The 66,352-nt window shown below is 41.0% G+C and overlaps 1 protein-coding gene across 1 annotated transcript; it reads right to left on the bottom strand.

Annotated features, from left to right (window-relative positions):
* Positions 1-20,685: 20,685 nt before the first annotated feature.
* Positions 20,686-43,298, bottom strand: wnt9a (wingless-type MMTV integration site family, member 9A). The gene is made up of 4 exons (XM_053629994.1): positions 43,077-43,298; positions 25,011-25,270; positions 24,422-24,684; positions 20,686-21,153 (listed from the first exon to the last, which is right to left on the bottom strand). The coding sequence occupies exons 1-4, from the start codon at positions 43,169-43,171 to the stop codon at positions 20,686-20,688; spliced, it is 1,086 nt and encodes a 361-aa protein (XP_053485969.1). The 5' UTR covers positions 43,172-43,298.
* Positions 43,299-66,352: the final 23,054 nt, after the last annotated feature.

The following is a 66,352-nucleotide window of genomic DNA, read 5'->3' as shown; positions in this document are numbered from 1 at the left end:
TTTTTTTATCACAAATGTACATCAAATATTCATGATAGTCCATATAAAGTATACTTAAATGGACTTATGTACTCGTACACAGACATGTGAATGTAGCTTTAACCTTTCTAGAAACTGAAGGATCATTCATACTGTCTAGAGGACCCACAAGATGCAGAAAAAAATGGAAAAGACCTCTGGCAGCGAATAGATCACCTCCAAAAAGACCTGAAAAGCACAACAGCAAGGGAAAAACGAGCAAAGTCCTGCATCAGCAAACTTAAAGAGAGTAACCTGCTGACCGCTGAGCTGGAAGCAAAACTGGAAGCTTTTAAGGGTATGTCTTATTGTTATTTTAATGGCCATCTCATTAATTTTATTAAAATGACATTTAATTTTCATTATTATAGGTGTTTTATGAACCTATTAAATTATAGAATGGTACACTATTCTGATAAGCTTGAGATCAAAATCCTAAGGCTATTGTAAACTGTCTGTGAAATTTGCCAAATTCCTTATGAAGAAAGAGAATATATTCTCTTTATTATATTTTCCACATTTTGTCATTATGGCGTTTATGTTTAGAGTCAACTAATAATTTTCTATAAGTATTGTGACTGATGGCACGTGCGGCATTATTCCACTTGCATAGCCACTGTGCGCCCCCCTTCATGTTTTAAATAATTTAAAATTATGTAAATGATAATGTTAATGAATACAAAAGCCTATTTTCAGACGTATCTACTGTAATCTACCTCATCATACAATGATTTATCAGGAAAAAGGGTCTAGCGACGCCCCTGATTTGAACAATGAGGATGTAATATGAAGTGTGTGTGTGTGTGTGTGTTCTGGGAAGAAGGCACCTGTTCCCTCATACACACTTGTTTCCATCCCCTAATTACAGAAGAAAGAGCAGGACTGAACTGAGAGTTATTGCCCAGCGATACACACACTTTCATGGCTTAGTGGGTACAGTTCCCACCTGTCCTGGGGTTGATCCTGAGCTATCTGTGTGGAGTTTCACATGTTGTCCGTGTAGGTTTCATCTGGATTCCTTGGTTAAAAAAAAAAAAAAGGCATGTTTTACTTTAATAAATAAAACAGAGTGTGAATGTGTGTGAGCATGGTTCCCTGTGATGGACTGGTGTCCCATCGAGCGTGTATTCCTGCTTCATGCCCACTGGAGTGTTACCAAGGTACAGTCCAGATCCATCTCAACTCTGACCAGGATACAACGCTCACTGTAGATGAATGAGATGCATGTCATACTTTGTATTTGTTTTCTATGATCTACTATTATTAAAATTATTCACCTAAGCACAATTTTAGTCTTAAGTAAATTATGCCTGACCTGGCTTCCCTTTCGTGTGTATTCCTTCCTTGCACCCACTGTTGCAGGGTTACTGAAGATAAATTAATGAATAAATGAATGAAGTTCTCAGAGACTGAATAAGTAAAGTGAATTTGGCGATAAATAAGCTGCCAACTAGAGGACTTTTGCTTAACTTCTGGAAAAATGATGAGCAAAAAGCCAGTGGGCCAACAGCAGCCCCGAACCCTCATACTATTGGACTTGTACATGACGAAGTATAATAAAACTGTTTGGGGAAAATGTATTAACACACAAATCAAATTTAAATATTGAATTAGTCACAACGTACAATTCTGCCTTCAAACTTTAGAAATCTTACAGCAACATCCTTGCTGTATTTTTTATATATATTTAATTTAATTAAATACTTTCTCTTTAAACAAATAACGTTACATTTATAGAATTTCAAACATTTAAAAATAAATTTCACTACATTAAAAAAAAAAAACAACATTTTCCTCAAACACCTTTACATCATTCTTTATTTCAGGTCGTTGTAAAAAATAAACCGATTTTGACCTTTACTTCAACCAACAGCTCTTCAGATCTGTGAGTCGACTCCCAACTTTATCATCACAAAGGCAATACAAAAAGATTCGATTCAAAGATCCGATTCAGGGAGATCCATCTTGTTGAGTGAACCGACTCGTGATTTTTTTTTAAACCTTCTAGAAACGGCAGAGATGATTGAGGTAAAAACTTTAAACCGGTTAATACTGTTTTTTAATACTCCGTTAGCGTTTTCTGAAGTAAATGTACTGTTAGTTATTTATATTTGGTTTGATAAAAATATTATCTAGATTAAAAAATATATTACCTCAGCAGCCAAGCTAACTAGTTAACTTAGAAAAGGTATTTAGCAAAGGTGCTCGTGATGAGTTTCACATCATCATTAGCAGTGCTGTCCTAAGGGTCAGAGAGTAAATTATTATTGTTTATTTTACTTATTTTGTTTCATGACTTAAAATTCTGAGGTAAAAAAAAAAAATCCTGTCAGGTTAGCTCGCGTTAGCTAAAATGCTAAGGTTTTTTTATTATTATTATTATTATTTTTTTATTATTATTATTATTATTTTTATATAAAGCTGTTTAGTGTGGTGTAACTGTTTTGTCATGCATGTAGACCTGGGGAGCGGGGGACACTTTAGAGGTAACACAGGAAGTCAGGAAAAAAGGTACATGGTTGTGGCATGTGGCGCACAAGGTTATCATTAAAGCACACGGTTTAAACGGTACGCTATCTCTTTATTATTCCACATTACCAGAAATGGTAATGTGACATTTAGTGCGTTTTATACTGAAGGGTGTCATCATGGTTACGGCCGTCTTGCGCTGCATGACGCCACGTGTTCCAGGTCTGAATGAATGTAGATCCTGATACAGACCAGAAGAAGTAAATAAATAAATAAATAAATAAAATAGTGTGGGTTTTTTTTTTTTTTTTTGCTTTTATAATCATATTAAAACTGTGTTGTGTTTCTTTTTATTTTTTATTATATATGATAAATAGGTTTAATGTTACAATTGAGTGATTAGTGAACTGTTAGAGATTAGTTAATGGCTATGAATAAGACGAGGCATGACAGTGGCCTTCAGTAGTAGAGTGAGACAGGCTAGATGTCTGGGTCAGCATTACCACAGACAGCCAGAGAGAGAGAGAGAGAGACAGACAGCTCCAGCTGTAAATATCAGTTATATTAGCTGCTTTAATCTGTGTTTCTCAGCGCAGTGAACATTTAAGGAGGAATCAGTGACGGTTCGTCCTCCAGCTCACTTTCACTTATCTGTAATTAAAACTCCTGATATTTGGTTTTCTCTGATACAGGATTTCCCTCCGGTCCCCTATCTCACCACCGTGTGTGTGTGTGTGTGTTGATATTGGTCAGATTGGCAGCATCATAAGGGCCCCTTTGTCTCGTCGCTAAATTGAACGGTTGGCATCAGTGCTGTCGCTTCTGATTGCTCACAGGTAAAAAACACACACACACACCTCTGGGAGCCGGGAGAAAACACACACCGCTGGGAGCCGGCGGAAAACACACACCGCTGGCGTTTGACCTTTCTCGGGACTCTTGTAGCAACACGGCTCGGCTTACAGCCCGTATCGACTTCCACTAAAGCTCCGGCGAAAGCTCAGTGCGGCCGAACTCGGCGTGTATTCCCATCTTTAACACTCGTTTATGTCTTCAACATTGTACACGGTGTAAGCGTGTGTCCATCTGACCAGCTGCCAAACAATTTCTTTGAGACTTTTAATGCCTTACCTGAGGCAATAATGATTGATTTTAATTTAATGCCCACCGTTGTGTACATGGAAACACACACACATTTCCGAAAAGCTAACCCCATCCAAATTGTTCTAAAAATCCCACAGATACTCTGGTTATAATTGTGTTACCTTACCTCCCTGTGTGAAACTAACCTAAAACTAAACCTAAACCTAAACTACTGTTTAGATGAAAGCCTTTATTTGTCACATATACATTACAGCACAGTGAAGTTCTTTTCCTCACATACCCCAGCTTGTTAGGAAGTTGGGTTCAGAGTGCAGGGTCAGCCATGATACAGCATCATGGAGCAGAGAGAGTTAAGGGCCTTGCTCAAGCGCCCAATGGCAGCACTTTGGCAGAGCTGGGGCTTGACCCCCGACCTTCTGATCAGTAACCCCGAGCCTTAACCGCTGAGCCTCCACTGCCCTGTTTATTTTAGAACAGAGAGCATTTGTAGGTGTTTCTGTGTGGACAGAACATTGCTAAGTAGGAACACAACAGCTGCAGTGACCAAACACTACAGGAATCTTGATACTATTAGTGCTCTTAGCGTTAGCAATCTCCGAGTGGCACACCCCGATGGTAACCAGCACGGGCGGGCCGAAGGTTTCCCTTAGCTCCAGTAGCAGATCTACGGCTCTGAGACTGGCACCATGATGTCAGTGCCAGTTATTCGCCTGTTTCATCTGATTAGCAGTAAATATCCAGGATTAGCCATGCTAAGCTGATTTGTGTACTTCACACCACTGTGCTAAAGCTGCGCTAATTCCTGCTGTGCCATTCAGCGCAGGCCTCACTTTCACTCAGGGGTTCAAATGTGTGATACCCAAAAAAATCCCCTCCTTACATCATCATCATCGTCATCTTCACCAATGCCAATACCCACCCTCAGTGCATAGGGTGTGTGGTTTGGGACACGCCCACTGTGGACTGTTGATGGTATTTATGTGGACTATATAGTGCATAGGGTGTGTGGTTTGGGACACGCCCACTGTGGACTGTTGATGGTGTTTATGTGGACTATATAGTGCATAGGGTGTGTGGTTTGGGACCCACCCACTGTGGACTGTTTGTGTTTATGTGGACTATAGAGTGCATAGGGTGTGTGGTTTGGGACACGCACACTGTGGACTGTTGATGGTGTTTATGTGGACTATAGACTGCATAGGGTGTGTGGTTTGGGACACGCCCACTGTGGACTGATGATGGTAAGATGTCTTGGAATCTCAGTTCAGGTGAGGCTCACACAGTGTCAGATACACACAAACGTGAATGTGTGTGTGGCTAATCCTTCAGCCAATCTCCAGTCTCAAACACACACACACACACACACAGGTAACACACTCTGACGAGCTGGTCACACCAGTATTATGTTTAATGTTTGGCCCATTAGTGTCTACAGTTTCAGAACTGAGGAGAGAGATGGAGAAAGAGTGCATTGATTCCCACAGGAGTTAGCACAGAGCACTATTAGCCACTTCTACAGGTCAGTGAGCCTCGGGCACGGAGCCTTACACACACACACACACACACACACACACACACACACACTGATGCTTCTCTGTTTTTAGAGTGTCCGTCCTGTGTGTGTGTGTGTTGTATTATAATCTGTGAAGCAAACACTGCATTTAGAACTCATTCAAACTGATTAAAAAAAGCTTCATAAATAGTTTTTGTGTGTAAATGAATGCCTGTGATTGGCTGGCTCAGATTAAAACCACATATCAGTGGGCGGAGTTAAATCTGAACCTAAGACCAAATTGTTCCCTCAAGAATTACACAAAGTCTCATTCTCTGTCTCTCACTTTGTCATTATTTCTCTTTTTTCTGCTTTCCTGTCCTTCCCAATCCCTTTCTTTCTTCTTATGATGTTTCCTTTTCTCCTCTCTCTCTTTCTATTATTTTCTTTCTCTTTCCACCCCCCTTTCGGTCATACGCTTTCTCTTTCTTCCTGATATTTTCCTTTATTCCTTCTCTTACTTGATCTATTTTCCATCTTCTTTCAGTCTCTCTTTTTCTATAAATCATTGTCTGTAATAAATTCCACTCCCAGCTGATCTCAGCTCAGTGCAGAGTGAAACCAAGGCTTCAATCTGGGCTCATCATCTGTTCAAACCACGAGCAAACAGTGATATGGTGTGAAATATGTGAAGATTGTGTGACTCAAAGTGGAATTGGTCTTCTTTTGACACTGTGATATTTAATTTGCGGTAATCCATGACTCCATGGATTTTGTTATTGCGCTCAATGTCGCCAACCTGGTGACTTTGTCACTAAATTTGGCCCCATTGGTGACTTTATTTTATGGCCTAGCGACAGATCTAGTGACGTTTTCAGCAGACGTTATCGACTGTATTGCACTGGATATGGCTCTTCACCTCAGGACACAGCTGCTGTTTATTCACTCCACTCAGCAAATCTCTGATCATCACTGTTCCCATAGACCAGTCACTGATCACCATTGTTCCCATAGACCAGTTACTGATCACCATTATTCCCATAGACCAATCACTGATCACAATTGTCCCCCATGATCAATCGCTGATCACCACTGTTCCCATGACAAATCACTGATCACCACTGTTCCCATAGACCAATCACTGATCACCACTGTTCCCATAGACCAATCACTGATCACCATTGTTCCCATAGACCAATCACTGATCACCACTGTTCCCATAGACCAATCACTGATCACCATTGTTCCCATAGACCAATCACTGATCACCATTGTTCCCATAGACCAATCACTGATCACCACTGTTCCCATAGACCAGTCACTGATCACCATTGTTCCCAAAGACAAATCACTGATCACCATTGTTCCCATAGACCAATCACTGATCACCACTGTTCCCATAGACCAGTCACCGATCACCGTCGTTCCCATAGACCAATCAATGATCACCATTGTACCCATAGACCAATCACTGATCACCATTGTTCCCATAGACCAGTCACTGATCACCATTGTTCCCAAAGACAAATCACTGATCACCATTGTTCCCATAGACCAGTCACTGATCACCATTGTTCCCATAGACCAGTCACTGATCACCATTGTTCCCATAGACCAGTCACTGATCACCATTATTCCCACAGACCAATCACTGATCACCATTGTCCCCCATGATCAATCGCTGATCACCACCCTACTCCCATGACAAATCACTGATCACCACTGTTCCTATAGACCAGCCATTACTAATCATTGTTCCCAAAGACCAGTCATTGATCACCATTGTCCCCCATGACCAATCACTGATTACCACTGTTCCCAACAACCAGTGACTGATCACCATTGTTCCCAAAGACCAGTCACTGGTCACCAGTGTTCCCAAAGATCAATCACGAATCGCCACTGTTCTCTATGACCAATCACTGCGCACCAATCACTTATCACCATTGTTCCCAACAACCATTCACTGATCACCCTTGTTTGTCGACCTGTTTGTTGATTTAGTAAATTTGTAAATAACTTGTTCGTTTGTGAGGGAAGTACGGCTGTTCTTTTATTCATGGAGACGCTAGCCATTCACGGTTGTCTGTTAGTTATTAACAAGAGCAGGAGTTAAAAAAAGATGTAGCTATCATGTGAAAGGAAAGAAAAAAATATAGGGAACAATTGCCAGCTGTTCTCAAATAAAACTTTTCAACCAATCAAATTATATATCAGGATCTAACTGTTGTAGAATTTAATCATAATGATATAAACCCTAACACTTATTTCTCATTAATAGTCACTTATTTATGTGTAGAGCACCAATGTCACATGACAGTGATGCCATAATAAATCAGTTTCGCAGCCTGTGCAATAGTGTCATGTGTATCTGCGTTTATCTGTGTATGTGTGTGTGTGGCTCCAGCACGGTGTGGTATGAGTGGCGGTGCCGTGAATCCTGAGCTTTTAATCACACTCTCTAATCCAAGAAACAGCTGCAGCATGTGTAACGTCCTGATCCAGACAGACATACGCCACTCTCATCACTCACACATCCAAAACAGAAAAAAACCTAATAAAAATAGTTCAGCCTGAACTACAAATGCTTTTGGCCGATAAAACGTGGCAGCATGGACATGTGTGTACACGTCCACAGTGGACTGATGTGAAAAGCTCTTCTCATATTATTGTACACCACCTTCTGACTTTCACACTGATTGTTATTGTGAGTGTCACTTCCAACCGATGTGGCATCTAAATCATCTAAATCTGTTTGTTTGGTCGAGTGTGTGTGTGTGTGTGTGTGTGTGTGTGAGTGAGCGAGTCAGTTCTGGGTGGTCCATCTTCATCTTGTTCTTTATCTGTGCAGGCACAAACACCTTTCAGATCCTGAGCTCTGGAGTATCTTATCCTCCCTGTTCCCCCGTGAGCGAAGGATTAGAGATTTATGGACGAGGCTTGAGATTATGTGCACTGTATTTTACTTAGTAGTCCCATTATTTATGTAAAAGACACAGCATAGCAGAAACGTACAGACCTGTGAACCTCCGTACATTTTGCGTAGGAGCTCTGCATTTTAACAGAAGCGTGCATTGCTACAAGTGATGACTCAAAAATATGCCAAAGGAGTCTTCTTTTTCCCTCCTCCACAAATAAGCCAGTCGACAGGTTGATTCAGGAATGATTGACAATTGCGTAGGCGTTTTAAACTCTCCGATATTAACTGACCCCCTGGAAGCCCAGCTCCCTTCTCCCCCATTTCACATTAGTAATGTTTTGGCCGGTGCTCTCGTCTCAATTTGATTTTCCTGCTCGAAAGATCCGCTCATGCGGCATCCTCGATTTCTGCCCTGGTTTTGACTTTATTAATGGGAAATAAAATCTATGTGTGTGTGTTCCACTTAGCTAACAAATATGTGGACACCTGACCATCACACCCATATGTGCTTGTTCAACATCCCATTCCAGATGTATTCCCCCTTTGCTGATATAATAACCTCCACTCTTCTGGGAAGGCTTTCCACTAGATGGTGGAGCATGGCGGTGGGGATTTGTCCATTGAGTCACCAGAGCATTAGTGAGGTGAGGCACTGATGTCAGGCAAGATTGTGTGATAACAGTTTGGGGAAGGCCTTCATATGGGTGTGATGGTCAGGTGTACATACTTTTGGCCATATAGTGTATATTTATCAGGGGTACACAGAAAAGTTTCAAGCTATGCCTAAATGCCAATTCCCCTTTTTTTTTTTTTTTTTTTTTTTTTTTTTTTTTTTTTTTTTTTTTTGCAGCTGCTTTAAAGCAGTTTAAAACAAGATCTAAATAAACATAATTAAACTCTCCAGTAGTGTTAATGAAATGACAATAACATTACTTCCCATTGGCTGAGGGCAGATAAGCCACATCACGCCTTGGCTTGTTAAAACTAGGGCAGTAGATGTGCATTGTAGCATAGGCTAGTACCTAAGCCTAAACAAAATCAGGTAGGAAAACTGAGCTATCTGCATGGACAGGAGCAGGAACCAGACAAGTGGTCAACAGACTTGAGGAACCATTGGGATCATAGGGGTAAATGATTCAGATGCCTTTGTGGCCAGAGCAGCTGAGATCGAGATGGCATCAGTAGCTGCAGCTGCTATTGTAGTTGGTTCGAGGCGGGACACTTTATTCAAGATGTTCTCCTTTATAGATTCTGCTTCATCTCTTGGTGGCCATGCTGTGCCAACCTCTTTCTCTGCCATGTCTGTAAGCTAAATAGTGCATACTTTATTTACTATAATATGGAATGGCAGAAAACAAAGTCCTCAGAGCTTGGATTTGAGCTGCTGGGGCCATGGTCTGGGAGTGGCTAGGGCAGTGAATTGAGGGTTTGGACTGGCCAGGATGATTGGCTGAGGGACTGGAGTGGTCAGGAACAAGTTCAGGGATTGGAGTGACTGGGGTGCTGTTTGATGGACTGAAATAGTGAGAACTGTAGATTGAGGAACTGGAGAGGCTAGTAACCCTGGTTAGAGAGAATTTGAGTTGAGGTACTGCAGAAACCAGGATAATGGGTTGTGGAATGTGGGCTGAGGTACTGCAGTGGCCGAGACCACAGGTTGAGGGATTGAAGTGGTTGGAAATGTGTGCTGAGGATCAGAGCGACTGTTGAGGCACTCAGGAAGTCACACAGGAAGGTTTTTATGTTATTCTTGAACCAAAATACCAGGAGAATCACCTCCTTTTATAATTCTGTCCATCTCTAGCAGATGGACACTGTATTCATGCCATATGTGTATGTTTAAATATTTACAGCTTCTCCTCTGAGACAGTGCTGCAATTGGGAAAAATTTATTTATGAAATAAAATGTTGCTAAGCCTGCACCTCTTAAATGCAAAACACACACAACGTGCCAAAAACTGGAGACCTCTGATGTGGCCATTGCCTCTGTGGGACCGCCGATATTCAGCAGTAATGAAGAAACCACATGCTGTTTGTTATTTATAGAGTAATGTGTTTATTTATTATTATTATGTTCTTCCTGAAGGAAAATTTCGACCTGGGTTGGGGAATATCACCTATAAATATTTTTTTGGAGTTTGTATATGCTTTATAGAGTGACAAATACATTAACAGATAAATAAAAACACAGGATAGGACAGACAGGGAGATATACATGTAGTTTTTACGCATACTGTAAGTAGTCTATCCAGAAGTCTATTTTTATATGAATCTGGGACTGGATGAGTCTTACCCCAAATAACTTCTTTTATCAACATTTGACTCAAATCAAACAAAATGGATTTCACATCGAAAATGGATCGTTCCCCTTTTACCCTCATTCTTCGTGGTGTGTCTGTGTTGGTGCTGATTTTGTCATAGTTTACGCAGCACTTCCCTCCACCTGCCTTGCTTGTTTTATTCCCTGTGTTTTGAACCCTCCTGAGCTCACTTGTTTTTCCAGGTTGTGAGGGACGAGTGGGAGCGAGCACAGGTACTTAACAGCAATTACAACCAGCTGTGGAGAAACAGCTCTCCGCTTGGTCTCATCACTCTTTCCAAATGAGTTTTTACCACCTGAAAGAGAACTGGGTGTGTAACCATGTGATGAATTCACAGTAGGATAATCACCCAACCCAGTAACGCAGGTTTTAGTCCATCCACCTATCCACCTATTTATCTGTCTATACATAATATTGCTTCAAGTCGCCTTGTTGAGGAGGATCACTTATGAGCACAAATAAAATTTGGCAGTTTATTTCAACATAAAGGGACGCAGGAACAAGTTAAATAATACACTTCTGGTAGCTTTGCTGAAAGCACATCTGTCTTGCAAATTTGTAACCCTTGGAAGCATGAGTCAATTAAGAAGAAGGTGGAACTATGGTATCTTCAAATACTTCAGATTATTATTACTTGTCACACTGTACGAGGCCCCAAAGGGACATGCAAAAAGCTCTGAAACGTCCATTTTGATTTCAGGGCACTGTTTTTTGTGTTTGTGATTCACAATGTGTGTGTGTGTGTGTGTGTGTGTGTGTGTGTGTGTGTGTGTGTGTTAATGATCTGAGAGGACGAGACAGATGAGGACATAATCTGTAGGCGATGGCGGCAGTGGCAAGGTCTGGGAACGGGGGCCTCTAGAGGATCACTTGACGATGGTAGTGGCTCAGTGTGTGCCAGAATGAAAAGGAGACGTCTCAGAGTTCAGGGGTACAGAGGACCGTATTCACATTGTCCGGACAGCACGACCACACCTGAACTAACATCTCACATTAAACACTTTACGTTTAAGCTGTTTAAAGTGGGACATTTAAACCTTAAATGCTACCACTTGTGTGTGTGTGTGTGTGTGTGTGTGTGTGTGTGTGTGTGTGTGTCTTATTAGTTGTGTATTAGTGCTGTGTTCAGCGTGTGGTGGTTTGGGTTTAACTCTGAGACAGATTATCTCACCTCCACAGGAAACATACTTTTATTTTATTAATACTGTTTTTTGTTTTTTTTAATCTTTCTGCAGCCGCTTCCTGTTCGCTAGCAGCTGTGAAAACGCTGCTGCGTTACACATTACACCACTCTGTGCTCACTCGAGACAGGGTCACGGTGAAACGGGGGACCCTGTTGTTCAAATCTTACGCAGTAACACTCAGGACACACAGAAAGATGTTAAACAGAGTGTTGAAAAAGTGTAGCTAGAAGTGATTAGTGTCGGTGTGTATTTTTCTGGACTGAAAAAGAAAAAAATTATGTTCCACGTCTTTCTCTTCTCTTCTGAGCAGCGTGGGCGTCACAAATCCTGAACCATAAAGTTTCTGGAAACCGGTGTTTTTTTTTCCGAATCGATTTTTTCTTGAGTTTATTCACCACCCAGGAGTCAAGTTTCAGATGAATATTGTAATCTACTGGGCTCCAACTTTCCAAATTTTGATAGTCCACGTACACTGTCTAGTACTCCATCTTTGTGTTCATTGTGTTTTGTACTTATTTCCATTATTACCATACTCAAGCGTTTCTTTCTGAACAGAGAAGTGTTTTCATCCGTGCATTATTTGAATAAATTAATCAAAGTGTCGATCCACTGTTTAACAAGCTAGCTAAAAATGTGGAATAGTTAGCTCGACTGGTGCACTGATCAGCTCTTGTTTGCCAGTTAAAATCAAGAACACGGTATTGAAACTTTATGGAAGCAGTCCACCATGATTTGGGAGGATATAGTCGAGTTGTCCAGGATTATAAATTGATAGTCCTGAGTAGGGGTGTCACGATACCAAAAATCTAGTAGTCGGTACCGATACCACCAAAAGTACACGATACTCGATACCAAAGTCGATACCACGGTGTGTCGTATAAAAATATGTAAAAAAAAAAAATTTTTTTTAAATAAAATAAACTCCTGGAGGACATCCTCCTCTGACTAATACTGGCAAAAAGAGAGAGAGTGAGAGAGAGAGAGAGAAAGAGAGAGAGAGAAAGAGAGAGTGAGAGAGAGAGAAAGAGACAGAGAGTGAGAGGGAGAGAGGGGGATATTTTAGTTATCAAACACTGTCTGACAATGACTAATAAAACAGTGCTAAGTGCTAATAACAAGTGCTACACACACACACACACACCTTATACTCTGACTCTAAGCATTAGTTTAAATTGACTGATATGGTGGCAGGACAGAAAGATTCATTAAATGCATGAACATGTGAATAATTATTAGTGACATTAGGCTACATTTAGCTGACAGGACCCGGGCTGAATGGAGATGCATGGTGGTCCATTAGGAGGTAGTTTATAACACTGCAATGCGTTAGTGTCGTTAACAAATAACTGTCTATCACTAACATTACATGGAGCATAACGTTAGCTGGTTTCACGGCTACAATGCAGCTGCCTCAAACAGACATAATATAGGACCGTCTTTCAGGTCCTTCGCCAAATTCCAGGTGTTTCCTCGCTTTGTCTGAAATGAACGATACCTTTCCTCTCAACGAGCTTTCCTCTCTTTGCCTCTCAACGAGTCAGGACGGAGCTAAACTTGTCGTCATTTCTGTAGTTTTTCCCGTGTACTTGTAGGCCTTCTTCTTCTTCTTCTTCTTCTTCTTCTTCACCACTTGTGGACCGACTAAAACGCTTACGCGTATTTGCTGCCCCCTTCAGTTCCGGAAGAATTGCAGCCTCTGTACTGTCATTACCAACAGTACCAATGCTACTGCAGAAAAAGTACCGTCACATTTTAAGAATGTTGGTACCGACTTGGTACCGAAGTATCGGTTCTTGTGACATCCCTAGTCCTGAGTGTCAGTTTGTCCAGCCCTGTACACCGTTCTTCTGGCTGTATGCCAGTTGCATCATGTGGGAGAATTGAAGAACACAGGAAACCTCCAGTATTCCAGCTCGAAGGATTTCATGCATTCCATTTACAAGGTAAAAATGTCAGTTATAGTGTTTTAAGTTATATAAGTTATAGGTTATAAGTAACATTAGCTAGCATTAGTGTAGCTGTGTTCACTGTTAACTTTCGTATCTGTGTACCTAATGTTTAACAGCAACGAGGCCACGAGGAAACCTTCAGAGGAGATTTCCCAATCAGCAGATGAAAGTTATGGTTATTCCCATATGACACAAATTCAGCATTAACCCACAGTGGGAAAAGATAGCAAAAAGCATGCTGGGAAGATTTTGGCCATGATGATAAAGTATCAAAACTGGACTAAGCAGAACTTTTGTTTTCAATGTAAGTAACATGTAAGTAACACGAGATTTATTTATTTATTTATTTATTTATTTATTTATTTATTGATTTATTGTTATTATTATTATTATTTTCAAGTTACCTCTTACAGCTATTATTATTATTATTATTATTATTATTATTACTTTTTCTAATGGTTAGCTATGCTAGGTGGACCTTTATATTTTATATTTCATATTTGAGTGTAATAATTGTGAAATGTGACCAGTCTGTTCCACACACATCTGTCAGAGGGCCTGAACCTCCGTCTCTGAGTGTGTACAGGGATTTGCCGTCATGTTTTGGCAAAATTACACGACCTCTGCGTCAACACACACATACACACAGACACACATTCTTGGACTACTGCATCAGCCTAATAATGAAAATAATAATAACGTCCAATAACAGGAAGGTTATTATATTTTAAAGCCAGTTTTTCCTCCATTTCAGCCCTGTGAACCGTGCGCTCTGTTCACTCCTCAGCACTGTGCAGTCCAACTGTCCCAAAATGTAATCGTCTCTTTACATCATGTATTACCCATAATGCTCTGGGAGAAGTGAGTGGGTTTGTTAAAGCACCATTCAGATGAGTGCATAAAGAAATAAAGTGTAAAGTAAAAGCTATGTTATCTAGAACATTGATCCACAGGTCAGATGTGTTTAGGGTCAGTGTGTCCTTATTTACTTTATACGCTAGCTGCTAAATTGCACAATTTATAGTGTTTTTTGTATCTTTATACGCCACCCCTATCCACACCTGCTTTGGTATTTGGGACGTAGCCTAAACCCTAATCTGAGGATCATCAATGTTAATTCTGGGGTAAAATTTCCGCCTTTCTGTTATATTTAGAATGTCTGCTCGGATGTAACACGTCTCTGGCCTAACACAGCTGTTTCCTAATCTTAACCAACCTGTAATGCAAAACAAGAAGAAAGAAATGACAGAAAACACTTCCTTTTTCTCTTTTCTTCCATTTTGGATTGTATTTTGCTTTGTAGTTGCGTGAGATTTTGAGGAAAGAAACATGAGCATTAGGCTTGCTGCGATAGTCGGTGTTCCCGGTGTTACCGGTGTTGGGGCCACACATCGATTACATCACTTGCCCACCGCGGCACCGCCCCCACCGGTGTTTTGCCTTTTTATAGTAATAAGTATCATTTAGTTCAATTACTGGTATTACCGGTGTTGTCGATTAACCAGTGGGAAAATTTCCTCACCGTCACATCCCTAATGAGCATGCAGGGAATGACAAACCCTTCTGATGCCACTGTGAAATACCATCCCATAATTCTTGCAGGTTAACCAAGGTGGTGGTGGATCTGAAGCCTCTCTCAGGAACACTGGGTGTAAGGTGGGAATACAGACCGGATGGGATTGCAGGCCAATGCAGGGCATGACACACGCATATTCATACACTAATTCACACCTAGCAGCAATTTATCTTAGCCAGTCCTCCTACCTGAATGTTTTTGGGAGGTTGTACCACCGTGCCACCCACCTGTGTATATAGATGACCTAATATGGGTATCCAGTCTCATTTCTCAGTCACATCTCCTAATCAAGTCCATGTGATCAAGAATCTCATCTCTGATTCTGTCCCAAATCCAATGCAGATCCCAGATCTGTCCCAGATCCTCATCCAGTTCGTGTGTTTGTCTCTATTTTTGCTACAGATCCTGTCTCTGAACTTGTCTCTGGTCTCAGTCCTGTGTCTATTCCAGTTTCAGTCCCAGTCCTCGCTCTGTCTAATGTAGTCTAATGCTGGTGTTTGTCCCCAACCCTGGTCCAATTTCTGTCTCCACCCCTGGTCTATTCTTTTATTTGTCCTCAACCCTGGTCCAATTTCTGTTCCTGCTCCGGTCTACTCTCTTTTTGTCCTCAATCCTAGTCCAATTTCTGTCTCCACCTCTGGTTTATTCTGTTTTTGTCCTTAATCTTGATCCAATTTCTGTCTCCACCCCTGGTTTATTCTGTTTTTGTCCCCAATCCTGCTCCCAGTTGCAACAAAGCCCTTAAGTTAAGAAAAGTTATAAGGTTAAGGATACCCTTCGTGAAACAAGGGTCCACTTAAGGAACCTCAAGGCTGTCATTAAGTATTTCCCCTTAATTGTTTAAGTGTTCCCTTAAGTTCCATTATGCTTCACTACAAAGTCCTTATTAACCATTTCACCCTAAAAAAAATTAAGGCACCAAAACAGGTACCTTTGAGATTATGGACACTTGGAGACTATGCAAGATACGCAGTTATTGAGAGAATATCTGTTTGATCATTAGTCACTTCTTTGTTTCACCACTATACTAGAGCCTGACACTAAGCACCAAACTTGGCCGACCCATGCACTCCTAAGAGTGCTTCAAGTTGCAATTGCTTTGAGGATATATGCTTGTGGTATTTTCAGTCTGTCATTGGTGATGTCTTAAAATACACAAATCCAATGTCTGCAGAGCCGTCCATTGAGTGACCTCAGCCCTGTGTCGCCGACTTGACAAATATGTGAAATTGTCTTCCAGAGACAAGGAGAATGTGAACTCACAACTACGTTTTCATATTTTTTCATCACTTCTTCTTCTTCTCAAATTATTTTCTGACTGACTGATTGGTTATAATGGCTTTGGAGGGTGATTAAGATGATTGTTGCAACCCTCTTAATGAAATGCCTTGCCTCAGGGATTATTTTTCCCTCAGGGATACCTTTAAGTCCGTCCGTTTAAGGGTTTTCATGCAATGTTGTTTTTTTTCCCTCAGAATCTAAAACTTTTCATCATACAAAGATTCATGAACAAACTCAACTGGGCGCTGGTCTAATCTCAGTCACTGTCCTTTTTAAAAGCTCAGTTCTCAGTCCTAATCTTTCTCGGTCCCTGATCCAATCTTTATCCATAAACTTGGTCCAATCTCCATTTCTAATGTTTGGTAGTGAAGATTAACATACTACTAGTATACACGGGCAGTGGTGGCTTAGCGGTTAAGGCTCTGGGTTACTGATCGGAAGGTCGGGGGTTCAAGCACTGCCAAGGTGCCACTGTTGGGCCCTTAACCCTCTCTGCTCAAGGGGTGCCGTATCATGGCTGACCCTGTGCTCTGACCCCAGCTTCCTGACAGGCTCGGGTATGCGAAGAAAACAATTTCACTGTGCCCTACTGTATATGTGACCAATAAAGACTCATTAGTTGTTGCTATGGCAACTGTAAAACAAAGAGGGAAATGATGTATTATCTGACCTTGTGGGTTTTATCATTTTTTTTGGTAGGCAGAGATTTTTAATCCTGCATCTGTTTGTTGGTTAAAAAAATGCTTTAGGCGGAATAAAGGCCACAACACCAGGGAACGTTCTTTAAAAATCCATTTAATATTTTCAGATTTTCTTGCCTTTGTTATACAAAGATGTTAAATAACTTAAATACATTCTTACCAGTCACGCATGATCAGTTTATACCTACAGGCTATACACATGAGGTAGAGGGAAATCATCTGAGCATCCCATAATAAGACACGACAGAGTGGATAGTGAAACACACCACTGCCCCAGAGAGAAAATGTACTGGGAAAACAAAGCTGTGGCATTGCACTAGTCACTGAATACAAACCGAAAGAACAGCACAGCGACCGGACCCCCTTGAGCTAGGGGGACATATCTAGGGTACTACCTAAATCTAACAAGTGCACTAACAAGTGCTGTTCTCATCCCATCAGTTATTAACCACTGTTTCTACTTAATCAGACATGTTCTGCTAATATCAGTCTAATTACACATGCTCTCATTGGCTGAGAGACAGACACTTTAGCAATGCTAGCAGCCAAAGAGAACGACAGACTATAATTCTTGTTAACTGATGGAATAAAAACACTTATTTGTAGTGGACTAGGATGGTTTAAAACTTACAATTAATCTTTAAGATTAATGCTACACATCTAAACCTGCTACCTGTTAGAAATGCACGATAAATAAAATTAATAAAATTGTATTTGTTATGAATTCTGTCCTATATCAATATGTCCCTATAGCGATGATACACACCTAAGGGGTCCAATCGCTGTTCACAGCACAGTTATCATCGTTTTAATGGCATTATGCTGATTTATCTAACAGTTACGTTGAATTTAAACACACACTGCTTCCCCAAAAATAATAATAATAAGGAAAATAACCCCACCAAAACCACCCATAGGTACAAAAGACGCGATACAAAATTTCATCTGTACAAAATGTACACATGCTCATAAAACATTTAAAAAATAATTTATAATTCGTCTTTAAATTTTCCCTACAAAATAGAGTTTCTTTACACTTAAAAAAATTGAAAGATATAAAACACGCTACAAGTTAGCATCACGCTAATCACGTGTTTTGTTGCTGAGAAAACGAAAGCGGCTGCTGCTTTATCCTGGACGGAAAGTGCCTAGCAGCTGTGCTAATTAACAACATTAGTAATTTTTTCAATGTTTGTGAATGTGTGTGCGTGCAGGAGGCCGAGGACCTTTAGCAAACGCTAGCGTGTGTTTTGTGCCGCTGTGGTTTTGAGGAATGCACACTAACGTCCCCCACTTTGTCATTATGGTTTGCATGTAGCGTGCGAGGTTGGCTTTAATTAGCATGCGTCCTCCTCGCAAAACTGTCTGGAATTCAGCTCAAAAATTATGTGACACACACACACACACACACACAAAAAGTCAAAACACGTCTAATGTTTTTTTCCCTCAGAATCTAAAACTTTTCATCATACAAAGATTCATGGACAAACTCAAAGCTATCATGGCTATGTTAGCGCTTTTACTTATTAGCCATCTTCAAGTTTGCTTATGAATCTCAAACAAATAAACAGACGCTAAGCTAATGCAACTATGCTAACATGAACTAGCATATCATATCATATAGCAAGAAAGCAAAAGAAAAAAGGATAGGGAGAAATAAAGTGTACGAATGGTAAGTCATCCTAGCAAAGCTACATTTATCTTTTTGGCTAAGAAATATATGTGTGGCTAACGCACATTAGCCACACTAGCATAGCCACGTTATTAGCGATTTCTCTCGATCGAATGTTCGTTTCGCAGGGGAATCTCCACGCATGTGCCTCACCCTCGGCTTTACACCACAGGAACATAACCGTAAACTATTTACAACTTTATTTATCCAGATATACGTTCATAAATACACATCCTTAAATACTGGGAAAGCTTCAGTGCGCTAACTGTGCTGTTTCGCTAATTGGGGTCTCATTCAGTAGTTTAATCATACTGAGACATAAAATAAAAATTAATTTAAAAAATATGTATATATATATATATATATATATATATATATACACACACACACACACACACACACATATATATATATATATATATATACATATACATATATATGTGTATGTATATATATATGTGTGTGTGTGTGTGTGTGTGTGTGTGTGTATATATATGTATATGTGAGCGCACTTTGTTTGTCGTAGGCAGTTTTATATAAAGCATTTATATTTACACTGTATATAATTCTGACTTGTCAAAATGTCAGTGTGCTGCCACTGCATTAGTGGGGTGTGTGTGGACCTGTGGTTTAGATCTTAGTCGGGTTAACTGAATTAAAAAAGTTACATTTATTTTATGTCATTCCTATGATTACATTTAGCTAGCAAACAACAAACCTGCTATCTACTGCTAGTTAGCTACCTCTATAATATAGCTAAATGAAGATTTTCTTGTAGAATAATTGTATTCTTTCAGTAGGACATTTTGTTAAAAGATAGATTTTTGCACGCTACCAATAAAGATTTCGTCCCAAACGCTAGTGTTCTTGCTAACAAGGTTTCATCCCAAATGCTATAGTCCTTGCTAGAATATCACAAATTCTGGAACACTCAAAAGTCATTAAATTCACATTCAGGTGAGGAATATATTCAAATATGTCGTGGTTATGGCATATCATCTTTTTTTATTATAACAAGTCTGAGGGAAATGAGGGTCCAGACAGTCTTTCTACAGCTACTTGCTAGCTAGCTAAATCATCCTCAGTCATTAGCTAGCTCTTGTTCATTGTTATTGTCGTTACGTTTGAATATAAATGAAATATACACCCATGGTTATTTAGTGCACGCTAGCGTTTGGAACGTAGCCTTGATGTCGGTGGAAGCGCCGTCTATTCAGGCTCTCATGAAAACCGTCGGATTGCTTCCAGAGCAACGAGTCTGCAGTGAATTCGTTACGATGGATCATGTGAATAGTGGTTTTACAGAAGATTCCCTGAATAGTTATCACCAAGTAAAAAATCTTTTAACGGACATGGACAAAAAGAATTTGATCATTTGTCCGCTGCAGCTGTTTCATGTTTCTGCTTTGATTCTAAAGGGCCTTGTCAAAGGAAATGGAAGTGAACAAGAGCACACTGTGTGCTTAGTGGTTATTATTATTTTTTCTTTACATATTTATGATAAGTGGTGTGAATATATATCTCTATATGTATATATGAAATAGATATAATACAATTTAACCTATGTACACGGTGCATATACACACTGTAGTGTGGGTGAAGAAGGTATGTGCTTCTCGAACAAATTTCACACCCCTGTCGTTATTTTTTTTCTTATTTTATAATGCTAGCATGCAAGTGCACACACACACACACACACACACACACGCAGACAGACAGACAGACAGAAACACACACACACACACACGGTCTCATGAAGTATGAGATTGTGGACCATCTTTTCTCTCCTGGTTAATTTTCTGAAGGTTTCCGAAGCGTCAAAGCGAAAAGTCCCTGCAAATTATTTTCTCCAAAAATGTTTTTAAAAAATCCCTCCATTCGAGACAGAAGAGAGAAATTAATGCTCTTTTTTTTTTTTGGTCCCAAAGTGTACGACCGTCCGTCACTTTTCCAGTCAGGCTCAGAAACCCTCGTTGTCCATGTGGTATTGTTTTTTTTTTAACCCTTGCACGTATACACTTCCTCTTTTTGCGTGCACTGCTTGCACTCGACGTAGCAGCACCAGCGCACCTGGCATTGGCAGGGCCGGGTCAACACGCGGCTCTGTGTGTTATGGCCACGCCCACAGCAGATGGCGTCGCAGTTCTTGTCCTTGTGGCACTTCCGTGCTGACGTCCCTGCCGAGTACATGCTGGCCTGGCAGAAGTTGGGCGAGTCCTCGATGTGCAGCAGGTCAGAGGTGCGTGAGAAAGGCTCGGCTCTGGCGCGAGGTGGCGTGTGGGGCAGCTCGCCCTCACCTTTCGCCTGGTTGGTGGCGCTGGCTACCTTGAGTGCGGTCTCGTAGCGCTGCTTCAGCACCATGCCGATTTTGTGAAATGGCGCCAGCTGACGCCAACACGTCTGCACCGTGCAGGAGCCTGACACACCGTGGCACTTACAGGTCGTATCCACGCCGGCCTTAATGACCTGTGCAGGAAAAGAGGAAAATATTTTAAAATCAGAATAGTTTATTGTTAACCTACGTTCACACCAGCAAGCAACAGTTCATAACCGCACATTTTCTAAGAACATGACTGACACGGAGCCACGACTTCAGCGATAAGCCACATTTGAATAGGGATTTTCTCAATTCTGTGCAGATTAGGTTTGACGCAGTAAAGCAACAAATGCAAATGATTGGCACAACTTTACTTCCTACCTACAATTAGTTCCCAAAGAAACCTAAAACCGTGGTTTCATCTTAGCCTGTCATACACATCCTCTCATTAAATGTGTACCGGGACATTACAAAGAAAAAATACTTTGCTAATCTCCAAAGTAATGAGATATTAAGAACCCGAGGACATAGCTGTAAATAAAATAGCCCAATTTTTGCACCGATTAGTGCATTATTTAATTTGTGCATTATTTAGCACTAATTAGCTTTAGAAGATAAACTGGAGTGTAGATATAGCAGCACAAAAAAATAATCCCTGACACAGAGAACATATTCTTTTAGGCTGTGATGGGAAAAAAAAGACAGGACTTTCGGTGTTAAAACGGGTCAAAATTAGAAACTATGCATAAAACGAACGAGCTAGTTTTAAGTCTTTGATGATCTTTTGTGAGCACTCGTCTGATTTAATGATAACAGTGATGATATAAAGCTAAGCATTGAAGCTGGAGCACAGAGAACATCACTGCATTCTTATTTAATAACACCAATTACTGCATTCTTCTGAGTTGCTTCAGTCGAATGTGTACATGTAGCTCAGAGTTTTACAGGAATGTTGTTTAATTCAAGCCCTTAGCAAATGCGAGGCCTTGGCCTGTTTATGCATACATATATACCTGAATATTGTGTTATTGTTGTGTGCGTGGAGGTTCTGAACACACTGGGACCTCATGCAGAGCTCATGGGGAAAATGTTTGAATACGTCTGAATTAGATGATTGACGTACAGGTTTGCTTTAACCCTTCAAGCCTTAGGTTAAAACTTTACCAATACTTATATTCAGGGGTGGCAGCACCGCCTGGAGCTGTTAATGATGCACACACCTTTTAATGAACGTCAGAGTAGTTTGTTTCGACTCCACACGCTTCATTTTGCATTCTGTTCTCAGGCAGCTAATAACACCAAGAATTAATTCACAGAGTCACGTTCCGCAGTAGGCTGTGTGTCACTGTAGTAACTGTTTCCTTAATCATTCCTCTAGCAAGCCTTATTTACTTTATTTGAATAATGTCATTTGAGGAATGTTCCTGTAATCGATACAGAATGTGCATATGTCATTTCAGATATTGAAATATTAGAGATACTGATTCAACACACGATTATTAAGTGCCAGTGAAGTGCGGTTAACCCTTTATTGCTCATAGGAGATCCATTTTAGGAGAAATGTCCCGCCCCCCAGCTGAACTGGAAGCTTTGATTGGTTTCTTTCTTTCAGACCTGTCTGTTTTTGCCTGAAGTGACCCTGTTTATATTTTACTCTCTTTATATTTCCTTTTTATTTTCATTGAATATTTCCATCCTCAGTGTTTTAAGCCAGCCTGGCCAGTAGGTCACGATAACATTTCAGTGCATTGGCCATGTCTAAAAGAATTCAAAGTAATAGATAGGACAGCACAATGCAGTGACAATAAGCAGTAAATTGAGATAAATGATTAAAGTTCGAGTAGCATTAAAATGTCACATGCGTGTTAGCTAGCTAGCCGGAGTGCAGTGTGTGTTCTGATTTCCCACAGCAAGAATGTGCGCTCGGGTCTGGGGGAAACGGGGCGACGGAAACCACAAGGTGTGTTTCAACATTTTCGTGAGAACATGAACTTTTAAGACAAACACTGGGGAGAAGGTGCTTCTTCTGTGTGTATGTGTGTGTGTGTGTGTGAGGTGGATTTGGAAAAGCTGCACATGCAGCACAATGGAAAGCGAAATGTGAACCGTCAGCGTGAAGACTCGAGGGGAAAGCGAGGCCAGCACATTCCACGCTTCTCGCTCCATATGGGATCTGACCCCAAACATGGCGGGAAAAAAGAAAAACAGAGCAGCGCTGTAAATCTTTTATCTCTGAGATGGATGGACGGATGGAGGAGGAACGGTGGAGAAACGAGTGTGGGGCGAGCTCCCTCAGCCAGACGGTGGTAATTTATGGTCATACTTAAACAAAAATGGCAACAATATGAGCAAGTCTACACACACTCACACACACACACACAGACACACAGTGCCAGATCTGCAGTTTGTTTTGGCTACACATCACGCACTCGCTCTTTGTTACACACCGGTGGTCCATTACGCACTTTAATAAATTGGCAAATTAAACACTCGATTAAATTAATTTGAAGCTTAGTCGTGTTCAATCCACTGACGGAATTTAACATGCTGATTGTTGACCTTGTGCAGCAACTAACACCAAACACAGAGACACTGTTATTGGAACACAGCTCAAGCGATACGACCTCAAATTAAAGCTTGTGTAATCATTTTAAACGTCATTAACCAGAGGAAAAACCTCCTGGTAGATTTATTTCAGTGCTTATCATTTTCTCATTCATATGTCGCCATGTTAATGTTCTTATTATTTTCCTTTTTAAATTGTCTTGTGCTTTTATGTTAGATTGTATTACATTTGACAACAAAATCACTATTACTTCACTATCTCCAGTCTGCATTTTCAGATTTTTTCAGGTTTAAAGGCGTTTGTGTTTAAAGGCAGTGGTGTAGATGATTTTGAAGAACCACATCTAGGATGCTTCCAGCAAGATCTGGCAACCTTGTAGGTATGAACTATACACACTGTGATTTTAATCATTTAATCAACCACTTAATCTGCTGCGTAACCGTAACCCTAACCGGACTCTGAATACCAGAAACTTTCCCCGCGTAAATTCTGTATACATAACTATCTAGTGCCTAGACATTTGTCATATGGAGAGTGAAAAGTGGGGAGTTTTATTTTAAAGTTCGTCTACCTGTTGTGCAAGGTGACTGCGATTCCTCGTGTCATTCAGCCACCTAAACAGAACATTTTTCACCGCAACAGCTGCCCATTTTACAACTCAAAATCTCCAACGTCAACATTACGAGCCTACGTTTCAGCTGTGGTATAGCAGCATTCTTTCTAAGTGCGTCAGAGATCATCTGAGCGCTCATGCTTTCAACACAGATGTGATCACGTATTGACTGGTAAATGCGGCAGTCGAGAGGCAGGGCTGAATTTCATAGATAAAGTGTGATGAAGTCCACCCCCACCTTCATGCCAACATGGCTGTTGTGCATGTCGACGCGGGCGCGCAGGTCCTTGTTGGACCTCTTGCCCAGGAAGTCCTTGACAAACTTGTTGCTGTATTTGAGGTTGTCCCCGCAGCCCCCCCACTGCCAGGCTTTTCGGTTCTCCAGGTCAGGAGCCTCGTCACAGGTGCAGCGTTCCATCCGTCCCGCACTGCACGCTTTAGCCATAGCATGGGTCAAACCTGCTGAGGAGATCGCGTAGAGGAACGCCGTCTCTTTAAAACCTGCACACACACACACCTGCCGTGTTTGTATTGGGATTGTTTATATTGATCAGCACTAAAATCAGGAAATAGACTAGAATTTTTAAAAAATAATTTTATAATTAACATGATCAAGATTAGATTAAGAATGAAATTCTGAGTTTTTTACTTTTCATGGACATGCTGGTGGACGTTATGGACATTTTCACTTTACTTAACGGTTTCCTACATTACCCACAATGACTACCTGCTGATAGTGGTGCAATGGGATTTTATTTTGGTTTTCAGCCAATCAGAACATGTTGTACAGCTCTCAGCCAATCACAAACCAGCATGACTGGACACACCTCTTTTTAAGATGTTTGCTCGGTAGCGCCCCTCTAAGGTGCAGTTCCACCTCTCGAAGCGGAACTGGTACTGACACTCGAGTGCACTGAGGCTGATGGCCTCCATGAGCGTCTCGGCCACGCCCGGGTCTCGTCTGCACATCCTGCGCTGCTTCTTCTCCAGTTTGAGGCGGTCGCAGAGTTTGAAGTGCGCCCTCGCTGGTCCGTCCTCGGGCTGGAAGCTCAGAGGTAGGATGGACAGGGGCTCATTCCCCGTCAGCCTGAAAACAAAAAAATTAAGTTATTCTGTTCCTGCAAAGCATTTAAATCATCCATCAGGTGTGGCTCTGTCTCCAAACCACGTTACAAGACGTACAGTGCGTTATGGTTAATCTGTAATTGTGGCATGGTTTAGACAATAAGCTATGTCATCCAGACAGGAACACATGTACACTTTTTATTGCGTGTATTTATCATTTGTAATTATCGTCTGTCCTGCTCGCAGCCAATCAGAGCACTGCGATAGAGTGTGAGAAGTGTAATTGTTACATTAGCGCACACACAGCACGATGGTGTGTTAATCCGAATAGCCGCGAGCACGCCCTGTTCAAACATGTTGTAGGAATCCATGTGTGTGAGAAAACACCAAGCATTAATACACCGCTTTGCACTTATTCACCTGCAGGAATGTAGCTTGTACAATTTACACACACACTCGAGAACCACTCAAGACACCCAAACACACAGAAATAGGAATAGTTTTAACCATTCCTGTGAGACGTTAGCAGTTATGTGATGCTCTGATGTCACTGGGGGATGTTGTTATTGTTAGCGCAGTTATAATGGAGTTTAACAGAAGAAAAAAATTCTCATATCTCAAACCGTATACTTTACATTCACACTGGTCAAGTGACAAGTCACACATGCCACTTGTAGTTTGTCCCTTGTGGGCAAGTGAGCTAACTGTGCTAGCTACGTGAATTCACCAGAAGCTCCAACGATCTCTGCTACGTCCTTTTTTTTTATTATTATCTCACTCTCACTTTAATACCTGGACACTTTGTTTCACTCAGCACATGACACTGTACGCGTCTACCTTACTTATAGTCAGTCACTGAAATGTCAGACCACAAGCGCCACAGCTCGAACGATCGTGTCTCGCTTTATCACGTTCTATTGTGTCAAAAAGTTTAAACATGTGCCTTGCAAAAGCTAAACCGGAGGCTGTACGCTTCTATTGATTGTGAGCAGAATTGCAAAACTAAAGAAGAACATGACTTCACGTCTTCATGTCTTGACTGAATTTGTGGTAAAGGGGACACTGTGGACGTCCTGTGTACAGAAACACGGTCCTCATACAAATGCAGTCCCTTCTGGTTTTCCCCTTGGAAACAGGGGAGGACAATTCTGGCACGACGACACACACACACACATACACACACACAGAGCGGGCGATGCCCTAACACCTCTCGGTGTCAGTTTATTTTAGAGTGAGCGTCAATAAAACCCTGACCGGCATTCTGAGGTTTTCCAGACCAGTCTGACTTCAACAACACGCCTCTCGCTCATTATGTGTAATTCTGGGTCAATTTTACACGTCCAACATGCAGCTGTGTGGATAAACCAGTTTATGGGAATCTCTCTCTCTCTCTCTCTCTCTCTCTCTCTCTCTCTCACACACACACACACACACAAACAGGGTTTTGCACAGCCTGGTGTGTCCGCTTAAATCTGACACTCTGGTCTGTGAGCATAGAAGCAACACTAGAAGTGCTGTTTTTATCTGTTAAAAAATCTTTTAACATGATATTAGATAATTTTTCACTAATATCAGTCCTGATATTGTTCTGTGTTCTGATTGGCGAGAGCTGTAGGAAGCATAAAACAGTCAATATCAGTATTTAAGAGAACATGTTTCGTGTTTCTCTGTTCATCCTCTCCTCATATTCACTCTGTACAATCGTGTAGATCCCTGTTCACTTCATGGCAGTTTACAATGTTTATACTGCACTGCCACTTTAATCCCACTCAAGTCTTATATCTACAGTGTTTACACCCCACTGCACTACCACATCACACTCTTACACTGTATGCTGTTTTCCCTCTGAGATGAATGAAATGAACTATCTGTCTGTCTATCTAAACCAAATATGTCTTAATTTGAGGTGTATCCTATTTTAATTGTCCCTTTTTATAGGTCCTTAGTTTTCATTTCTTTAGTCATTTTAGTTTTCCTTGTGTTCCCTAAACAGCTGAAGACCCTGAACACTAATCCTTAACTTGCCCCCCAAAGACAACCCCACCCCCCCCCCCCACCCCCACACACACACGCACACATACACACATAAATGTTTTTTTTTTAAAATACACCTTACAGCTCTACTCTGCGCACTTTGCTTCTCTAGAACTCAAAAATCTTGTATGGTACATGTAGGTCTTGTATTGTTCTCCACTTGATATATCACTTTGCTTGTATAACTAAGTCGATTTGGATGAAAGCGTCTGCTAAATGTAAATTCCAGGGCCCTGGTTTACAGGTCTTTAGTTTCCTTGTTCCCTTCTTTTACTAATTTTTCGCCTCAGGGTTTTCTTTAATTTCCTTCTTCCCTAGTTTCCAGGTCCCCACTTTCCTTATTGCTCAGTTTAGAGAGTCTCTAATGTCTAGTTTTCTTCTTGTCCACTTTGGAGTGTCAGTCATTTCCTTTTTCACTAGTTTTCTTTTCCCCTAGTTTCATACTTCCTTCTTTCTAGTGTCCTTAGTTTACAGGTCCCTAGTTTTCCTTCCTGTCCAAGTTGGAGTTTCCCTAGGTTGTGGTGTTTCTTGTCACTACTCCTACATTAATCCTCCTATCTCAATTTTCATACTTGTAATATCAGGACTGGACAAATGATAAATTTATTTAGTGAGCCCATGGGTCAAGTAAAAGCTTCAGTGTGCTGCTCAGCCATGAGTTTTGTCCCATGTGTTTGATTTGGTTAAAATCAGGTAGCTAAAATAATATATGATGAACTAGTTAGCCAGTTAAGCGCATTATTGCAGACAGAGAGAAATGAATGAGTTTATGAATTGCAGTGGAGAGTCTGACTTTGTAACCGTACTACTTATCCTCCCCGATAAAGTTTCTAGTGTAGCACATTGTGTTTGTGACCTTGACTAAAAGTCAACAAGTCGTCGGTGAAAGTTTCAGCTATGAGCTATGATGTTCTCCCTTCACTTCATGTGTAAATAATATTAAATCTATTTTGGCTAGCATCTTGATTTTTCTCAATAGTGTAAACCACAAGGTGGCCATGAAATCTGCTTCAGGCTACTGAACTATCCACTGCTTAATACCGACATGGTCTGATGATTGCAATTTTGTAATGATGTTCCACATGATGTCTTGCTAATGTAGTGCAAAAGGTGGATTTTGCGAATTCAGAGTTCCTGGTGGTGATTTTTCATTCTTATGGCATGTTTTATGAAGGTGCGAGACTACATTTAGAGGACATAGTAGATGTGTCATTCCTGACCTTCAGCGGCCCACACTGCTCCGAGCGTCCGTCACGGTCCACGCTGTAAATGAGGCCCACAGGACTTTGTGCACGTGTCTAAGCTTGAGGAAATTATACATTCTTTAAAAAAAAAAAAAAAAAAGGTGTTTGCTTTCCTCCTGCGCCTTGACAACAGGGACGAATTTCGAAGTGGAAACCAGGCAAGTCACAACTTGGGGGTTTGGGGGACGCAAGGTTACAGGTATTTATTTTTTAAAGGAATTTACACGAGACACACTCTGTAATGGGATGACAAATATGATGAATGCATTTAAGTTCATATTGTTTTTCCAATCCTGAGTCCGTAGTGGTCAGTCCATGATGGTGCTGACACAGTAGATGGAACCACATAGAAATTTCAGAATGATGACGAGACAAAATTCACTGTACTAAAATTATATATATATATATATATATATATATATATATATATATATATATATATAAAATACACACACACACACACACACACACACGTCAACAAGTCAAGCATTTGTTTTTTTTACTGCATGTCGCAATCAGCTGTGTGTTTAATCCTGGACAACGAGTAATGTGTATCTTGTTCGTGCTGCGATGTGCTCACACCCCGAAGCGAGAACTCGAGAACAAAAAGAGGATCGACGCGTCTTTCTTCTTCTCGCTCTTTCTACATGACGTCCATCATATATCTGCTGCACAAAAGCGGTGGTAGAACCAGAGCCATTTCAAATGCAGAGATGCGCTAATCCCTACGCCCTCCGGCTAAACGCTCCCTCCCACTCCCGCAGCTTTACCTTTTTACCCACAATGCCACAGGGGCGGGAACGCACAGGCGAGTACTAGAGAGCATTCACAGTGACGAGAGAAAGTGTGTTTGTTCGTTGAGTTCATTTTACGCTTTAGTCGACTCAGGATATCAGTTTATATAAGAGCGAGGAAGGATATGACAGTGCAACAACTGGTATTCCACTTTCAAGAGCTGAAGATTCCATTCATTTGCAATGCACATCAAGTTTATAGGTGCTACACCAATTCATCTTCCATAAAGTAGCCTTCACTTGAGCTGTCAGTGTATTGTAGCTACTTATAAAGCTTCAGATAAGAGATTAAACAGTCATGTTTTGTTGTTTGAACCACTTTTGCACCACAGATTCTGAGGCCTGCATTATCAATGATTTCTAACAAACTCCATTTCTGAAAATATAACTAAATCTGTGAATTTGTGTCTGATCTAAAGAAGTTACTGCAGATGGATGGATGAATGCAGTAAATAAGTTTCATCCCGATTCACTCTGAACAGAAGAGACGTCTAGACGGCTTGACATCTTCAAACATTATGCATTTTTGACATTTTGGAAATTCATTCATCAGAGTAGAAGTGGTAAATGAAAAAAAAACCCTAAACCCTTCCCTTTCTAACCTCTCTATTTATCTCTGTAGTCAGTCTAGAGCTACAGCTCTGTTCAATCCGCTGAAATACTTTTCTGGATTGCATCCAGACCGCAGTCCACCAGGTTCTGCTGGAACAGCTACTAAGATGGTGAAAGTGATTCAACCAAATGAAAGTGTTTAAATCAGTACAGAAGCACAGACTTAGCTAACCATCACGGACGGGTTCTAAAAATGAGCTTCTCTCAAACGGGTCGTGTGGAAAATATCACGCTGAGTTGACGATGAATAACCGAGCACATCAACACTGTCACGAATGATGTTCATACGCCAAATCTCCTGCACAACACACACACACACACACACACACACACACACACACACACTGCATTCAGGCCTTCCTGTCACCACGGATGTGTTAAGTATAGACAGTGACTGAGCTCTGAAAATCTCAGCCTGATGTCATTACACACAGATCACACACAGTATGAACACACACACCGACACGACACACACTTTCCTGAGTCCTGATTGGTCAGCGCTACATGCTGCTACCAGGTGAGCTTTTCTGGCCATGTCGCTAGGCTGCTCACTTTCCCACAATCCCTTGCGCATGTATTTGTGACTCCCTATAAATGTGGAAATGAATAGGAGTGATATTATCTGAGCCATGTTCCTTTAATCCTGCGCTAATGTTTTAGACGTTGCCACAGCAACACACTGAGCGCGACAGGAAAATAAATCAGTGAAGGTTTACGTTATCTTTACTTATCTGTAATCTTTCTTCATCACGGCTGTTTGCTCGGCTTGGCGCTTTTTAATAACGCCTGGAGAGAAACGTGTCTTTACAGCATGTAGACAGACACAAAAAACACACTTCCCCTGCACTCTTTCCCTAACAGTAATGATACTAACACACTTACTAACAACACTACTAAAAATAACAATACTAATAATGTTAACAATTCAATAAGACAACTATTCAGTCCCTCCAGGAGTTCCCGCATGTTTGGGCTGAGACGCATCATGTGATGTCATCACAACGCGTATTTAGCCAAAGCCCCCTAAGATTCACGTGTGTCGAACGTGAGTACAGCTAAAAGATCTCATTTACCAACAAACATCACTGCGAAAGACCGCGCAAAACTATTTCATGCGATAGCGATTTCGCAAAAAAGCACAAAAGAACTCTGCAAATTTCATTATAATTCAAATTTCTTTTAAAGAGCCACAGCAAAATCAAGCATTTTTGCCTGCTTATAATGTTACACACAAAAAAAAAAAAAACTGTGAAATCTTGTACGGTCTGATTAACATAACTAACGTTACTGGCACTAAGATTCTTACTACCAATAATAACACTAAAACTCCAACATTAGCAATACTTAAACTAAAGTACTAGCACTTCCAATACTAAGAGTACTGACAGTACTAACATAAAGACATTCACAATACTAAAACTAAAGTACTAATACTTGACAACACTAACACTACCAGCACTAACACAAGCATTACCAACAATACTAAAACTAAAGTACTGACACTAACAAGACTAATAGATGAATAAATACTAATAAAATTCCAATAAAGTATACTCCAGTGTACTCGAGCAGTAAAGCACGATTTTAAACAGTACTATCGATACTAACAATAACAATTCTAACACTCAGTACTAGCATTAACTAAAAAAATTCTAAAACTAACATTGCAGACGGTAAAATACTAACTAACAACAGAGTGTTGAGAACACTACAACAATAACAACCTTCTTAATAAAAGAGGTAATTAAGTCATCTCAGGTTCCGTCTGGTTGTTGCTGGTTTATTTGTACAGCTTTGGTGGTGGTTCATTATTGCTAACGACTTCTGAATTGGTGTGTGAGAATCATTATGGAGCGCTAATGAGGATTGAGGTCACGAAGATGAAGCCACACACACGCACACACACACACACACACACACGCCCGCACGCACACACACACACACACACACACACACATACACACACTCTGTATGAAAAGCTACATTAACCACAGCTAATCCCTGAGAATCTGCTACTGTGTGGAGACAAAGATGTCTGAAAAGTACACACACACACACACACACACACACACACCGATGGGTAGCAGTCTGCAGTAAATGACAGCCAAGAGAATGACAGTGAGCTTCACCTCAGTTAGAAATGAGACAGCCAACAATAACATACACACACTCATCACATACGGTTCCCTCCACTAATATTGGCACCCTTAGTACATATGAGCAAAGAAGGCTGTGAAAAACTGTCTTTATTGTTTAACCTTTTAATCTTTTGTTTAAAAAATACTCTACAATTGCAAACACAACACAGGTTTATCAAAAAATATATCTTTGTTAATTATAGGTGTGCAACAATAATTGTCACCCCTATGAATTCATATGAGAAAAATATATTTGAAGTATATTCCCACTGATATTTTAATTTTTTTAGTACACCTGGGTGACTAGGAACAGGAAATTGTTCAACCATGACTTCCTGTTTCACAGGGGTATAAATATGAGATAACACATAAGCCAAATTCCCTTAGTCATTCATAACAACGGGTAAGAGCAAGGAATATAGCTGTGATGTGCGGCAAAAGGTTGTTGAGCTTCACACAATGGGAAGTGTCTATAAGAAAATAGCACAAGCATTGAAAATGCCCATTTCCACCATCAGGGCAATAATTAAGAAGTTCCAGTCAACTGGAAATGTTATGAATCGACCTGGAATTGGACGCGTGTCTATATCGTCTCAACGCACTGTGAAGAGGACGGTTCGAGTGGACAAAACATCTCCAAGGATCACAGCTGGAGAATTGCAGAAGTTGGTTGTGTCTTGGGGTCAGAAAGTCTCCAAAACTACAATCCGAAGTCACCTACATCACCACAAGTTGTTTGGAAGGGTTTAAAAAAAATAGCCTCTACTCTCATCCAAAAACAAACTCGAGCGTCTTCAGTTTGCAGACACTACTGGAACTTCAAATGGGATCGGGTTCTATGGGCAGATGAAACCAGAATAGAGCTTTTTGGTAATAAACACCAGAGGTGGTTTTGGAGCACACAGAGAGGTAGCCATATGGAAAAGTACCTCATGTCCACGGTTAAATATGATGGTGTCTCTTTAATGTTTTGGGGCTGTTTTTCTGCCAGAGGACCTGGACATTTTGTTAGGATACATGGCATCATGGACTCTCTCAAATATCAACAGATATTAAATGAAAACCTGACTGCCTCTGCCAGAAAGCTTCAAATGGGCCGTGGTTGGATCTTCCAGCAGGACAATGATCCAAATCATACATCAACACAAACATGGTTTACTGACCACAAAATCAAGGTCCTGCCATGGCCATCCCAGTCCCCTGACCTGAACCCCATAGAAAACCTGTGGGGTGAACTGAAGAGGAGAGTCCACCAGCGTGGACCTCAAAATGTGAAGGATCTGGAGAGGTTCTGTATGGAGGAACGCTCTCAGATCCCTCGCCATGTATTCTCCAACCTCATCAGGCGTTATAGGAGAAGACTCAGAGCTGTTATCTTGTCAAAGGGAGCTAGCACAAAGTATTGACTAAAAGGGTGCCAATAATTGTTGCACACCTATATTTAACAAATATGTATTTTTTGGGATAAACCTGTGTTGTGTTTGCAATTGCTTGATATCCATGAGAGCAGAATATTTTTGTGAATTTTAAACAATAAAGACAATTTTTCACAGCCTTCTTTGCTCTTATTTACCGAGGATGCCAATATTTGTGGAGGGCACTGTATACATCACTACACTCTAACACACTAATATACTCTACTACACTAACATTACTAAACTTTAACACAACCTCATAAACACTACTATATTCTACTGCACTATATTACACTCTAATAAACACTACTATAGTGTACACACCAGAGATGGAGACTCGAGTCTGCGACTTGGACTCAAGTCACACTTCAGTCGCAAAAAAAAAAAAAAGACTTGCGACTTGACTTGGATTCATGAACAACTGACTCGAGACTTGACTTGGACTCGTGAACAACTGACTCGAGACTTGACTTGGACTCGTGAACAACTGACTCGAGTCTTGACTTGGACTCGTGAACAACTGAATCGAGACCTGACTTGGACTCGTGAACAACTGACTCGAGACTTGACTTGGACTCGTGAACAACTGACTCGAGTCTTGACTTGGACTTGAAGACAAAGACTGGCGAAAAGTCATTTTGGTCTGGCGTTCCCAATTACGTTCTCTTTTTACTTCCCCACATGACATCATCAAACACCACATTTTTCTATTTGTTCCTCATTCATTCACTCCCTATCAGTATGTGCTGCAGCAGCAAATATCACAACAGTTCATCTCTACACACACCGAGCCAGCGTTATTATATACCCGCGTGACGCGTCTGAAGCCGTGTGTTTGTCACCCGTTGGAAAAGTGCTGTTATATAAATGAACAACAAACGATAACAATAAATCCGAGTCTAACCTCGTGATAACCTTCATGTCATTTAATTTGAAAAGCGATCAGTTAATCCAGAGGGAAGCGGCGGTGGTACACAGCTCTCAGGGACTCGCTCGCTGTCCATTTTCAAGAAGTACAAATGTCTCCATGTCTTTTCCCCCCAAGAATTAGCAGCCACATGCATAAATATCCGAGTTAAATTGCATCTATACACAGGGGTTTTATTACCGCTGGCGCTCACTGATTACCCATCAGAACTACAGCAAACTACGGCAACTCAAATAGCTCCAAATACACGGCAGGTTTTGTTCTCATGGTGACAGACTCTGCGTTCTGAACGGTATAAATCCCCCTCCGAAGGGCTCGCTGAAGGGAGAGTAATCTACTGAATTTCCAATAGAAATGACTTAAAAATTTGATCAAACATAATAGTTTGAAGTGAATAGTCTTTAGACTGGTACACACTCCGATAAACATTAATACACTATAGTAAACACTAATCAGCCAATCACAGAATTAATCATCTGACCTCATCGCAAACTTTCACCTAACCTTAGTCAGTTTAGCAGCAAACTAGGTGACTGATTTTCATAAGACAATAACACAGTTAACCTACTAGCTTACTAGTGAACATGACTAGCTAGATATTTATCTAACTGGAGACATAACGTTAATGCACTGCTGCGTTTTTGCAGATGGTCAGTCGAGCTAAACTGTGTAACTGCATGAAGTATTTTATGCTAATCACTACGTCACGATGAAGACGTGAATAAAAGCAGTGTGATGATATTTATAAGATCAATTTTATATCATCATTATTACCCCTAAATTCCATTAGCTAGTTCATTTGCTTGATAACTAGTGAATCTGGTTGTGTTTGTTTATCAGGACGTCGGCGGGAAACATCACAATAACGTTTACTTGCTAGAGAATTAGCATGCTAGTCGGTTAGCAAGCTGATATGACTCGGTGCAAAGTGTGTATGCTGCAAGAACACGCTCGGGTGTGTTTTGAAATGTTCTCAACCCCCTCGCAGGGTTAACCTGGGCTAAATTAATACCCCCCACCCCACCCCAACACATGCCAGTCATTCCCTCCAGCTGCTGACCCCAAAACACTCCTTGTATGCACACACACACACACACACACACACACACAGCTGTCTGAGTCAAACCCAAAACAAAGGCAGATGTGGGGGAAAGTGTGAGTTGAATAACGGCAACAGGCTTCACATTCCCCCCTGAAACACTCCTGGTCCATGTGACCCTCTCTGATAATGCTAACTGAGACGTTTAGCTAATTAGCTGTTAGCATGTGAGATAATTGCTCTCAGTGTAAATACACATTTGTTTACATTCAGTCACTCTCCAAACTTACTGAGAGGTTTCCCAGACTGTGTATGTGTGTGTATGTGTGTGTGTGTGTGTGTGTGTGTGTGAGTGTGTGTGTGTGTGTGTGTGTGTGTGTGAAGGAAGGAAAAGTCTGTTCAGTGTCAGTATACACACAACACACACACATCCCTCCATCATTACTGCCATTATGTCTCACTCTCTCTTACGTCTCTCTCTCTCTGTCTGTTGCCCTCTTTCTGTCACTGTCCCTCGATTGCTCACAGTTTCTTCTCGATGTCAGTGACATCATGGCCGGTGATGTCATGGATGATGATGTCACTGATCTATAACGGCGCCATAGGCAGGGACAAGGGACAGAGAAATAGTGAAAGACATTTTTGCATGTGCATATCCGTGTGTGTGTGTGTGTGTGTGTGTGTGTGTGTGTGTGTGTGTGTGTCTAATCGCCTAAGGAACAAAGAGGTGTTGAACTGTGCCACAGTTTGCAGAGGAAAGGTCGCTAGCAGGAAGTGGCTCATTAGTGACCTCTTCTATGACCTTTGATCTGCGTTCATGACATCATTCAGAGCAGAGATATAGAGAGATGGGTGTGACTAAGTCAAGTCTCTACTGAATACAGCAACACACACACACACACACACACACCGGCAAGTCTGACACCAGTTAAACTGTGTTAGTGTGTGTTACACACTTACACACACTTAATCAAAAGAACTTTGTCTTGCTGAGACAGAAGTGTTTTTGAGGGGGTTGTTATTCAATCTGTCTTTCTCTGTCTCTCTCTCCATCTGTCTCTCTCTCTCTCTCCATCTGTCTCTCTCTCCATCTGTCTCTCTGTCTCTCCATCTGTCTCTCTCTGTCTCTCTCTCCATGTGTCTCTCTCCATCTGTCTCTCCATCTGTCTCTCTCTGTCTCTCTCTCCATCTGTCTCTCTTTGCCTCTTCATCTGTCTCTCTCCTTGTCTCTCTCTCCATTTGTCTCTCTCTGTCTCTCTCTCCATCTGTCTCTCTGTCTGTCTCTCTTCATCTGTGTATGTCCCTCTCTCCATCCGTCTCTCTTCCTGTCTTTCTCTCCATCTTTGTCTGTCTCTCACTCTCCATCTCTCTCTCCATTTGTCTCTCTCTCAATGTCTTTCTCTCCTTCTGTCTCTGTCTCTCCATCTGTGTCTGTCTCTCACTCTCCATCTGTCTCTCTCCATTTGTCTCTCTCTCAATGTCTTTCTCTCCTTCTGTCTTTCTCCCCATCTGTCTCTCTCTCTCCATCTGTGTCTGTCTCTGTCTCCATTTGTCTGTCTCTCCCTGTCTCTCTCTCCTTGTCTCTCTCTTTGTCTTCGGTTTCAGTTTTTCATGTGGTTTCTATTTTTCTCTCTCTGTCTCTCAATTCAATTTCAATTCAAAGTACTTTATTGACATGATTGTTTGCGTACAATATTGCCAAAGCATCCATATAGATAAGAAATGAGAATTTAAATAATAATAATAATAATAATAATAATAATAATAATAATAATAAAATGATAATAGGAATAATTACAAAAATAATGTCTCTCTGTCTCTGAGTGTCATGACATTATAACTATGTTGTCGGAACCTGTCAGTGTTCTCTACTGAACAATGTCCCTGAAATAATTACGAATATGATGTGTAGTATGTTGGGGTGGCAGGGGGTGGCAGCCGCCCCTCCCCCATCATGGCACTGGTACAATATGCCATAAACTTTATTCTATCTAACACAACTAGCTCACCAGTCAGAAGGAATCAAGAAGGCTTTACTGGTCTTGTCTTCCCCCATGTGTGTGTGTGTGTGTGTGTGGTGTTCCCACTGTCCTTGGGTTACAGAACGGGTGGTGCTGAGTGAAGGACGGCTGTGTCATGCTTGCTGCGCCCCCCAGTGGTAGACAGAAATCTGAACCTGAGCGTCAGTCTATAAAAACTAAACACAGCAGGACAGGTCAGTGTGTGAGGAAGTGGGTGAGGTGTGAATATGAGTGTGTGCTTGTGTATTGTACAAATCGCACAGCTGTAAAGTGACCCCACTTCCACAAATACACACACACACACACACTTATTTAAATAACACCACACAAGTTTGTCACATAGCTAGCTTAGCTAGCTACTTATTTAGCTAAGTTGTTAGGTTGTAAATTAAGGGCCGTATTCAGATTCGGCGACTTGAGTCTAAAAGTTCCGTCAGTATTTAGGTGAGGAAAGTTCCTGGTATTCAGAACCGGGTTACGCAGCTGCTTAAATGGACTTTCTGAGCTCCATTAATACGCTTTCAATTCTCTGTTTTGATTTGAAGAATTAATAAAATAAAGTCAGTGTTAATTCGATGCGTTCTCCTGTGTGAAGGATAAGCTGACCACACACTCATCGGCTACGCTCATACAGAGACTTTAACTTCATCATATTATCCATGAAAAATTCACTCCTTCAGATAGCAGATGTCTGTGATTAAGATACATCTCCTCCGATCTCCGGGAGAAAATAAAGACATTTTCACTGATTTTAAAAGTACGATATTTTAAATGTTTTACATTTCCAAACATTTTCAGGTGTGAATGTGAGTGCCTTTAAATTCCAGGGCCTTCTGACATCCACAGTGAAATAGATCCAACCATAGTACTTTCTCTTTCTCTCTCTCTCTCTCTCTTTTCCTCAGGAATGTTTCAGTAATGACATCGCTGTTTCCCACCCAGCTGGAGTGTGTGTGTGTGTGTGTGTGTGGTTCACCTGCCACAGAGGGGGCCAAAGGGGGGGAAAAACCCCCAGAGTACTCGCATTCCTGCGGTGCGAAGGACAATTTGAGCGACGGATTGACTTGGCCGGGAGAAGGTGTTTACGTTTCTCTCACGCTCCGGGACGCAGAGTCGGGGTTTGGAACAAGGCCTCGTCCCAAATCAACCCGTAAAACCCTAGATTTCCTGCTAGTGCGCACTCGACACTCTGCGCGGTGTGTAATTAGGATTTTTGGGCGTGCAGCTGTGACTCACTTTGTGTCACTTTGCCAAGTGCACTTCATGTCGCGCCTCCGTTGCCGGACCGAGACACTCGAGATAACATTCATCTGAGAACCGCTCAATCACACTTGAAACAAGAAAACTCCCTGCGCACTTAAAAAGAAACCTCCCTATTGTTTTTTTTTTTTTTTTGCACCCTGCTTGATCAAAAAACGACAAATAGCAAATCAGTGCTCATTAGGGAAGATAAGGCCAAGGGTGCGATGCGAACTGCTCACTTTCTCTCGCCTAATGCGTTTCCTATAGTTTGTTTTCGTGACCTGATAACGAGGAAATGCACTTCATCAAGACGTAGTGCCGAAAGTAGAGAGCTTCAAGTGCTCTTGAACAATAGACGTCCGCCCTCGCACGCTCACACAGCAATATGAAAAATCATAAACAGGCTGCCCTAATCATTTCCAGCCATTCAGATATGAGTAAGAGAGACAAACGATCCTAATTTGTCGTTCCTCAGACTCTAAAAAAGCGTCCGCTTCCTTCTGAAAGGGACTTATCGAGAAAGGATTCCGTCTCAAATCAAATATCCTTCCCTTCTTCCATGTGCTTATGCAGCTGTTACATTTCTTATTGTGTGACACTTTTTTAAGAAATTAAGAAATTAATTAACAAACAACCTCCAAGAGTTGTTCCTTGGAAAGAGCCATTCCGAAAGAACAGTTCGCTCACACCAACTCACTCTGTGCTAAACGAATCTCTTGATTATTAGTTTCGGAGCAGCGACGCAGATAAATCAAGTTAAAATGTTGTGTTTTATTAAATTACCTACTAGGAACTTGATTTAAATGTTCCTGAGTAGCATTTGAACTGGCCAGTAAACTGGTCACAATGATTCATAACTCAAATCGCTCAAGATTCATTTACGTTGAGTCTGTTCGTTACTTTTTATTTACAGTTTTGTAAAACTGTATCAACTTTATACCAGCTGTGCTAAATGAAGCAACTGAACATCTGCTAATAACAAGAACCAGCTGTTTTACAACAAACCATAGAATCCCTCACATGGATTCACCTGATTCATTTAAAAAAAGAGTTGTTCAGAAAGAATGGTTCACACACATTGGGTCTCTGCGATGAACAAATCTCTTGTTTAAGCTATGACTTGCGTAAAAGAATCACATTAAATCATTTTCGATATCGTTACAGTTCACGAGGATGGACTTGTCAAAGAGTCATAATAAACATCATGACAGTTCGTTCCACTAATAAACTGCCATCTACTTAGAAAGAGTCGTTTGAAGACAAAATGATTCTTTTCTATTCGTTACTTTTTATTTACATCGCTGTTTTTATTTTAAAGTGTATTTCATCAACCTTATAAGCTTAATATAATAGTCTCGCTTTAACGAACAGCTGCGAATAACGAGAACCAGCTTTCTTTTGTTTGTTTTTTTGTTTTTACAGCAAACTGGAGAATCTGTCAGACTTAGGTCCACTGTGATTCACTCACATCGAGTCCGGAGTTGTGACCCAAACAAATTAAAGCTCAAAGTGAGTCGTAATAAACATCATTACATTCAACCAGTGAACTGAACGCATTTGAGTCACAGCTCAAATTCATCGAGAGTCATTTCAAAGTGATTCATTTCTCTTTGTTTCTATGTGTTCAAGTGTCACAACTTTAAAATCCAGTGTGTACTCAGTCTCACTGTGCTAAACGAAGCATTTCTTTAACAAGAACCAGCTGTTTTTGCAATAAACCCTGGGAATCGTTCAAATCGATTCACTTGATTCGCTTTAAAACAGAACGACTCGTCCGTGTTTGTCTTTTCTTTTCTTTTCCGTGTGTGGTTTGGACGTGCTGAGGGTGAATACGGTTGAAACAGGCCCTCGGGGAAGCTTTCATTGCAGATAAAAAAATCTCCCCCCACCCCCCCCCCCCCCATCAGCTCACACGTGACACAATATTTGGAGATATCTTACGCGCCTTTTGTTACGGCTGTCACTCGTTAGCAAAGACAACAAAAAAATGCCTTCGAAGGAAAATCCTCTGGCTACTGGAGATGAAGATAACACCCATCTGAGTGTTGTGCACTCCGTAACCGCGCGCACTTCCACCTGTCTCTGAGACTGGACATGAAGAAATCATTTATATAAAACGTTTATTTTATTAGCACACACACACACACACACACACACACACACACTCAGACGGCGAGGTTTGTGTTTAGTGTTTTTGCAGCCGATCGCTCGCAGCCAGGGTTTGGTCCCGAACATGTTGGAACAAGTGCACAAGGGGTGTTTAGGGTGATCAATGAGATGCTTCTTTAAACAAGCTCAGATCCTATTATGCTCTGAAAGATCGGATTCGTGCACACACACACACACACACACACACGCACGCTTATAATAGGGCTAGGAAAATTAATACCTAGGCGTTCCCACTGTGCTGCGTCTCTAATCACACACCACATGGTTTTAAGTGAGATATGAGACGGGGGACAGCAAGTCCTCGGAGTGTTTTGTACTTCACAACAAGTGTGTGTAGAGTAACACACTCACATCAGCTGCTAACGCTAACCGTTCAACACACACACCATCATCATCATCATCATCATCATCATCACTCTGCTGTGAGACTTCCATCATAAACAAAGAGTTGACATTAAATAACGTTTAGAAAGAAGATAAAAATATGAAGATGAGAGACAACTGCGAGATGGAGAGAATACAGACGACGATGGGGTGAGATACCTACACAGAAGGAACGAGAGAGTGATGAAGAGAGGAAGAGTGAAAGAATGAGAGAGTAGGACAGTGAGAGGGAAATAATGGAGAAAATGACAGATGGAGAGAATAAGAGAGAGAGAGAGAGAGAGAGCGCATGGAGGGTACACGTGGAAGAGTGACAGTGATAGAGAGAAATGAGAGGGATCAAACGAGAAATAATCTGAAAGATTTTTTAATAAAGGACAGAGAGGGAAAGAGTAGAAAAAGGATATATAGAGGGTGAGAGAGAGAGAATGAGAAGTGAACGAGAAGAAGAGTAACGTCTGCGCAAAATAAAGAGAAAATAGAGGGGGAAAATGGTTAGAAAGGGATTAAAGAGAGAGAGGGAAAGAGAGTATGGAGGGAACAAGTGTGAGACGGTGAAGGAGGGAGACGGTAGAAAGGAATGAAGAGAGCAATGATGTGAGGATAAAAATAGAGAGAGAGAAAGTGGGTGAACATGAGACGGCTAGATAGAAAGGTGGGAGAGAGAGAATGAGAAGGACGAGGACGGCGTGCATGAGAGAGATCAAGAATAGAGATTGGGGTGAAAATGAGTGACAGACAGGGAGAGAGAAGGAAAGAGAGAGCAGACACAGCGAGTGAGATAGACTGGGAGGGAGCGAAAGCGTTGAGAAAACAAGTGTGAGAGAGACGGAGTGAAGGAGGGAGAGCGAGATATAGAGAAAAAAGAAGGGAGAGAGATATAACGAGATTTTTTAAAGAATAGGAGGATAAGACATGATGGAAAGAAAGCAAACAGAGTAAAAGAATGAAGAGAGGGAACGAGTGCATGAGAGAGAGATCAAAAAGAGGATGAAAAGAGGGAGAGAGCAGATGGAAAAGAGTGCAGTGTAATTAACACCAACTGTGTTTAAAGACTGTGCTTAAATGTGCTGTTAAATGGTCAAGCAAGCATCACTGAAGTCTCTCTCTCTCTCTCTCTCCCTCTCTCTCTCTCTCCCTGTCTCTCACTCTCCCTCTCTCTCTCTCTCTCTCTCCCTCTCTCTCTCTCCCCCTCTCTCTCTCCTTCTCTCTCTCTCTCTCTCAGTTTAGATGTAAACTTTATGGTGCTTTTGTGAAACCTGGCTCTGAAATCTTATTAACTCTTATAAACTGTTATCAACTCACTAACACCATGAAATTCCTCATCCAGCTCCAACACATCAAGACTGTCAACCTGCTGTGCACACACTCAACCCAGCTCTCTCACACACACACACTCAACCCAGCTCTCTCACACACACACACACTCAAACCAGCTCTCTCACACACACACACACTCAACCCAGCTCTCTCTCACACACACTCAACCCAGCTCTCTCACACACACACACTCAACCCAGCTCTCTCATACACACACACTCAACCCAGGTCTCTCATACACACACACTCAACCCAGCTCTCTCTCACACACACACTCAACCCAGCTCACAAACACACACACTGCATATAATAGTAGTAGTAATAATAATAATAATAATAATAATAATAATAATGAGTAGAATATCACAGCTCGTGTCAACTTCCACAGGACACTTCACCCAGACAGTCACTAAAATTCCACCAGAGAACCCACACAGCTGCAGCACACACACACACACACACACACACACACACACACCGGTCCGTACCCGAAGTAGGCGTGGGACGGGGGCGGGAGGCTGCACAGCGCCGCTATGAGAGTGAGAGTGCTCCATGCCCGCACGGCGACTCGTCCATCCGGCATTTTGCAGCGTCTCTGCAGCAGACCATTGCGCTCCGTCTGAGCTCCTGCTCCTGCTGCTGCTCAAATCACACACACACACCGACACAGCTGGGATTTATACTGCCTGGGGCGGGGCTGAAAGCAGAGCTGGTGGGACAGCTCCTCCCACAACTTAGAGAGAGAGAGAGAGAGAGAGAGAGAGAGAGAGAGAGAGAGAGAGAGAGTCTCGGGGAGAAGAAGAAAAAGAGAGAGGTCTCCAGTCCAACTCACATTCACATTTCTGAGTTTCCCCGTCCTACCACCACAGAGCTGTGGAATCGTGGATTGTGATTGGTCAGGTGTTGATTAGTTTTCTAGAGCAGCAGCTCTGACAGTAGTGCAGCTGCACATCACAGGTTTATTTATAATTAATGCGCTCATTCTGATACGTTATCGTTTGTCTAGTAACAGCTCATTCACAGGGACGTGTACAGCAAGCTCTAAATATAAAGGGATTAAAAACGTGTGTAATCGTTGATATGGTGAAGTTTTTCTATAAGGAGACGTTTATTTAACATTTTTGGAAGGAGTCTCCGGTGTCAGTGCTTTGAACCAGTCAGAGGTAAAGCTGTAACTTTACATTCAGAGGAGTTTACGCTTTGCAGTTTCTCGGTAACACGACAAGCTGTGTGGGTTTTTTGTTTTTGTTTGTTTTTTATTTAGTTTTTTTTTGCTTATTAATTTCAACAGGGAGAAAAAAAGTGGACTGGAGAGGGAACGACTGTTTATAGCTGCTTTAACGTAAGTGACAACAGGAATGAACTTGTTTCACCAACATTAAATGTAACTATAAACGGATAAAACTTGACATATACGGTTGACATATCTTTCTCTAATAAATAAACATAAATGAATAAATAGTTGGAACATTGCTGTGGAATAAGAGGAATAAAATATTCAGGGACGTGCTGTTATAGGAAAGTAAGTCATGGTTACTTACTGCTGCTTTAATGTGAAGATGGTGATGACAGCCATTCAGAGTGCACTTCAAATTCTTTTTTGTTTGATGGAAATGGTGTGTCCTGTGTTTCACTCTTCCTCACCTTGCTGTTGTTCACATCAAGTTAAACTTGACGTGTTGTTTTTGCATCACCCGGCCCATCCCACTTTGCATCGCCAACTCTCCAAACTCTCCCTCAGTCAGTAAATTCTTTCAGTAGTGACTGTTTAAAAGATATTTTTCATCTTGGAACGACCCTGTTAGGAAAAAAGGAGGGAAGCAATGATATGAAATGGTGGCTAAGTGGTTAAAGTTGAGGAACTGGACCCTTGACCAACACACTTAACCCTGCTCCAAAGACAGAACAGCGAAGATCCAGTCAATCCCCTCCGTATAGCAGTTCCGGCCAATCACACTGTCACTTGAATGGCAACAGTCCACCATTTTATATTTCAATTGGAGAGTATGCTGTGAACGTTTTTGCTGCCCCTTCTCACTGGAGCTTTTTTCTTTCTTTCTTTCTTTCTTTTGTACGTTTGATGTTTGTTTTGTGTGTGTCTTTTGTTTTATAGCTTTAATCTTTAACTTTCTGTTTGCATTATTTGGTGCCATTGTTCTGAGTGGACTCGGGGTTGCTCGGTCCTCTGTGCCATGATGTGTCCACAGATCCATGGTGCGCCATTCAGAGCAGCACTTGGTGGCACTTTAGCCATGTGGACTCTGAGGGTCATTCCAGTGTCAGCCATCAGTGCAACTGTAATCATCTAATCCTACTGTTTTGCCATTTGCTTGTTTGATCACTATTTTTATTTTTAATTTTATTTTCCAAACAAATCGCCAAGAACTAACCTGTCTTTGAGAAAGCTGCTTTACAAGGATGGACATGGTAGAGAGGGGCCAATACTTTGTGCAGGACAACAGTCAGTAATTGTACACATAGAAAGTATACAATGTAGGTGGACCTCAAAGAATTCTCAGCAGTGTTTGGAATTATTTAACTAGATTTGCAAATATCACGGGACGAATGAAAAAATATATTCAGCAAATACAATCAATAAAGAAAACCACAGTTTTAGACAGTTTTAGCCGTACAACAGTAACATGGTACATCATGTACAATTAGATACATCTAGATACATCACCTCCCCTTTCTTTCCATGGTAGGCAACATTTTTGGGCAGAGAATCAGTCAGCCTTGTTTAGAAGGCAATGTAAGGACAGCTGTCTAAAACAAAAGTAAATGGATAGTGGTAGAGGTTGTAGATTGCAAGGACACAGCCTTTAGAACATCACTGATTTACCCACTGTACACACTTACACCATTGTAAATGCCCTGTTCCAGAGTTATGAGCACAAGCGTTTCCTGTCTCTCTTCTTGCATGGTTCACTCCTGATCTGTTTCTCTGATAACTCACTAATCATTAAATCCTGTTTGAGACGGAGCCAGATGCACTTGAGTCATGCATCAATGTTCATGGAAACGTCTGATTGCACTTATAACCTGCTTCAGGTGTTCAGCTTATTCATGTCTCTAATACAGAGAGAGACGGAGAGACAGAATAAGACAAGCCCACTGAGGAGAGAAACAGTGGAACCACACAGGACCAAACATTCTACCTTCCCAGAACTTCTTGCCAGAGGGAGGCAGCTTGAGAGCCAGCAGAAAAATGGTGTCCAGAGAGCTTGTTTTAATGTCAGAGTTAACATGTAGATAGGAGCTCACACCAGGAAACATTCACCATCCCCAAGAAAAGGAACAACAAAGTTCAGCCTCAGCTTTAACGATGGACTATCACTTAAGGTCAGATGAAGCGATGGTGATTAGCATTAGAAGATAAAGTGAAAATATAGTGTATAGAGCAGCTCTCTGAAGATACTTCAGTCTACTCTGGCCTAGCTAATCTGCAGAGACACAACATGACTCAAGCCACCCTGAAGGCCTTATACCCAGAAAACCTACAATGTCTTATGACAACTGGCTCAAATGATTCCGCAGATCAATCCAGTGGTGTGTGTGGTCTAATGTTTCTTCAGTTCCCCACTCACAACTCATTCCTACCTACAATTACAAACACCTGTCAAAATACATATCCCTGAAAATATATCATTAATTAATGCATCAACCTGCAGGTAGGTCTAGTTAAAGCTAGCTATCTAGGAAGCTACCTATGCTACACAGTTCACTGGCTACTTTTAGCTTGCAATTAATGTCACACCAATTTTTTTTTTTTTTTAACTTATAAGCCTTGATAAAGTGATGCCATTGTTTGCTTACCCAAACAGAGATGTCATAAGCTTTTTTATGTTTAAGTGCCATAGCATTTTGCCAACCCATCCAGTGATGCGGGACCGGTGGGTTTCTGTACTGTTCAAAGCCCAGACTCTCACTAGTGTACAGAGATGGACTGTGGATTAAATATATGTGTGCCATCTTCAGATCTGTATAGATGTCTCCTGGGACTTCTCCTCAAAACCAATGATCAATGTTTTTTTTTTTTCTATGTATTCCTTCTTGGATGTTTTTGAATTCTCTGCCTTTGCTTTCTTCTCATTGGTCACAAATTATGGTCATAAATATGGCAGTTACAATAGAAAAGTAACATGACTGAAAGTAGGATAAATCCAAGATTCATCAATGAATTATACTAATTTCCTCTTCAAAATCATCAACTTGTGTCCCCTACCTACACATTTCCTCAAATAGATAGACCAGATGCAATTAAACCATCAAACATCATTTACAAATAATCAACTTAGCATGTATGTACCTAAATCTTTTAAACTAGTAGTTGTGTCTTGTTGCTTGTGTTACTTGACTTTAGTGCAGTTTTTTTTACACCACAGATCATAATATTCTGATAGATAGACTACAGTATATGGTTGGAGTTAAGGGAACGGCCCTCTCAGGTCTTATTTGACTGGTATGGTGTTCCTTAAGGCTCTGGTCAATCATTCGTAAACATGGAATTCGCTTCCACTGTTATGCTGATGATACACAGCTGTATGTTTCAGCAAAAACAGATGACAGACAGCAGCTTAGTAAAGTTGAGGAATGTGTAAAGGACATTAGACACTGTGTTTTAATTATGTAGTAACTCTGGATAGACTTTTTTCATCCTGTGTAGCAGTAAAAGAGCTTGGAGTGATTATTGACTCCAGTCTATCATTTGATGCTCATGTAGATAATATTACTAGGATAGTCTTCTTTCATCTCAGAAATATTTCTAAGATAAGAAATATATTGTCACTACATGATGCAGAAATATTAGTTCATGCTTTCGTCACCTCTAGACTAGATTACTGTAATGCCTTACTGTCTGGATGTTCCAGTAGGAGCATAAACAAATTCCAGTTAGTCCAGAATGCAGCTTCTAGAGTCCTAACTAGAACCAGAAGATACGACTACATCACCCCGATCTTGTCCACACTGCATTGGCTCCCAGTGAAATCTCACATTGATTATAAAATACTATTATTAACTTATAAATTACTAAACGGTCTCGCGCCACGGTACCTGAGAGAGCTTTTTTCGTCTTTTATGATTAGCCATGCCTACTTTGATCAAAAGGTGCAGGCTATTTGTTGGTACCTCGAATAGTTAAGATCATTTTAACACAGTACTCTCTGACTTTATATGAGGACGGGTTCCCTTTTAAGTCTGGTTCCCCTCAAGGTTTCTTCCTCTTATCGTCTCAGGGAGTTTCTCCATGCCATTGTTACTTCTGTCTTGTTCATTAGGGATAAATGTAAGTCCATATTTCTGTAAAGCTGCTTTGTGACAATGTCCATTGTTAAAATTGCTCTATATAAATAAAATTTCATTGAAATCGAAGAGGCAGAAAGCAAATGTGTGTACTCAAAATTGCCAAAAACCATCTTTACAGTACCTACACAGGTAGGCAACTGTAAAACAGTATAATCCATCATTAGAAATCGGGAAAACATGCAAGTGTCAAACCGGGATGAATGGAACTCGGAAACATGGCTCAAACATGCACAGCAACACTGAATAAGACTTCCCCATGAATGTTAGACACAACAATGTGTAAATAAGCAAAATAATCAAGAACTAATCCAGAACAGCTGGACACAATCAGACAAGAAGTAAATGATGGAACAGGGGAAAGAGGCTTGAATGAGTAAGTGATGGTGTTCCATGTATTCCAACCTCACACCTAGTGTTCCTGAGATAGACTCCAGTATCACCACCACCCTGACCAGGATAGAGAGGTTAGTGAAGCTGAATGAATGAATAAATTAAATAAATAATCACTATTACATTAATTAGAAGCTATTAGAGAGGTATGTTTGTCCTGGATGGCAGAGAGAGTCTGACAATGAGAGCTAGCATGTTCCAGCTTATAAACAATTAAAATGTTATATAATTTCTGACATTAATAACAACAACAATGAATCACGGTTTTGTTTTGTTTCTTGCAGTGCTAGTTGGACTGGTGCCAAGAGTCAAAACTGCAGAAATTCTGGCACAATTTTCAGTAAAACTTTAGGCGAAGCTCTAGGCATTGAGGCGGCATGTGTGTTCATAACACATGGACATATTTCTCTCATTATTCATGTTCACTTAAGTTAAACATTGTCCAGCAAATCCTATGACCTTTCTGAAAGTGCCTTTCCTTTCCTTTTTCCTTCTGGGTGTTGTTGTTGTTGTTGTTGTTGTTGTTTTATGATTCAAAGAAAGGTCCTGGCATATGTTCAGTAGAGCAGCTACAGTGGCTGTGTTATTATTTTTAATTGGGGTTTTTTTTTCTCCAGGTAATATTTTTGCAGGATGTAGATGAAACGTTTTAATCAGTAAGCAAAATAAATGATTGAGCCTCATAAATCTGGGGCAGAAGTTTGCTTTGGCAAGAGCACAGGAAGGAAAGACTGTCCACTGGTTTTATGAATCTTGTCTGATGTAAGGACACACATGAGTACAGTTTTAGGGCATACGCTATATTCTCCACCCATTTATACAAGGCTAAATAACACACGCATACAAAATGACCACCCGGTATCTCCCATGTGATTTGTTTCAGATAGATAGATAGATATGATTTGTTTAATGCAAAATTGCTGCTGTGCTCCTTAAATACATGAAATCAGGAACTTTGGCATTGGATCTCTACCTCGTAGATGTTGGTGTGAGTGGGAAGTATAGACTGATTGGAAGTTTTTGCACTGGCGCCTTCAGTGAAGTGAAATGGCTGGTTAATTATGCGAATGTGTCCTGCCTTGTTTAATTATATATGTGAATGTTTACTCAAGACATCATGGTGGAAATAGGATCTGCATGCACTTTGAGCTAAAATATCCAGTTGATCAATGAGACACAACACTACCAGGGAAGAAGTACAAATGGAGTTAAAGGAAGAATTTACAAATGAGGTGTAAATACCTCAGGAGCAATAAAACATACTTGATAGTTGTGATCAAAGCAAGTGAATCATTCATGTGTGGAAAAAACACATATCTGTGTTGGAATTGGTTGTCTTTAGCCCTCTCTCTGTCATGTCATGCATAAATCAGGATTTCAAAATCCCGAGGCAGTGAGTATTGCAGGGTCTCAGAGTATAACCATTAACCATGTTTTCATTTAAATGACTAGTTGCACTAGTTGTTTGTTATACAGGCTTCTGATGCTTGGCTTCAGCTCCACTGTGCCACATATGTATGATAACACTCCTAGCTATGACCCTGTAAGTCGTGCAACGCTTACACGTGTTTACTTATCGTTTTGTTGGACAATCTTATAGGAATTTGGTCTGACTGCTGTTTCAGTTGGGAAGGCAGAAAATCGTAGGGTTTATCCTTTCTGCCAGTCATGTTGTAAACACACCCCCATGGATCTTTTACTCCACCCCCATTATTTACTGCTCAGAAACACATACATGGGGAAATGCAACTATTAAAACTAAAGGTCTTTGCTAAAAATGTGCAAAGGTGCTTAAAGGAAATCCAACAAGTAAACCTGGGAACTGCTTTTTTCAAGATGGAGGAGTTTGCTGACTGCAAAGACAATGAAGATGGACAAGTTTTTTTTTTTTTTGTCCATTTTACAGCACCCCCTGGAGCAGAGAGGGTTAACGGCCTTGCTCAAGAGCCCAACAGTGGCAGCTTAGCAGTGCTGGGGCTTGACCCCCAACCTTCCGATCAGTAACCCAGAGCCTTAACCGCCAAGCCACCACTGCCCCTGTTGGTATTGTTATTATTTCTAATGTAATTTTGTTCATTTTGTTAATGTGGATAAACTCACTCAGCCACTGGAGATTCTAGGAGGGGGGTTTGGCATATATGTTGACATGGATAGGATCCAGGGTTTTAAAAAAAAAAAATCAGTTTCTGTTGTTCACATTTGTTGTTCAAACATCAATCACCTCACATTCATACACTTCTTATAAATCAATAAAATTGTCGTCCCTTTCATCACAGGGATCATGGAGATTGATGAACTGATGATGAAGCTGCCGCTTCTATCTGCTGCCAGGTTTCTGTTTACAGATAGTCAGGTTCTGCTGGATCATGGAATTATCAAGGGATGAAAAGTGAACGGTGCATGAAATTGGCTTTGACACATCACTGTCTGCTTAAAAAATTCATCTTAGCAGCACTGCTGCTAGCGCAGGTAGGGAATGTACCTTATAGATCCAGGGCTCTATATGGTATTGGTCTTAACAGCTTAAATACACCAATCATTTCATCTCATTACAGTGGCACCTCTCAGGGGTGGGATATATTTATTAGGCAGCAAGTGAACAGTCAGTTCTCGAAGTTGATGTGGAAGCAGGAAAAATGGGCACGTGGCTCTGAGTGTCTTTGACAAGGGCCAAACCATGATAGCTAGAAGACTGGGTCAGAACATCTCCAAAGCTGTAGGTCTTGTGGTGTGTTCCTGGTATGCAGTGGTTAGTATCTACCAAAAGTGGTCCAAGGAAGGACAACCGGTGAACCAGCAACAGGGTCATGGGCGCCTAAGGCCCATTGGTGTGCTTGGGGTGCGAAGGCTAGCCCGCCTGGTCCAGTCCCACAGAAGATCTACTGTAGCACAAACTGCTGAAAAAGTTCATGCTGGATCTGATAGAAAGGAGTCAGAACACACAGAGCATCACAGCTTGCTGCGTATGGAGCTGCGTAGTTGCAGAGCGGTCAGAGTGTCCATGCTGACCCCCTGTACACCACCGAAATCTCCTTCAATGGGCACGTGAACATCAGAACTGGACCATGGAGCAATGGAAAAAGGTGGCTTGGTCTGATGAATCATGTTTTCTTTTACATCATGTGGAGGCCGGGTGTGTGTGTGTGTCGCTTACCTGGGGAAGAGATGGCACCAGGATGCACTATGGGAAGAAGGTGAGCTGGTGGAGGCACTGTGATGCTCTAGGCAATGTTCTGCTGGGAAACCTCGGGTCCTGGTGTTCATGTGGATGTTACTTTGTGGTGTCTGGCACCAAGACGTTAGCAGCAGATCCTTTAAGTCCTATAAGATGTGAGGTCGGGCCTCTATGGATCGGACTTGTTTGTCCAGAACGTCCCACAGACGCTGGATCAGATTGAGATCTGGGGAATTTGGAGGCCGAGTCAACACCTTGGACACTTTGTCATGTTCCTCAAACCGTTCCTGAAAAGTTTTTGCAGAGTGTCAGGGTGCATTATCCTGCTGAAAGAAGCTGCTGCCATTAGGGAACACGGTTGCCACTGCATTTAAACACAAACACTTACCTTTAAACCTGAAAACAGTCAGGGATCGAAAACATAGGACTGTATGAATGAGAAGATGATGATTGAAATAAATCTAATAGGAGTCTAGTATATCAGCAATTATTGAATGAATAGTGCTAGTTGTAATTATTAATTGGTTTAATTTACCAAAATGGCTTCAACACTCATTATTCAGTAGTGCATAGAATAGCACTTGATCCAGCACACTCAGATATTTTATATTTTATTTTATTATTATGTGGTCTGATAGTTAATCATGCACAACAACTTAATGAAGCATCAAGGTACTAAATCGAGGATAAGAAATAATAACGTGTGGGAGGGATGTAGGTGATTTAATCATGTTTTTAGTTTGTATACAGTGACTCAAATTGGCACAGGTTCCAGGAAACACAGATTAAGGCGGAATAGCTACTGCTGAGAAGATCTTGGCATCGAATGGAAGTGTTGTTTTGTTTATGATCATGTTCACTAAATTAGCGTCCAATTTCTCAGAACAGTTACACAACTCCTTCAAACCGGATGGATCAGAAAGATAATTATTTCTAACGGAGTCTCAGTGCTAGCCCTGAGCTGTTTCACCAGCCTCGCTAAGCTTCTAGGATTTCAAATCAGCTCAGCCAGTGCACCTGTAGGTGGAACGCTGTGTTTGTCATCATTTTCAGGGATGATGTTTTCATGATGTAGACACTACAGGGCCCACGTGTGGATACGGGCTGTCGCAGATGAAAAATGGAGCGGGATGAGGGCAGGATTTGTGCCATGGGGGTTTATTAGCATTGCGTTAGCCAGCACTTGGCAGCTAATGCGTAACGTCAACAAGCCCTGAGCTCTGACAGACACCTGAATCCTGCATGAATATTTCCCTCGTTTTTTTTTTTTTTTTACTTGTAAAAACATTTTCACTCAGGCTAGCATCACCAAAACCTGTGCAGTATTAATGCTAGCACTAATCTAATGCTAATCATAAATATTTATTTTCTAATCACGACAAGAAGTTTATAAACATTTATCACCTAAAAGAAATGTTACTCATTTATACTTTCACTGAGATTAGCTTTTTATGCTAGATCCTAGTTTCTAAATATAAGTGAATCCAAATCACTGAGCTTTAACTCCTACTCTCAGTGGAATTCCAACTTTATAAAACTGCTGAAAAACTTTACCCATTTAATTTTATATTCAGGCTAAATGTTGTGAAATTTACATTCAGCAGCTAAAGCTGAAGCATTCATCAACCTTATCCAAAAAAAGAACAATTTCCACTTTTTAAAACACTAATCTAATGCTAATCGTCAGTGCTACCTTTCTGGTTTTTCCCTTTTCAAACAAAACTTTAGAGACAATTATAATCAAAAGTCAAATGTTACTCGTTTATACTGAGGATAGCTTCAATTTAAGGTTACGCTAGTTCCTAATTTCTAATTTATTCTCATAAATGAGTTGTTAATCCCAGTCATTCCTGAGGCTTTACACCTACCCTACTTTAGAAAAGTACAACTTCTGATATTTTTGTATCTGGTTCATTGTGTATTCAGGCTAAATGTTTTAAAGTTTGCATTCAGCAGCTGACACTAGTGTAAACGAGCTCTGAGATGTCTTACAAGTGTCTCTGCGAATCCAAAAAACAATATTTTACTCATTTACAATTTTTAAAAAAACATTTTCACTCTGCATAGCTTTACTAAAACCTTGTAGTATTCATGTTAACCCTGAACTAGAGCTAATTCTGAATGCTAATCTTTTCTGTCAGCTATTTCCTGAGCGTGACCCCAGAGTAATCTTTCAAAATCTGCCCGAAATCTAAAAGCTAACCTAGTCCTTACACCAAAGCTCAGCTAACTGTAGCTCTCTGAAAGCTAATGCTCAGTTTATTCCTGACCTTAATCTCCATGAGCAGCACAGATTTTTACAACTGTTTTATCCATTTTAATTCCAATCTTGTGACATTAGCATGATCCTCAAGCTGACCTTCCGCCAAAAACCCTTATGTTCCCATTAAGAGACTCGAAAAGCCCAGGCGAAAGCCCAGGTTTCACTTCCTGTATAAAATGATCTTCCTTCTCACTTCTACTGTGAGTGGAATAATCAGAGCAGATTAGCAAGCAGTGCTATACTGTTCACAATGGCAGTGAGGCACATCTGAACCTTGAGGTCAGAGTGTGTTTGATTATGGAACAAGCTAGGATGAGGTTTAGGCTGTTCAACAAGTGTGTGTGTGTGTGTGTGTGTGTGTGTGTGTGTGTGTGTGTGTGTGTGCGTGTGCATATGTGTGTGTGTAGAAGGGTTTGTATTTGTGGAGTATGAAGTGGGAAGTTAGCTCATAAAGCTAAGTTTATTTGTTGAAAATATTGACTTATTTAGTAGCATTGAGCATTTATGTCAAATAATAAACCCTTTTAGCAGCTGGTATGCATGGCTAGATAATGCTAGTTCAGCTGGCTAGATACCTTCCAGTACAACATACTCTTTTTTTTTTTTTTTTTTAAGAACAGAAACTGTGTAGTGAGAGGAGGCAGAAAGCACAGGGAGACTCCAACAATTGTAAGTAGAGTCCTCATAATTAGAGTCACACAAGGGGATTCCATAATCATGGTTGAAGCACAGAAAAGTGTCAAATAAAGAAATTAATACGGAAACCACAATCCAAGCTTGGAACTTAATGATACAGAAATTCAGAGTAACAGGTAACAGACTAATGACAGACAAAGAAGTGGAAACACGAGCACATGGCACTTGGTGCCACAGGAACTGTGGCATGAAGGGGGAATCTGTGAGAGAAACAAAACTACAAAAGAATCTAAGAAATGCTAGTTAGGTATGTAACTGAAGTTATGTGAATGCTGGTTAACTGGAAACACCTGGATACAGTCTTGTATGAATACACACATATGCCGACACCTTCAACAAAGTCATGTAGTAACCAAATGACAGAGTATTTTCAATGAATACCACCACAGTCATCTTTTCCTGAAAGCTTCTCACCTGGGCAGCAATAGTTCCAAATGACACGGAACTCAGATATCAGGGGCTTCACAGAATCATGGTTTTATCTCACCACTCCAAGAATCACCTGGATGATGTATGTCACCAATGTCAAAGTGGAACAGGAATCGCCTTAGGACATACTGGAAAGGTGATCAGAGATGACCAACACACTCACATCACTGGAGAGTGTGATGCTAATCTTGTAGAACCTGGAGAACATGCTTTGTGATACTGGAGAACATGCATGGTGAGGTACTTAGACAAGGGAGTCCCTCAGGTCTTTCTTTTATGGCAGAACAGTTAGTCTGAGGATCAGATGTATGCCGTTTGATCTAAACAGTACCATAGAGAGCATGCAAGGAATGCCCTGGAGGTTTGCCTTCATGGAATGCATAAAGGTCTGTTGATTGATTTGGGTGATTTGGTGATATGACCTTGTAAAGGCATCCCAGAACCACAAGGGTACCCCAGAATCATCTGGCCATCATTGCACAAAAAGAGAGCTTTTCTTCAGAGTTGAGCTAATTCCCTCTCTCTTTTTGTTAAAGTGACTGGTAGTCAAAGGCTTTGTTCAGAGACACCTCTTTCAGCTTAGCATGTTGCATGGGCTTGTAAAGAGAGACCTTAGGGGACTCCAAAACACGGGGGGAAATCTCACATAAATGTCTAGCAGTCCCTGGAGGAAATTCAGTATTTTGGGAATCAAACAATGCATGGAATAAAAATCAGGATAAGTAGCACAGCACCTTTTCATCAGCTTCCACCTAAAAGCATGCAAGATCAGTGTACTAGAGGATCTTGCATTCAAATGTGTTTCCTGGAATGCTCAGAGTTCTCAGATCGGGGGGTCATTCTAAGCAGTCAAAGAAGCACAGGTGACCTGCTTGAGGGCAAATCTCTCCATCCATCTTAGGGTCATTGTGTTGACTTGGAACTGGAGGTCCACTTGCACCTCCCCATACCTTTCCCAGATCTGGGCTAGCACTTACTAGTTGCCCTTAGTAAGGTTTACTGTGGATGGGTCCACCTGAACAGAGTTTCTGCAAGGTGGAAAGACTGGTTGAACCTTGTGCCACCATGATGGTTGATGTGGCTGAAAGTCATGATGTCTGAATGAACCAGAATGCAGCAATTTCTAAGAACCAGTAACCTAAAGTCAGATGAACTCCCCTCAATTCCAGCTGATGGATGTGTTCTGATCCTAAACCATGCCCCTGTGGTACCACACTGCTCCCCTGCCTGCAAGGTAGGTGTCTGTGGTGAATCACAGGTTGATATTAATGCGCTCGTTCGAATTTGTTATCGTTTCTATAGTAACGGCTAATTCATAGGGACTTGTACGATGGACGCACCACATAAATTAATTATGAAATGTGTGTAACGTGTATAATCGTCGATACAGTCACGTTTTCTGTAAGGAGAATTGTGTTTATGTAACGTGTATCGAAGGAGTCTCCAGTGTCAGAGCTTTTTAACAGTCAGAGTTGAAGTTTTCTGACATCTTCAGGACAGAGGAGTTTACACTTCTAACACGACAAGCTGGAGAGAGAGAGAAAAAAAGAGAGGCTGGTGTGACCGGGGAACTTCTGTTTATAGCTGCTTTAACATAAATGAGAACAGGAACTAATTTGTTTTGCCGACATTAAATGTAATTATAATTTAATAAAAAGTATGTCTTGTCATTATTTAATAAATTAAAATAGTAATTGTTGGCAATTTGCTGTGGTATTATCACAAATCCCCAGAGAGCACGGTCCTTTTAGCCAAAATCTTATTGTGACTTTTGTTTACTTTTACTTCCTTGCTCTGTCTCCACCCGGTCCCTCTCTAGTTCCCTAATTACTTTGTCTATTAACACCCTCTTGTTTCTGAGTCTCTTTGCAACGTTCTGTTTCGCGTCAGCATGAGTCTCCTTTTCTCATTTCTCATCTCCCTAGCTTTTATCTGACTTTTACCTGTTGCCTGTTTCTCCAGTTTCTGATCGTGGATGATCATTATGTGTCCGCTCAAAGTTCTCATCAGTTCTCATCAGTTCTCATGTCAGCTCAGTGTGTGATGTGTATAATGATGAAACCTCCAGGGAGAAACTCCGCGTTAAACACACTCACTCACACACACACACACACACACACACACACACACACACACACACACACACAAACACACGGCATCTGAAAAATTCCTTTTAAGCCTCATTTGACAGATTTGATGCAGGACACACACACACACACACACACACACACTCACACACACACACACACACACACTTGGAATGCTGTCAATGCAGCGTGGGAAATCCTCTTATGAAATACTTGAAGAAGAGCTAAGACGTAAGGAAAGTCTGTTAGACACCTGTTAGGATTATGCTACAGTAGTATGCTAATACGTTTACTGCTACACATTTATTAAATGTACAATTTAATTTTTTAACCCAATAAAGGTTATGAAACAGGAACGCAGTAAATTACTCAATGAAAAATGTATTAATCAATAATGTATAAAAGACCTGAAAGAAGCTAAGCCAAAAATGCTAATCATGAATGAAAGTCGATATTGTCACACTACGCTTCCCATCAGCCACTGCACCTTGTCATGTGTCTCAATTCACCTGTTTCACATTTAGCTCATTAGCAGTGGTGTGTGTGTGTGTGTGTGTGTGTGTGTGTGTGTGTGTGTGTAGCCATATTCAACACTGCACGGTTTCTTGCGTTGTTTGTTCTGTCCCCACATATCACGTTACGCTCGGTCTTGTTGTCATGTAAGTCTTGTGTGGAGTTTTGTTTGATACTTTATTAAATGTTTCACTGAGATTCTGCATTTGAATTCACCTCTAATTCTGAATTGCGTATCATGGCGTATAGCAAGAAGTAGCCTTCCAGCCAGCCAGAAACCATCTCCCACCCTCCTGCCCCACTAAGGACATTGATCTGCCTCCCTCCCCTACTGTGGATGTCATTCAGCCTGCTGAGTCAACGGAGAACGTCGTTCAGCCTGGCTACTTGACTGAAGACACCGCTCATCATCCTTGTTCAGCTGAAGATACCACTCAGAATCCTTGTTCAGCTGAAGATACCACTCAGAATCCTTGTTCAGCTGAAGACACCACTCATCATCCTTGTTCAGCTGAAGACACCACTCATCATCCTTGTTCAGCTGAAGATACCACTCATCATCCTTGTTCAGCTGAAGACACCGCTCATCATCCTTGTTCAGCTGAAGATACCACTCAGAATCCTTGTTCAGCTGAGGATGTTGCTCCACCTCCTGGGGTGGCCAAGAGCTCCGCTTTGCTTCCCTGCTGTGCCTTGGATGTCACTACGCCAGGTTCCTCCTCAGACATCGCTCCGCCTTCCTGCTCGGTTGAGCACTCTCTCTGCCTCCTTGCGCCGCTGAAGACGTCACTCCTTTTCTTTGCTTCGTACCGTATGCCGCTCCCCCTTCCTGCTCCATGGAGAGCATCGCTAGACATTAGGATTTAAAAGACAACGGTCATAAATTGATTATTAACAGTTATAATTGATTATTAATGGATTATTATTGTTTATACTATGGTCTGTCTGAATACTTGATTCTGATTGGCTGGATGGCGTATGTTAAAAGCGTGTATACCACAGACGGAGCCGGTCAGTTTAAAATCACCGTTCTAAATGAATGCACTGCCTATAAACAACTGTAACCTTAGTAACATACAGTTAAACTCACCGTTTCATTAGAGTACTCTCTCTCTCTCTCTCTCTCTCTCTCTCTCTCTCTCTCTCGCCCACATTTGCTCGCTCACTCTTGATTTAGAGCGGGCGAAATTCTAGATCTCACCTGTAACTAATGATAATTAACCACTATTTTTATCCTTTCAGTCAAATTCTGTGCCACAAACATCAATGACAAGCATTAAGTCGTCAGTGCTGGCACGTCAGCATGATATACGCGGGATAATCCACGGCTAGGTGTTACATCATTTTAATTTCGCGGTTCTTTGCCTCCGCGTTGTGCGTTAAAATCATGTGAGCCATGGATTATCGCTTACATATAATTGTGATACGTTTAAAACAGTCCTTCTCTACAGCATCATCACTCGTGAATTAACCAGAGGCCTACCCCAGATTCTGAATGAAATGAGTAGCATATTGTACTGAGATTACTAAATTAAATATAATATATCGAGTCGTATCGTATCGCCTGTATCACATGGATATCATCAAATATCAGATATCACTGCCTTGTGAACTGAAATGGGACGTGTACGCTGTGTAAACGTCTGCAGTTCTCTGTTCTGTGTGATGCACGCTCTTCTAACTCACAACCGCGTTCGGGACGCAAGCAAAAGTCTGTCCGATAAACACACAGAGATTCTGTTTACACACTCACACACTCCTCTAACCTGACCTGTGTGTGTGCATGTGTGTGTGTGTGAGGCCTCTTTTTTCCTGCATAACCTTTTGCTCTAAATTCTTTGTGAGGACAAAGAGTCTGCCGAAAGCGCCTTCGGGGAACGACACGTTTCCACACGCCGATGCGAATTAGTGCAAGAATTTCACATGGTTTAAGTGTGTGTGTGTATGTGTGTGTGTGTGTGTGTGTATGTGTGTGTGTGTGTGTGTGTGTGTGTGTGTATATATATATATATATATATATATATATATATATATATATATATATATATAAAATCACGTAATATATGCACATCTGGTAATTAAAGAAACAATGAGGGACTTTCATTTTTTCATTTTTATCAAAATGTAAGCTTCTAATAAATCCACAAAATTGACTAAATCCAAAACTTTATTAAACAAATAAAAAATAAACCCAAACAAATAAGATAATAATTATTAATATATAAACAGCATACATTTTGATTAATAAAAAAACATTATGGTGTTTATCTGAGAGAATGATGTCCTGATAGAGAAGTAATCACGATGACACTTGATGATGAGTTCTGATCAGAGAGAGTGTGTGTTATTCTCACTGTGCCCCCTACCTAGGCAGCCTCCTACCCTCTGGAGCACTGATATTCGGATGTGTCCGCAGTACCAGGCTATGTGGTAAAAGCGTACTTCAGCGTCCCTGTCTGACGTCGAGTATGATTCAGCAACAGACAGAACATGTGTGTGTGTGTGTGTGTGTGTGTGTGTAACTTCAGCTCTCGTTATGTTTTACACTTCACAGCTCAACCTCAGCACTGTCGGGTCGCCATGCCAACATCAACACTTGTGCACTTTTTAAAACAGACGACCACCGTCTATATTAACTGCTGACAGAGTCTGAGTTTTTAGCTTTATGGCGCTAGTGAGGAATGCGGCTGATAATGTGGGATGTGAATATAATGTACGGATCACTAGCATTTGATCCCAGATCTGCTATCAGAAAATTCCTGAAAAGGGTGCCAATATTTTTCACCGATGACTTTCCTGTTTGAAACAGTGTGCATTCCAGTGAGGTTGTTACTATAGGATGCTGGTTGTCATGGCGATTGTGTCATTATCTAGGATGGCATTACATAATGATAATGAGTCTTTATTGGTCACGTCTACATTACAGCACCGTGAAATTCTTTTTCTCTGCATACCTCAGCATGTCAGGAAGTTGGGGTCAGACATGATACAGCGCCCCCTGGAGCAGAGAGAGTTAAGGGCCTTGCTCAAGGGCCCAACAGTGGGGGCTTGGCAGTGCTAGGGCTTGAACCCCCGACCTTCCGATCAGTAGCTCAGAGCCTTATCCGCCAAGCCATCACTGCCCAGCATCATAGCATAGTATGTATTTATTCAGCAGGTGGCCATTTTGGATTAGCCGCTGCTGCTGATTATTATGGCAGGGAGCAGATGTTATGGCAGTTATTATGGGATGGCACGTTACCGTGATTACCATGGCGTCTCTGTGTTCATTATGGAACCGTAGAGATGGTAATTATTGTGCTATGGTGCCTTGTTATTATTCCGGAACAGCATTGTGTAATTATGATGGGGAACAGTCATTATAGTGATTATTATGGGATAGAGAGGAACATGTGTTATTGAATATTATGGGGTGGCACGGAATCGTTGTTTATCAGTGAATGCTGTTGTTATTACGGGACACAATGATACGTTGTGGAGATTATTTCTGAATGGGATGTTGTCTCAGCAATCACTCTGTGATGTCCTGGCTTTGTGGTGGTTATTCTGGGATGGCACATTGTCACGGTGATCACTCTGAGATGGCCTGGCTTCATTATGGCTATTATGGGATGCGGGTTTTCGCCGATAGGGATAGCAGGTTGTCATGGTGATTGTTATGGAATTGCATAAATTGTTATGTAATTGTGGAATCAGGCGGTTATCATTATGGTTACTATATGGTGGTGTGTTGTCAGGGTAATTGGATGGCACTGTGTTAATGATTATTTTTCTGGGATGTCAGAACTCTGTGCTGATTATTATGGGATGGCATATTGTTGTAGCGATTGTTATAGGATTGTATGAATTATTGTTTTGATGTTTATTATGGGATGGTACCATCTTCCTATTTATTTTGCTTGGCTATCAGAGCTCTTGATGATGATTATTATGGGATGGAGCTGTGTGAGTGTAAACTGTTGAGCAGGTGTGTGTGTATTTTGTACATGTGTTTATTTGAAAAATTTTCTATTTTTACCTTAACACATCATTCTCGTTGTCGCTGTTGTATCATGGGCTGTTAATTTGATGGTTAATAAATTCAGAAACAGAGTAGAATCAAGTATATTTACTGTAGCATATCGTATTAGTGCAACGAATTTTGGTTTACAACTCCCATTAGCATAAAAAAGATCCTAAAATACGCAAACTAACAATAAACATATCGGTGTATGTATAAATAAGTAAATAAGTATAGGTTTGTAGAGACAGTGGAGCAGATGTTCTTTAAATAATGGAACTTATCTGATTTTATTGAACTTAATGTGTGTAAGTGAGATGCTGGTTTGAACAAGGCCAGATTGAATAACTTCTGGAAGCTGTGAAAGTGCTGAGAGATGCGAGGAGGAAGTGAAGCGATGTCCGGTTCCCAGTGTCTCACTCGGAAAGAGAGAGTGTGTGTGTGTGTGTGCGTGTGTGTGTGTGTGTGTGTGTGTGTGTGTTTGTGTGTCCTAACGGGGTGTGTCTACACCCACAAACTTATCTCAACCTCCCAAACGTTCATGCTCTCTGGAAATCCTGCACAAGGAAACCATGTCAGAATGCAGAACAACTTAAATATTGTAAATGCAAATTGACAAAAATTGTTTCAGATATTTGTTCTTTCGTCAGTGTGGAAACATTTACGCGTGTATGTAAATTTAAAAATAAATAAAAATCACGATTGTTTTGTAGATCCCATCCGTTAAATTTCAGGAAAACAAGATGTTTGGAGCAAAGGTTCTGAACCTTTTAGCAGCCAGAGACCCCTTTAACTGGAAAATGAATTCCTGTTCTGAACATAATCCCACTGTTAAAGTATTAAGTTCATTATTTAACCCTTGTTTGGTTTTCGCATTTTTGTTACTTACCCAATGTTCATGGGTCTGGTAAACCTGCTGCATTATTTGTATTGCATTTTAAAACAATACTCTCATATCAGGTTGTGCAGAAACAATCAAATAATGTTTATTTATCACATATATATATCTGTAGCAGTAGAAATATAATATGTGGCCAATGTTTGCCTATTCACCAATTTTTCTCTCATGAAATGGAGGCTACAGCCTGGAGATTGATGAGGACGGTACCGCTTGAAGTACCACGGAAATGGTTTTGGACCTTAATTCCACGTGGATGTTCTCTCTGTGGTTGCTGGAACTACGGTTGCTGCGATGGCCTTGGGACTACAATTACCTCATGCAGTTCTGCACTCAGGTCTCCTTTAGTGAACAGTGGATAGTTCAACAAACAGATTTTTTTTAATCTGTATGCCGTGTTTATATATTTCTGTAAAGCTGCTTTGAGACAATGTCCGGTGTTAAAAGTGCTATACAAATTGAATTGAATTGAATTGAATTCCCCATACCATTTCTGAATCAAAAACTTTGTCAATTCATTTCGTTAAACCTTTTAAATGAAGTTAGAGATGGTACAAGTCATTCTTGAACTACAGATTGATATATCTGTATTTCCTCATCACTTCAGAAGGTCAATTATACAAACAAAACATTTGATATGAATGACAATGAGCCCATCTACATGTATTTTACAAAACACGTGAGGGACAACTTTTCACTCTGTGTGTGTGTGTGTGTGTGCGTGTGTGTGTGTGGTGTTTTGTACAACAGTAGCAGATGTTATATCCTGCGCTTGTGTAATAGCCGTTCATGTTGCTCCCAGTTTCCTCATCATCATGTTGGCAGCCATTCCTGGTGGCTCATTCCTAAGATGAGGAGACCATTATATTTCTCCATTTTTAAACATCAACCTTGCTTCTCTCAAGTACAAGTGTACTTGGCTAATAAGTCTGATTCTGATCTTCAAATTCACTGCAAGGAACTGAACTGATCATCTTCCACAAGGAGAACTCCTTCTACATTTGCTTCATGTTCGTCTGAAATGATTTCTAAAATGAGATTCAGCCAGATTCATTTTTGTTATGTACTGATTGTGGTGAGATGCCATACACTCTGAGGGACACATATCTGTGGTATGTCCCTCCCCAAATTTGCAGCTGAGAGAATTATATTTTACAGGTTCTTACAAGAACATTTCTTCCTGATTTTTTGTCATGGTTGCCTTATATTTTCCCCAACAATTTCTACACTCTCATTACTTGCAGGTCCTGTAGATCTGAACACTTCGTATCTAACGCTGCTGAGGATGAGCAGCGTGGACAGCCTACAGATCACCATGAGATTACTGTGGATGGTACCACACCAACACCTAAACCTTCCTGTTAACACACTTAGCCCTGCTTCACTATATAGTATACAGTTATAGAAGGAATTATGAGGATTCCCTTTTGGGTTCCCTTTTGAGTCTGGTTCCTCTTAAGGTTTCTTCCTCATGTCATCTCAGGGGGTTTTTCCTCACCACCATCGCCTCTGGCTGCTCATTAGGGATAAATTGAAATTTTATATCCAAGAAGCTGCTTTGTGACAATGTCAAGTGTTTAAAATGCTATTCAAATAAAACTGAATCGAGTTGGACGTAATTAGATATCTTGCTTCTAGCTTGCTTACAACATGCAAATATTTTTACTGTTAATCTGATTGTCCACTAAACCACAACAATAGGACGACACTGTACCACATGTTGGCAGACTGGTGCAATGTCCGTTACACTTTTCTAGCTACTCTGAGGTTAGGAAGCTGAAAGGTTTTGGCTAAAACTCAGTCAGAGCTTGGCTAATTGGGACCAAACTGGGAAACTTTGTTTTCCTGGACAGTCTAAGCAGCTATGCTAAATGTGGTTACAATACAATTTCCAATGAGGGCAGAGATTGGGGTTAGGATCTCTGGAAGGTACAGGGTTGTTAGCTGGCCAAGAATGTAATATTAACCCACCTTCTGCAAATGACAAATTGTTGGTTATTTTCTGAATTCTAAAACTATAAATGGGCTACAGAAATACAGATGAAGCTTTAAAACAATATCAATATCTTTTGGGATTTCTGCAGGCAATTAGTTTTTATGACTATGAAAGATTTTTGTGTGCCATGATGTTAGGCTATTTCTGATACACTGTTTACATGGGATTTTGGCTACAAAAGTTTAAAAAGTCTAGTGCTTGGACCCCAATAATCACTTCTCATGGCTATATTAATTATTATTATTATTATTATTATTATTATTATTATTATTATTATTACATTAACACAAAATGAATGTTGTGGTTCTAAATGTAAAATGATTCTAAAACTAACTAAAACAAACTCATGGTCAGATTTAAAGTAAACAACCGACTGCTTGCGGCAAAAACCGTCAGCACAAACCACGCAACCTTTTAACAGAAGCTTTCATCATTTTCTGTCGCCACCCAGACAAAACTATTCACCGCGAGCTTGTTGGTGTTTTAGCGCAGCATTGCTTGGCATTTGCACACATTAAGACAGGAGTGGCTGCTGGTCGACCCACATTACACTGAGATTATTGAAGATATCTCTAATTAAACACATTCTTTTGTTCTCCATTTAAACATTCTCTGCCAGGCATTAAGGGAATACTAATAGCGCAACAATACACAGCCGTGCCTCGTGATGAATGGACATCTAATGAGTGTGTGTGTGTGTGTGTGTGTGTGTGTGTGTGTGTGTGTGTGTGTGTGTGTTTGCAAAGCATTTAATAAAAATTTTTTAAAACTGCTGGTTACACAACCTGTTTCAACATTAGTCTTTATTAAGAGCAGTTACACTTGCAGTTCGTTTGAGGTTTACAAGGCTACCAGAATGTGCAGCGTGGAAAATGTTGCTACAGAACCTGTTCTAAGCACTTTAACGAAAAGAAATGGGTCGAGACACCTGATCCCGAATGCTGAATCAAATTAAAATTGGTGTGAACTTTTTTATGAGTCTCTTTGTGGTGTGTGTGTGTGTGTGTGTGTGTGTGTGTGTGTGTATATAATGACAAAAATCTTCTTGCTGTAATTTTACAGTTTAACATTTCCAGGATAATGATGAACAATTTTTGCTGATTCATCCTGCACATGTCCAGTTCACGTCCAATCAAATGCTCTCTGAAACACCGTTTTCCTTCTCTCCTGTGGAAGCCTAAAGCTCTCACTGAGCTGACAAAGAGGTAAAAATAAAAATAGTTGCAGACCGCTAACATATGCCCCGTGGCTTGGTACGAATCCGAGGCTCGGTGGCTGAAAACACCAAACATGACAGAGTCACAAATTTAAACTTGTGGACTCTAATTGATTTGTTTTGGTAAGCTACTGATGAGACGGTTTAGATTTGCTGGGTGGTGTGGTGTATCTTGAACGCCACTGGCTGTGGAAATCAGTCAAGCCTTTAGACACAGTCCCTCTCTGACTTCAAGGGAAAAACATATAGAATCAAATCGCAGCTTTCAAGCTGTTTTATGTGTGTTTATAGTTACACTGACAAGAACACTATGAAGTTCAGCAACTTGCTCCTGGATGGACTTCCCTCACAGGGTTCCATATTGACCTGACTTTTGTCTTCACTCACCCATAAATTGGAACAAACACCTTCAACCTCTCCTCGGGGGGGTTGGGGTATGGTGGCTTGGTGGTAAGCACGTTTGCCTCACACTTCCAGGGTTGCTGGTTCGAGTCACACCTTCGCACTGTGTGCACAGAGTTAGCATGTTCACCGTGCCTAGGCGTTTCCTCCAGGTACTCCAGTTTCCTCCCGAGTCCAAAGACATGTGTTGTAGGCTGATTGGCATTTCCAAACTGTCCATAGTGTGTGTGATTGTGCCCTGCAATGGGTTTGCACCCCGCTTTGTGCACAAGTCTCCTGGGAGAGGCTCCAGGCTTCCTGCGACCCTGTGTAGGATAAACGGTATAGAAAATGGATGGATGGATGGAAACCAAGCTAGAAGACTTTTAAAGCCAGGACTATAGCACAGCCAG

Source organism: Ictalurus furcatus, chromosome 7 (assembly GCF_023375685.1).
Source record: "Ictalurus furcatus strain D&B chromosome 7, Billie_1.0, whole genome shotgun sequence".
NCBI classification, from domain to species: Eukaryota; Metazoa; Chordata; class Actinopteri; order Siluriformes; family Ictaluridae; genus Ictalurus; species Ictalurus furcatus.
This window is presented reverse-complemented; position numbering and strand designations above follow the sequence as displayed.

What these genes read in the sequence shown, in the direction of transcription:
- wnt9a (XM_053629994.1), bottom strand. Translation starts at nt 43,171, where the DNA reads ATGCCGGATGGACGAGTCGCCGTGCGGGCATGGAGCACTCTCACTCTC. An exon ending in CCGTCCCACGCCTACTTCGG is followed by an intron (nt 25,271 to 43,076) that starts GTACGGACCGGT and finishes TTTTGTTTTCAG; the next exon opens with GCTGACGGGGAATGAGCCCC. An exon ending in ACAGCCATGTTGGCATGAAG is followed by an intron (nt 21,154 to 24,421) that starts GTGGGGGTGGAC and finishes TTTCCTGCACAG; the next exon opens with GTCATTAAGGCCGGCGTGGA.